The sequence below is a fragment of the Dermacentor variabilis genome, chromosome 6 (assembly GCF_050947875.1).
Source record: "Dermacentor variabilis isolate Ectoservices chromosome 6, ASM5094787v1, whole genome shotgun sequence".
Taxonomy (NCBI): domain Eukaryota; kingdom Metazoa; phylum Arthropoda; class Arachnida; order Ixodida; family Ixodidae; genus Dermacentor; species Dermacentor variabilis.
The window spans coordinates 171,775,162-171,836,109 of record NC_134573.1 but is presented as its reverse complement, the minus strand read 5'-3'; the positions used below and the strand labels follow the sequence as shown (position 1 = coordinate 171,836,109).

General features: G+C 45.9%; 2 protein-coding genes across 4 annotated transcripts; both read right to left on the bottom strand.

Annotated features, from left to right (window-relative positions):
• Window positions 1–1,023: 1,023 nt before the first annotated feature.
• On the bottom strand, window positions 1,024–25,554 carry LOC142585774 (protein argonaute-2-like). 2 transcript variants are annotated; one of them, XM_075696770.1, is made up of 3 exons: window positions 25,509–25,554; window positions 23,880–24,028; window positions 1,024–4,330 (listed from the first exon to the last, which is right to left on the bottom strand). In XM_075696770.1, exons 2-3 carry the CDS (start codon window positions 24,019–24,021, stop codon window positions 1,662–1,664), a joined length of 2,811 nt encoding a protein of 936 aa, XP_075552885.1. In that variant the 5' UTR covers window positions 24,022–24,028; window positions 25,509–25,554; the 3' UTR covers window positions 1,024–1,661. The 2 variants fall into 2 exon arrangements, with proteins under 2 accessions (XP_075552885.1, XP_075552884.1); XM_075696769.1 differs by having other exon boundaries at window positions 25,442–25,541.
• Window positions 25,555–45,116: 19,562 nt separating this feature from the next.
• On the bottom strand, window positions 45,117–56,775 carry LOC142585773 (protein argonaute-2-like). 2 transcript variants are annotated; one of them, XM_075696767.1, is made up of 4 exons: window positions 56,681–56,775; window positions 49,957–51,110; window positions 48,802–48,957; window positions 45,117–47,954 (listed from the first exon to the last, which is right to left on the bottom strand). In XM_075696767.1, the coding sequence occupies exons 2-4, from the start codon at window positions 51,107–51,109 to the stop codon at window positions 45,583–45,585; spliced, it is 3,681 nt and encodes a 1,226-aa protein (XP_075552882.1). In that variant the 5' UTR covers window position 51,110; window positions 56,681–56,775; the 3' UTR covers window positions 45,117–45,582. The 2 variants fall into 2 exon arrangements, with proteins under 2 accessions (XP_075552882.1, XP_075552883.1); XM_075696768.1 differs by having other exon boundaries at window positions 56,669–56,753.
• Window positions 56,776–60,948: the final 4,173 nt, after the last annotated feature.

Sequence of the window (60,948 nt, the reverse complement as noted above, 5' to 3'; positions counted from 1 at the left end):
ATTCTTCCCAATCCATGTCTCTGAATACTTCCTGTAAACACGCTGTGAATAGCATTGGAGAGATTGATTCTACCTGCCTGACGCCTTTCTTTATTGGGATTTTGTTGCTTTCTTTATGAAGGACTACGGTGGCTGTGGAGCCGCTATATATATCTTTCAGTATTTTTACATACGGCTCGACTACACCCGATGTTTCGACTGAATCAAACGCTTTCTCGTAATCAATGAAAGCTATATATATAAAGGTTGGTTATATTCCCCACATTTCTCAATCACCTGAGTGATAGTGTGAATATGGTTGAGTAGCCTTTACGGAATTCTGCCTGGTCCTTTGGTTGACAGAAGTCTAAAGTGTTCCTGATTCTATTTGCGATTACCTTAGTAAATAGTTTGTAGGCAACCGACAGTAAGCTGATCGGTCTATAATTTTTCAAGTCTTTGGCGTCCCCTTTCTTATGGATTAGGATTATGTTAGCGTTCTTCCAAGATTACGGTACGCTCGAGGTCATGAGGCACTGTGTATATAGGGTGGCTAGTCTTTCTAGAACAATTTGTCCACCATCCTTCAACAAATCTGCTGTTACCCGATCCTCTCCAGCTGCCTTCCTCCTTTGCATATCTCCCAAGGCTTTCTTTACTTCTTCCGGCATTACCTGTGGGATTTTGAATTCCTCTAGACTATTTTCTCTTCCATTATCATCGTGGGTGCCACTGGTACTGTATAAATCTCTACAGAACTCCTCAGCCTGAAGGATTTTTTTCGATAGTTTTTTCTATATATATATATTTAAAACATTCTTCTTGAACAGGCTGGTGTTGTGATCTTTCCAGTGTCAGTTGGCAAGCTGCTTCTTTTAATTGTGGATGTTTTCAAACCAAATATTAATACTAATTCAGATTGCTGTCCTTTAATATAAATAATGGGAAGCAACTGGACAGTGGACTTTCAGCTGTTCCGTTACTAGCGTGGTAACGAGAATTGCTTGCCCATACAACGAACTTGAATGAGACATATATACAGTGTACTGCTCCCAGAATAAAAATTTATTGCACTCTGTGCAGGTACATTGCATTAGTATCCAGACGCAAAAAGAAGCTTAGTGGATGCAGCAATAAAAATATAAGGGAAAACTATAACTCCAATTAAATTGAGGTGAAGTCAACAAAACATGACAGTAAATATTGATCACCATACCACTAAACAGATCTATGCTGTCAAATCAAATTCAAACTAAATCAAAGCAGCCTATACGATAGTTTCCGGTGCAATTACACATTTCATCTGTGGTTAAAAATAGTTAAATTGTGCATGATGAACGCAAATAGCAACATCGCCACCTGGAAAAACAGGTGTTCAGATAAACAGAATCGCGATGATGGACTGTGTGAAGCAGCAGTAGCACAATGAAAACATTGCAGAATTTTTGAAGTGTGGAAACTTCACATTTTCGTACTTATGGAGCATTGAACACGAGAAGAGCTCCCCAGCAAAAGTAACCAGCTAGTACAGAGCTGCCTTGACATCTTCAAACCTTAGATGTCAATACAAATAAATGCACAGGAATATTGCAATAAATACTCGCTTATAGATCTCAATGGCAGCAGCTAATCCACAGCATTCCCTTATGAGAGAACTGGGCCACAGTATGAAATGCCCAGCCTCAGATAAAAAACATTTTCTTCTCCATCAGCTCTGCTATCTTAACAGCATCATCGAGAATGGAAGTTGGCAGCATGGAACCACTGGAGCTGCTCCCAGAATCAGAGGAGTCAGTGCGAGCATCTACATAGCACTTGGCCCGCTTTGTAGCATGGTGGGCATAGTAGACTGGTGTGGGAATGGACACCGAGCGAGAGCAGCGGGCATACGTGTGACAGAGACCATAGGTGAGCTTCTGAAGCGTGTCTGCTTTGAAATCGTTGTCATCCCAGAGCACATAGTAGTGGGCAGGGCGGCTGGTGCCTTGGATACCAAAGTGTGAGCAAAGAAAAAAGTCGAAGTCAACAGGGTGCGTGACTACCGTGTCAACGACAGTGCCTGGAGGCACATTGCCATGCTTTCCACTGCCTTCACTCCTGTTCCTTGGCATGAAGCGAGTCTGATGTCTTTTCTGCACAGTGAGAAAGGTGATACCGGGCTCATAGCCGGACTCCAGCTCTGTGCATGCTGCTCGCAAGGCAGCAAGTTCAAACTGCTGGACATGGCTAAACTGCCCCTCGCTGACTCCATCTCGATAGAAGATGATCTTCTCGGGCTTGACTTTGCCGTTGATTAGGTAAAAGCTTAAAAGAAGGTCCTTTGCAATGTTTTTCATGTCTTCAATGATTTCAATGCGTGCTTTTGCTACTGTGTTCTGCTTTTGGATGCGAAAAGTGGCAATGTAGCGGAATGCATAAGGGTCCACACTTGCAACAACAGCTGCAATGGAAGGCTTGTTCATTTCTGTTGGTGCTGGGTGAGTAACATCAGCGCCCATTATAATGACCGGGCGGCGGAAAACAATGGTCTTTACGTCATTTGGAATTGTGTTGTTGATACCACCCAACTTTGCATTGACCTTCTGCAGGATGTTGACAACTGTTGCACGATTGCATCTTTTTGTGATACTTTGGTCTGTTACACACTGTGTCACAATGCCAAGGTCAGTTTCAGCAACATTTTTTAGTGGACTGTAGAAGGGTGAACTTCTGCCACTGCCAGCAAGGATAACAAAAACTATCTGAAGGTCTGGAAATTGTTTTTTCTGCTCAGAGAGCACCCATTTAGGATCGACATTGGGGTTGGAGTAAGTGATTCTCGCAGGTTGTTTCACAGTCATACCTAGCTGGCTGCCATACTGCCTCATCATGGACACAAAATAGTCAATTGCACTTTCAGGACAGAAGCGAGGGTTGCAAGTGGCCACTATAGTCCAGTCAGTCATACTGGCAGCTTCGATGAACTGCTTGTCCTGGAGCTCCCATGCGCCATTGGTAGGATGAGCCAGCTGTTGACCTTTGTAGACTACATCAGGTGCGGGCAGCACTCTGGCTGAAAGCGCCACCGGCTTCTCACTCATGCGGATGCCGAAGTGCTCCAAGTAAGGCTTGTTTGCAGCAATGCAGCCTTTGACATCCTCTTCAATGTTTCGAAACCTCTCAGCTGGAGGCACAGCTGCCTTTCTAACAACCATGCTGGTTTGGTTCTCATCCAGCTTGCGTTTGCAATGTTGGCCGGGAATCACACGGCAAACCTCCACGGGAATGTAGTTTTTCTTGGAACCAACTTCAATACATGGAAGGTTTGGATAACGCAGTGGCTGGTACTTCTGAGCAAAGTACTGAGCAACGGTCATGGGAGGATCCCCAAAAGTGAGCCGACTTGCTGGAGCGGCAGTCAACTTTTCAATCACATACTTGCGGCGATAAGGCAAGTGGGTTGCATGCACTTTCAGCTTTTTCAGCTTTTTGTTCAGCTTGACGATCTGGACATCCTGCAGTTTGACAATCTGATTCATGTCCAAGTCACCTCTCCGGTCACCTAATATCTTGCCCATAAGATCCACTAGGGGCCCGGACTCAAAAAAAGCAGTTACCATTGTGTTGACATTCACAAAAGGTTTCCATTGTCCAGGTCGCAGGCTAGTCTGAAAGCCATGCCAGAGCTCAAGGCCACCACCAAGAGAAGCATTGCCTCGAGGTTGCCTGAAGAGAGACCTGCCCACAACTGCAAGATGTGTAGATGGACCATACCGGAGGATAATTTCCAAAGCCTGCACTACAGCTTTTGGAACTTCAGGTGTCTTCGACTGACCATTGTAAAGCTGTTGCATAAGACTCATATCTAGCTGTGCTGCAAACTGTATCTTAACTACAAACTCATCTGGTTTTAAGCTACCTTCTTCCTGCATAATGACAGTGAATGATTGCCTTTCAAAGCCAAGGGCACTTCTGGTATACATGTTCTTCTGGCCATCAAATGCAGGCAAGTTGCCTTTTAAATGCTTGGCATGTTGCTTCACCAGAAGCCCAAAAACACGACGCTTGCAATCCTTTGATATCACAGACTGCACACTCCCCCCTTGTTTGCGAATGCCTATGTCTACATCATAGTGGTACATGTTGCCTGTAGGCAGCACTACTTCAAAATGATTTGCAACTACATCAATGCGACGTCCAGCCGTCCCATAATCAGGACGACGGGGGAATTTCGAGCTGACACCAGGCAGCACAACACGCAAGCCAGCTAGTTCCAGAGCAGATGTAGCAGTGCTTCCATCTGGTGGTCGGTTTCCACTGGATCTCGGCATGTCAGGTGGAGTAGGCGGAGGTGTTTCAGGCGTTGGATACTCTGAAAAGATTGTTAGAAAATGTCAGAAGGTATTAAGCAGTCTGCACTGCCCATTCTAAGAACAAAAAAAAAGTTCTTATTAAAAACTAAAAAAAAAGAAATAGATAGCAAGGCACCAATGAAATCCAGCCATAATGAAATAGAAAATTGTCATCCACTTGTCTGCAGCACAAAACTCAAAATTATACCTTTCATGAACCTTCCTCCACTTCTGCAGAACTGATGTGCCAAAAACTTGCAAAATTTACTAATCACCTCTTGTACTCACTTATACGGTATCACAAATTCAAATGTCACCTCAGTTAGTGAAAGTTTGAGATTTCTAATTCAGAAAGGGAAATTTTTTTACATGATTTCTTTCATGAGAGAGAGAGAGAGAGAGAGAGAGAGAGAGGGAGGGTGTTTTGTGCTATGCAATTGCTCACACACTCGAGAGAGCTTTGGGGCAATCAGTGCACTATCCCGAGTAATATGTCGGGAACACAAGAGTATGTTCCAGATACCCTCAAACTCCACTGTGGCAATATGTGGCAGGTGCCATTGAAAACAGGGCAGGTAGGTACTGGTATTAACTTGTGGCCAATAATGATTATGACCCCTGTCCTCTAAAATCGTCCCTCAACCTCCGCCATTCTTGTCTACGCTCCCACTTGCCTCTTCATTGGCAGTGGCAAATGTCAGCCACTATAGCCATTATTACTGCCATCTACCAGTGAGATCATCCTCACATTCTATAAACTCAGCATTTTTAAGCCGTTAGCCTATATGCCCCTCTTCTCACTCAGTTCTCATGTTCCCTTTCCATATTGCTTGTGCTAGTACAGTGCTAACCAATTGTGCTTAATTGTGCTACTTAAGAACTCTCCAATGATGTGTGGAGGTGTTGGCATGCAAGGTTCTGATACAGATATGGTCATACATAAAGCCCCTCCATCCACGCGTCACCGCCGCTTTCTTAAGTAGCGACATCCTTTGTTGTGCGCTGCCCTTTCCCCTAACACCAAATCCGGTTCCGGCATTTCCGGTTCTGGCATTTCCGGTTTCAAGATTTCCGGTTCCGGCATTTCCGCTTCCTGGAGTTGTGCTGCAGGAATTTCCACTTTGACTGCTGTTAGACGATGGTGAGACGCCCACGCGTGCTTAGCAGAGCTGTGGCAGTCACCATGAGAAGAATGCGAAGGGGACAAGCTGTTGTATTCCGCTGAAGTAGTAGTTCGCGGTCGCTGTTTTCCAAATGCACGAAAAACGGCAGTGGTCTCCAAGCGCATAGGCACTACATTCCACTTTACGTTGTCTCTCGTGGCACAACCCATCGCAGGTTGATGCGAAGCAGCGAACACGATCAGATCGCTGATTACAATAGGCGGTCGTTCTTGGATGGAATCGCATTCACAGTTTAAACCGCAGCTGGTGCAATTAAAGCCTCTCCATCGACGCGACAGTAAACAACGCTTGACGCTGGAAGCTAAGGCAGTGAGTGGGAGAGGAGCGTGGAGGAGAAGGGTAGGTTGGTGGTACTTGACCTGGTCGGCGGAAACGTGTACGGAGGGGCTTTAGTCATACACAGTATAATACAAAGACAAAATGTTGCAGTCTATGTCCTTATGCATTTCCTCCAAATGTGCAACAATGGCTAGCTGTGTAATTCTGCAATACCTAGGCTCTCTGCTGCTCGGTCATCCTGAGGGCCATGCTTGTGGCGCCAGTATTAGATTTCGAATGCGGTTTCACTAAATCTACTGCATTAGTCACACATGTTTTGACCTAACTGGCATGATAAAAGGTTATGTACACTTGTACAATCATTGTGAGATGCTGTACTAACTCATTTTAGGGCACTAGATTTCTGTAAACAATTTTTTACAAGCTACCAATTCTAGCAGAATAAAACGAACCAACATTCCTCTTAGACCTAAAAGACTAATGCATGATGGGGACAAATTGAGCATCTGTATGATTGGAAATTAAATGATTGAACATAGCTCAAAGTCATTGAAAGTGTCATGCTCCAAACACTGTCAGTGGCATTTTTTTATAGGTGTAAATCAAGCACCAGGACAGAAGACGGTGTGCATTTTAAAAATTTTTTGCATCAGTTTCATTTGTTTAACCTTTTCTTTAAGAAAAACTAAAGTTTAAGAGCTAGCTAGTATGCCTAACTTCTCGTCACAAGGGTTGCCTTACTGTTAAAGCAAGGTTCGATATTTTTCAGAATACTGTCGCACGCAATTTCTTGTACCCTTGAAAAAACACACTGTTCACACCAGCACGCATAAGGCGAACACAGTGAAAAATTTGGAAGAAATAAAACCTCTTACGACACCAGAAAATACAGCAATCTAGCAGGTTTCGAATGTTGTGGTAGCGGTTGTATAGAAAATGATGGCCGATTCCTCTTTCACAGGAATCTTGACATGAACACGAATCTTGACATACCTTGCTGGTGAAGCAGTGCACTGACACGGACACAGTGTCCGTGTGTGTGCGCTGCTTCACCAGCAAGGTATGATAATTAATCACCAACTATCCCAACTTTCCACATTACTGAATCTTGACAGTTTTCATAGAAATGCAATAAAGACGAGGGCAATAAACGCTATAAAGGCAATAATATGTGCAATAACACATACGACAGGACTGGCACTACTTCCAAGTGGCGTTTATGTCAAACAATCAGCTATTTATGCACAGTGCATCATGTACATCATGCATTCATCATCATACGTATACGGTTGTATGGTCAATCAGTTCACGTGCCTAGATACCTAGAAAGAAACGTCACTTCCTTTTCTTCTCCTGCAAAGCCAAAGAGACAGCTGACACACTTGTCACCTGCCTTCCTTATAAAATACGCTTCAACTTTTTCACATTGTTTTTGTGTATTCTTTACTCAAGAAATTTCTGTCGCCGAACATAGTGTACATGAATCTTGCAGTGTTCAGCCGAAAGACCACCGTATCCTTTTCTAATGTCATTGTGCCGTCTGGCCCTGTCGTTGAAGCACTGGCCAGTTTGTCTTATATACAGGGTGTCTACCAAGTTGACATTTCCAAATTCCCCCGAGTTTTCCAGGTTTTCCCTGAGTGCCTTTGCAAGATCCTTGAGTGACGCAGAACTTAGCTTTATGTCATGATGGGCTGACAACATGTCGCCTGATGCTGTCACTCTAGTAAGCATGTTAAAAAATGATAAAGAAAAACAACCTTAATCCAGTTTGAATACTAAGCAATGCTTATACCAAAAGAAAACAGAAGGGAGGGGTTAGTAAAATGCACAGCAAATAAAACATCTTAAAGAAAATCGTAAGACCCATCACAAATCGAGTCGAACATTCTCAAATACAAATAAAAAGGAGATGCATACTGAAGCACATTTTTGAATATGAGCAATATCTATAAACTGATAGAAAACTCACTGGTATTAGGCCCAAACTTTGTCACAACTTCAAGTGAGACTCTTACAACAGCTGGTAAGTCAACCTCAACTATTCCGACATACTCTAGGATCACGCACAACACCTCAGTATTGCGTTTCACTGATTTTAAGAGTTTATTGTAGTTTGGATGAGGGACACCTGCATCTCAGCGTCAGCCAACACTTTCTTTTTGAGCTCAGGCTCCTCCAAAGAAATGGTGGCCTGCTTCCTTTCCCGTTCATTCCTCAATGCGTCGGTCCTATTTGTTCTCATTGTCCTTCCATCATGTGTTCGCCCCACGGACCATTTGAAGCATCCTCTTGGTCAGCTGTACAGTCAACATCCGATTTTACGGACTCCCTAGGGACTGAAAACGTCCGAAAATTCGAGCAGCTCGAAAAAATGAATGCATGTCTTTTACTGCCCTTAACGGCGCAAATCGCCACAGGCATGCCCAAAAAAGCTCTGAAGGCCAGCCAGTACACTTATTAGGCATATCTGTGCTGGTACTGTGACAGGAGATGGCAGGTGCACGCGTGTATAATTAAGAAATACAAACTTTGTTCCATGACAATTACCCCTTCCCATGCTTGTTATGCTTTACTGCAAATACTTTTGCACATGCTTCGCAGCGTAACAATGCTGTATTGAGGCGTAGCTGACTTTCCGAAACCGGCATTATGCGGTGCGCTGTGTTTTCCGAGCTTTGAAGCTAATTGCGAGGACTACAAAGGCGGTGTCAGTGCCATTGCTGCCAGCGCTGAAATGCTTCAATGAAAACCGTAATACCAAATGGCACGAAGCTTAATAGCAAATGTCGAAGCAGTTAGGCCTAGCATGGCCGCGGTGGTGGCTACAGCTGCCAGCGGATATACGTGTGAGAGCGCCGGTTAGAGGCAGAGAGGCAATCAAAATGGTAGCAGTGGCGGCTTTGATTTAATGTCATTTCAGACCTGTGGTCACGGCACAATGTCAGGAAAATCCGACGGCGAAGGGTTCTTCCATCCAAAATTTCAGACGTTCTTATACACTGACCCGATGGGGTAGGTGGTGGTACCGCGAAGCTGTCTCAAATATTGGGTGTCGCATAAAGTCTGTTGTTGACTGCGCACTGCCAACTCCTCCAGCCGAGAACACTGTCTCAAAAGACCTATTCGTTACAATCCCTCTCTGTTACGCGAGCCAGCATTACCGCGACTTTCGTTCCCTCTCAATAAAATTACAGCTAATTTTCCAATAGAAGCACAGATTCCGTGAGTATTTCCAGACTACTCAAAGTCCCTGAGAATTCCCGGTTTTCCTGGTTGGTAGATACCCTGATCAGGTTTTCTGGCAGCACCACAAATCCTCCTTTATCTGCTTGGAGAACGGCCAATTTTTTTTTTTGTCCTTCAGGCATGTCATCATCCTCTTGAGTGGAGGTTGGGATGCCGTCCCACCCGTCCCACAACTGGCATTCTTCAGGATGATGCAGTCCACAGCTTCATTGATGACTCGTTCACACTCACTTTCTTCTGCTTTATCATGTACATCTCTTGCTAGAGCCAAAAGCTGCTGTACGCTGAGGTTCACCTCGAAACTGTATTTCAGGCCTTTCTCATATCTTGCTTACGGTTCCAGGAAGACTAGGGTCTCCAAGATGGTGACCGTGTTCGCTTCACAACATCTTGCCGGTTGTATATGTAACACGAGGTAACTTCTACATTGCCATATGAACTCTGTAGTCTGTCCTGCTAACTTGTAGTAACTCAGATTTTTCGTGTCTTTGTTCGGGCTTTTACCGCCTTGAACTAACACTCTCAGCTAGTCACGTCTTTGTTTTGGTAAAAACCCAAACAAAGACATGGTCACCATTTTAAAAGACTTGTTCCTGGCACTGTAAGCAAGATCCTCGAGAAAGGCCAGAGTCGCAGTTTGACACTGGGAGAGCTTGCTCAATTGTTTCATCAACATTCAGTTCAACATACAACAACACCGCGCGGTCGACGTCTGCAAAGTCTTCAAATGTAATGGTGGCAGAAATCGGCACATCGCAGCCTTGCAGGTCATCAATGACGTCTGTATTTGAGCTCGTTGCCAGTCACCGGTTTGTGTTGCATGCTACTGCTCTCAACCCTACTTTCACCAAACTGCCTACCTCACTGTATGCACCTCTACTTAACGAGTTTCCAGAGATTACTACACTGTGTCCAATGAATAAAACTCCTAAATGCACTGCAGCCTATTGTATTGTTACCACAGGCCCACCCGTTCACTGCCGCCACCACTGACTTGGTCCTGATAAACTTTGAGTTGCCCGCAATGAATTCGAGCATATGTTGCAACTAAACATCATTCAGCCATCATCAAGCTCGTGGTCGTCAGCACTACACATGGTGCCTAAGAACAATGACTGGCGGCTCTGTGGTGATTTTAGCGCAATGAATGCAGTCACTATTCCCGACTGATACCTGCCTTTTAATAAATAAATGCCTTTTTAATCGGCACAATATATTCGAAAATTGATCTTGTGAAAGCTTTTCACCAGATCCCTGTTGGGCCTGCCGACCTTCCAAAAACTGCTTTAACTACCCATGTTTGGCCTTGAGTATTTACGCATGCCTTTCAGATTGTGCAATGCAGCTCAAACCTTTCAGCGTTTTATAGATGAAGTCACCAGAGGCTTACCATTTTGTTTTGCCTACATAGATGATCTTCTCGTAGCCAACATTGATGCGGATACCTACAAAGCACATCTACGTCAGCTTTTCCCTCTACTTCGTGATTACGATCTCGTCATCAATGTTGACAAATGTCAGTTTCGGGTTCCGGAGATGGATTTTCTCAGACATTACATCACGAATCATGGCACCACTCCACTGCCTGACAAGGTTCAGGCCATCATCGACTACCTGCCACCAACGTCCACATGTAGCTTGTGAAGTTTCCAAAGACTCACCCTTTCCAAAGATCACCCTTTCACTCCCGCATGCTCTAAGCTGGTGCAGCCTTTTGAAGCACTCCTTTACATTTCGAAGGCCGAGTCTACTGCACTTCCTTGAGACACGGTCATTGATCAAGCTTTGCCGCCATTAAGACCAAACCTGCACAAGCCGTCCTCCTGCATTACCCTTCACAGTCTGCTCCCACTAGCCTTATGGTGGACGCTTCTTCAGAAGCTATGGGAGCTGCGCTTCATGGTGCATGGGCCCCCTATCTCCTTTTCCCGCAAGTTATGCGACACTGTGAACGCTGATACAGTACTTTCAGACGGGAGCTCCTCGCGGCCTACCTCGCAGTGAAGCATTTCAGGTACTTCCTTAAAGAGCAACAATTTACAATTCTTACCGACTTGTTTTGGCTTTATGTTCCTGCAGTGCCACCCATACTCCTAGAGAGCTCCAGCATCTTGCTTTTATTGCTGAATTCACGACAGACATACAGTACGTCAAAGGCAGCCTTAACAGGGCAGTGGATGCTCTCAGTTGTATTACCATCAATGCCATGCCAAGTTCTATCCACCTTTCCTTGTTTTCACTAGTGGCGGCTCAAGCATCCGACGATAAACTTCCATGACTCCAATCTTCTACATTCCTCCGCTTGGAGCAAGTCAACTTTCCAGACCACGATGTCACACTCTGGTGCGACATTTCACCCAACAGTACCTGCATTCATGTTCCTGCTCTTCTTCATCATGCAGTTTTTGATACACTGCACTCAATTTGCCATCCAGGCGTACCTGCCACAGAACACCTTATCACTGAACTTTATATTTGGCCATGCATACATGCCGATATACACGATTGGGTCTGCACTTGTATGGCATGTCAACGTATCAAGGTGCAACAACAAACCAAGCCTCCCTTTATTGGGCAAATTCCCTTTCTTCAATCCATGTTTCGACCCCATTCATTTGGGCATCGTTGGCCCTTTGCCACCATGCCGTGGTTATACGTATTTGCTTACGTGAATTTGATCGGTGCACACGGTGGCCTGAAGCAGCTCCAATGCCTGACATAACGGCGAAGACAGTCGCTCATACTTTTCTGTCTACATGGATTAGCCATTTTGGTGTGGCATCAACGGTGACAGCTGATTGAGACCGACAGTTTGAGTCGGCACTTTTCACATCTGTATCCCTTCTGGTATGTGCACGCATTCACACAACTGCTTACCATCCTGCATCCAGCGGCATTTGTCGAGAGGCTACATCGACACTTGAAAGCTGCACTTGCCGCTCAGCATCACATGGAGGATTGGTTATCACACCTTCCAATCGTGATGCTCGGCCTTCGGTCAACACTCCGACCAGAACTCGCCTGCTCTGTAGCTCAGATGGTTTACGGCTGCACCTTCCGTTTACCTGGCGACTCTGTCAACCCCGTATCTATGCCCACCATTTCAGATTCATCTTCTTTTATCCAGCGTCTACGCATTTTCATGCACAACCTACGTCCATCACCAACCTCTGCTCACATGAAAAGGCACATTTTCCTACCCTTAAACCTGCAAACATCCTCACATGCTTTGGTCCGTGCTGACATGCCTTGTCGTTCCCTTCAGTCATGCTACGACGTCCTTTCCCCATCATCAAACATTCTGAACACCATTTCACAATCATGCACAATGGGAATGAAACATGGTTGCTATCACAAGGATCAAACCGGCTCCCATTATGAACACCTCTGTCTGACCACCTCTTCAAGTGATCACAGCCACTTGTCCGCAGGGGGTGCCCACCTGTGGCAAACTTTTCTTCTTCTTCTGGCATGTCGCTGGTTTCAGACATGAGCGAGTAGTGGGGTACAGTTTAAGAGATGAGAAAGAGGAGTTAGAAACAATGAAGTACATCAAGTGAAAGGACGTACACATAAAACCCCTGTGCTCTTAACTGTGCTTGGTCGCTCCACAAAACCATGTGTGGAAACTTCGTCGACCCGCCGTGGTTGCTCAGTGGCTATGGTGTTGGGCGGCTGAGCGCGAGGTCGCGGGATCGAATCCTGGCCACGGCGGCCGCATCTTGATGGGGGCGAAATGCAAAAACACTTATGTGCTTAGATTTAGGTGCACGTTAAAGAACCCCAGGTGGTCAAAATTTCCGGAGTCCTCCACTAAGGCGTGCCTCATAATCAGAAAGTGGTTTTGGCACGTAAAACCCCATAATTAAAAAAAAAAAAACTTCGTCGTCACCTCGGCAAAATGCCTACACCGCCTATAACAGGCTATACCGCGTTGGAGCCTCCGCAGCGCTGAGACTACCGAAGGACTCACTGTCGGCGCACTTGGTCACGATGCAGTATGTCACTTCACCACTCCTAGATGGCGGCACCATCCTTGTCAAGAGAGCATATTTTACACATTTGTGCTTACGTCACATTCGTTACAGAAAGTTCATGATGGACCCCAGTGTAAAACACTTTCATGTTAAAAATGGGAACAGTGACCACAACTTTTCACAGCTCAATCGGAGCATGTAAACCAAGTTTCATGGCACCTTTGCACTAATATATATTTTCACCCTTACCACTTGTTTCCTAACCAAATTTTTCTTCAATTATAGTTTATCAGTAGGCTTCATGGTTTCCACATTGCCCGTGGCAAGGAGACTATCCATTGCACTGGTTCAAGGGCTACGGCATTCTGCTTCGCAGCACATGCTCAGAGGTTTAACACTTGAGGTTCAGTGGTCTCTGTAGGCATCTTAAGGCTTTACAAAAAATATATAACATGGAGAAAACCAGAAAAACAAATGCCAATACAAACCCTAGAAATCTGAGTGGCAGCTACACTAATTTCACAACATTGTCAATTTGGTGCCGCTATAAACATAATCAATACTATTTCGCAAATGTCCATGCATTGCATCAAGCTGAGGAGAGGACTCTGTGCGGTATCCTTGGAACATACTACGGTAATGCCTCATTAACTTGAAGTAGAAAAACCGGAAAACATTTCGAGATGGGCAGATTTCCGAGATAAGCAAAGTTGCAGAACTGCAATGAAAAGTCGAGTTCCTTTAAAAAAAAATACATCACAATCAGTGCTTTTAAACAAGAGCTTCTAAAGTGGCTCTTCGTAAAGGTTCCAAAGAAAAAATAAAAAACAGACCAGAGATATCAACCAGCTCTGTTTAGCAGCACTTCCATTTTATACTGCGTTAGGCTGGTCTGCTTCGCGGTAGCACTTGGGACCTAGAAAGCCATCCTTGAGCTGCTGCACTCAACTTTATTTTGCAGCAAGCAAAGCATGTTGCTTGTTTCGGCACCTCTCAAAGTCCTTTGTCATCATTGCCATAGTTTTCATTGTCTCCTCCATTTGCAGGCATCCCAGCAGTTTTGGAGTAACTAAGTTCACCTGTCACCGGTACATCCTACTTGCATAGCGAATACACGTGAAAGCTTACGTTGCTTTCTGTAGCACCATTCCCAGCAAGTTTCATTACTTCTTGGCAGAGTTCCTCTCAACCAGTGAATTTTGTCTCCACCTCTGGAAAACTGGTGGCACAAGAAAATCCCACGTGCACAAAGCAGCTGGCGATAGCTGCTGAACGAACTAGCTGCCAAGCGCTACAGAAGAGATGGACTGCTCCTTTACTATTTTTGTATGATAATAAAGTTCACTGAAGCAAGCTCTTTCTGTCGAGCTTGCGGGCAACTTCAATCACACCTTGGCCCATCAGTTGCAGCACAGATGTCATGTTGGTCGGCAGAAACTCAACTGTAACTGCCTCCAAGTTATATATCTTGCGGTGGCCTGGGAAATTGTCCACAATGAATAGGACTTTCCTATTCATCTTTGCCATCTTGCTATCAACAGAGCGGACGTATTGTTTGCCGATTTGTTGACTCGATAGATGACACCGTTTGGCAGTCTTACATTTCGAAAGCACCTAGGTTTGGGTGCTTTGCTGATGATGAGAAGAGGCGACTTCCTCGCCTGTGGCACAGGCTCCGAAATAAACTGTCACTCTTGTCCATTCACTGCTTTGCACTTGAGCACGCTTGTCCCTTCAGTGTGAAAGTGTGGCTCGGCAACATCTTATAAAATAGAGCTGCCTCATCAAGGTTGAAAATGTCTTTGTTGGCATAATTCTTTTGCAGCTTGGCGAGCTGAATGTTGCGCCAGTTGCTTGCAGCGACTATGTCGGCACTGCCACTTTCACCATGTACAGGCATTGACAGCACATTCTTCTGCTTAAAATGGTCAAACCAGCCATTGCTGCAGCTGAAACCTGTGTAGCCCATTTGCAAGGCCAGAGTGTCTGCCTTCATCATCAATGCTGTGGTGATTGAAAAGTTGGCTGTTCTCGCATTTTGCAGCGCCACCATGAGCGCTGCTTCAACTTCTGGAAGCTTCACGAGCCTCGAACCAGCTTTCGCTGGCTAGAGAAGCTTTGCTGAAATCCATCAAGCACCTTCTGCTTGATTTTCACCACCTTCAAGGCAAATCACCTGGACTCACCTTGAATCTGGATAAGTGCCACTTTGCGCATGAAGAGCTCCTGTTCCTGGGCCATATCATCCGAAAGTCTGACATCCGTACCAACCCACAGAAGACAGATGACATCGCTATGTTCCTGTGGCCCTTCGACAAGAAGGCGATGCAATTTCTTGGCCTGTGTGCCTATTACAGCTGCTTCGTCAGACTTTTCACGCACTGCCGAGCCAATGACCTATCTCGCGAAATCTGACATTGACTTCATGTGGGAAACACAGCAAGTCAAAGCCCTTCAAGAGCTGAAACGATGCCTGCAGTCACTGCCGGTACTTACAAACTCTGATGAAGACCCCGAGAAGGAAAATCCACACCAATGAGCCTTGAGATGCCCTGCTAGTTCAAACGAAGGACCAAGTTGAAAGTACCTAGCTTATGCTAGCCGGTCATTGTTGAAAGCAAAGCAAATTATTCTATAATAGGGAGGCACTACAAAGTCGTATGCGACCACCAAGCCTTGTGTTGGGGCTGGCAATTTTAAAGGACCATTTAGGTCGCCTAGCACAGTGGAGTCCGAGACTTTAGGAATTCAACATCACTGCGGTCTATCTGGATTGAAGTACTCTCTGTGTGACCTGCGGCCCTCTCGACCTGCCCCAGCAAGACAAACAGGACGATGCCGCCTACCTGGAAATAAATGTAGACATCGCTTCACAACAATGAGCAGACCCGCAGTTACGAAGCCCAGTGCAGTACTATGAAGGCAAGACTGATAGGCTCCATAGGGCATTTAAATGCAGATTGTGTTCGTTTTTGCTGCAGAACAATAGACAAACACAGCACCATGCGAGGGCACCAGTCATAGATGCCACCTACAGCAAAAAATTTACAGCGGCCAGGGGTGCAGTGTGTTCGTCCGCTTCACTGCATTGTAGAAGCACGAGATTGTGCGTCTTCCAGACTGCGTGCATTAACTTTATGCCGACCGTTCGCCACAAGTGCTTCATGTTGAAGGACATCTACACCATCTGATCTGGATCAAGCTCAAACAATTATTTTCACCATTCAAATGTTGCAAAAGCACAGCTAGACCTGCATTGTTACATCAACTGCGTGGAGCTCCTGCAAAAAAGAAAGTGCTTGTGCGAAAGAAATGCACATCTGCATTGAGCTTTTTTGTGCCTGCATTAACTCTGCGCATTTTAAATGTCTCTAAGGCAAAATATTTTCGATACAGTAATTTTCTACCGAAATAATCGCAGGGATGGAAGCGGCCAAGGAAACACTAGAGCAGCTCTTGGACCAGCAAATTTGGCAATTTGGAGAAGGTTTGCCGCATGAATTGTCCATTTTGGAGCAGTAAATGTGCGCTTTGGAGCAGCTTAGTAACAGCCAATACGAGCGGAATACAGACATATAAAGAAAAGGTATTCCTTATTTGGCTTCGTAGAACACTTGGGTTACAGCAAGCCGGTTCTGCGGGAGCCCGCAAAGTGAGCACAATGCATGACAGGGAAAAATTATCATCCACCTAACTGTAGCATGAAGCTACGAGTTTATCAGGAACCACTACTAAATTACATTCCGAATGTGCTAAATAAATGTGGCCAAGAAAAAAAAAAGAACCGAAGTTTTCTGTGAACAGTGCCCACTCTATGTTGATAAGCTTGTGTTAATGCTAGTCAATTTTCTTTTTCATTGTGAACAAGCAACTAATATTCAATTTTAATGAACTAATATTTATTACCTTACTTATTCAATAAGGCACCAATGAAAGGTTATGGAATACATTGATAAATTACCCATAATAGCCTAGCCTATATAGCGACTTAGGTCTTGTGTGGTCCTTTTTTCCGACAAAAAAAAAAAACAAGAAGCCTGCAAAAAAAAAAAAAAAGAAAAAAAAGAAAAGTAAACGTGACATGTCCTCACACCAGTAATATAAGTGGTCTCACACATAAGCGTCGTCATTAGTGCATCATGTATATTACGAACACGCATTGGGCCACGGTCTTGTAATTGTTCGGAATAGAAGATCGCGCTACTTTGCATTTGATAGGGATGGAAAAATTTGTGCCAAAAAACTGCCGACACAGTAAGAAAAAAAGCGTGGCAGCTCGTTCCTAGTGCCCTTATTTCACGAGATTCGCGTAAAGGCTGATGCAATCTTTGGGGTGCAGAAGCATCGTCATGGTCACAGCAGTTTCTGTTTATCCATTTCGTGGGCTTGCTTTCTTGTTAATAAAAAAGTCTTCACGAATCCTAGGTTTTAAATGCTGTTATCGGTCATTTCTCAACATCATCCACAACTTTTTCCTTGACATCTCATAGAGTAGGCAAGTTTATGAATTTAATTAAATTATTATGGTCATTGCATGTTTGCCAGTATTTCCCATGGTGCTTGTCCAGCAAAATCTCCCCGATATTTTTGAAAACAATAAAGGGATAAAAACGTTCACAGGCTTTCCGGCCGGCATTGCCGACCAATATTTTGAATTACTTAGATTGATCAAGCTTATTCGCGGTTATGCCACAGGCACCATAAAGCCATAAGATGGCAACGGATATTTTGTTCGCTGAACTAGGTTTATTAAAATTTTTCGGACTCAATCTACAAAAGTCGCATCGTGAACACCATTGCCCCTAATGCAATTTTGGAGGGTTGCAGTTTCGCAGAACGTTTAATTACGACCACAATTTGGCTGCTAAGGTTGACTAAATACTATACTTTACATCCTTGGCTTGATTTCTGTGGCACAATGAGCTTAATTTTCTTTGGTGTGGCCAGGCAGAAAATAGTGTACCATGAGAGAAAATTTGAGTGATGATTGCGGTTGCCAATGGATATTTGTGACCAAGAAGTTCCATGAAAGCAAGCAGGCCATTTGTCGGTATGCCGCCCTATCATCCCGGTGACCGGACGTGGTGCACATGTGAAATAAATTTAGAATGTCACATGCACAGCGTTCACCCATTAACCAATGCAGATGTACCAATAGGACGCAATATCAAGTGCTAAAATGTATAACGAAAGTGAGGAGCTACATGCTGAGCAGACTGCACAACCTTGTTCATTCAGCGCGGCTTTCCTTCCCGACTGCCCCATGAAATGAGTGCCAGTTCAAATCATATTTAGCTGGTCAGCATATGCACAAATGCATAACACTTAACATTCATAATGCAATGCACAGCACAAAAAGGTTTTTATTTTATTGTGGCCTAGTTACAATTATGCCACAAAACACATCCACACTTCAAAAACACAGATGCTGTGGAGGATTTCTCAGGCTTGGATTGTAGGGCTAAGCACTAGCCAATGCATGTCTATGGCTGTGTGGTTGCCACTGAACACGCAGATCCTGCTAAATTTGGCTATTTGATTTGAAATTAGCGTTTTTGCGCAGGTTGGCACAGCACTTTCATCCCTGTAATCATTAGTCTCCGGCCAGTTCTTGTTTTGTTATCTTTGGGGTAATAAAATAAGTTTAATTGTGGCTTAAGTGAAGGCAAGCATGAACGTTTATGTTAACTTGATGCTTAAAAATAAAATACAAGTCAGCAGGAGGTCATGTTCACTCTCGGGAGTCTGTAGAGATAGGGTATTTATTGATCTTATGTGTGTCACATTGAATTTACATTTCACACTTGGTGTGCTGGAAGGCTGAGATTTAATTCTCATCTCCGTATACTGCACCTGTTTTTACAATATGTGTGTGTCAATGCAAAATGAACAGATCATTCACCCAACTCTTCTGTTATCCTGCATGTTATACACATGCATAAAGGTGTGCTATTCTTCAAGTGCACATATGTGGAAATGGAAAGTGTTTAGTTGAGTTAAATAGCAGGGTTTAAGTTTAACGTCGAGAAGCTGAAAAGTGGACTATGAAAGATGCCTTAGTGCAGGCATCCGTATTTATTTTCACCACCCAGTGTCTTGACTGCACATCCCAAACACTGTAGAAGAGAATCGTTTTGTATTAAATCTCTCGGAACGTTGCCACCGTGGTCGGGAGTCGAACCCATGGCCTCGTGCTAAGCAGTGCAATGCTATGCCACCCAGTAGTAAATGTCCGACTTAGACGCAGGGAAAGTGTTTTGTGGTTTATTCCACGCTGTCTATGTTATTTCACACTGTCTAAGTCAAGGATGTATTACCAGCTCGCCCAACAAACCACCCTTCTAAGTAAATGTGACATGAAAGCAACAAGTTCGAATAAGAGTCTTGATACAACTCGCTTTCTGTTAACCTTTCTTCTTTATTGCATGTATAAGTGTCCAAGCATTATATCTCTGCTTTCTGTTGCCAACATGGACAGAGTGAAAAGCTACTGCAACGTTATTCGAGACTATACTATACATTATTTGAGACTATAGTTATTTGAACTGCAAGATCCTCCGACCAATCGGCACACCGGACTGAGGTTGTGCCGGATGGCATTACATAATCACAGCAGCACCATGCACAACCTAAGAGTGCCAGATGGAGAGTCGAAAGCCATTCTATGCATGCTGGTGAACTTCGGGACTTATTTTACTGTACTGCTTGCACTTTTGTTTTTCCACTTTTGTGTTTTGTTTGCAGCATTGAGACAATGCTAATTTTTAAGTGGGGGGCACTGACACTTGTTTACCTTTTTCTGGCGACTGCTTTTCACTGGCTAACAAATGCTGAACTTCACTGCTCAGCACAGGACTGCCAAATCTGAACATTGAGGATTCTTGTAGCAGATCCTTCTGTTGTCTGTGTTGTCGCTGAACATTTTGTAACCTTATTGCATGTGTAACATAAATAGTGCTGGACATTCCATGAATCAGATATATAATAGCCGATGCATCTGACCTGCAGATCAGATTTCAAAGAGTCTGCTCACCGCTATCATTGTTCCGGGTGTTACTTGTTCTTAAAGGGACACTAAAGGTTACTATTAAGTCAACGTGGGCTGTTGAAATACCATCCCAGAAACCTCGAAACGCTTGTTTCGTGCCAAGGAGAGACTTATTTTAAGAGAAAATGCGTTCTGAAGCGTCCGCGTACCTCTAGCGCAGTTCAAATCGCCCGCCCTCCGATCGAGGAGTACTGACATCATGGTCTCATAGTGACGTTGCGCCATCGGTGAGTAGAACGGCGTCTGCAGACGGCGCTACGGCTTTTCTGCGCAAAACGCAAACGCGTGGCCAGGAACAGAGCCAAGACAGAGCCGACAGCAGAGCGAAAGCGAGAGTATGGTGGCTAGCGCAAGGAGAAACACGCGGCCATAAGCTGGTACTTCATTCTATGACGCAAACTTCGACGCTCGTCGCAATGGACCCTGACAACGACAGATTGGCTCGCGATGGTGGGCTCAACTTCAGCGATTTGAGCACTGACGAGCGCGACCTGCTGCTGAGGGCTCGCGCTGCCGGCATTGTTGCGTACTACGACGGCGGCCTCGACACCGGCTCTCCGGAGCGGGAAAGCAACGAGGGCTTCCCACGACATCGCATGGACGTGGCATTCTCGCTGCTTGTTCCAAATGAAAGTTTCGCGAGCCAGCAGAACCCTCACAGCACGACGCGATAACGAAACTACTGAAACTCCAAAGCGTGCCCGGTGCAATGTCGAGCGAAAACGAAACCTTTCGACCACCCATATTACTGAAGGGTAACGTCAAAATGTTATTTTTTTCTTAGAATCGAATAGACGTAGACAAGTAGCATTTTTTCCCATCTTATAATCGAATGAAATGATATTTTTAATACGAGTAGTTGAGTATTGTAACACAAGTTACGAGGAGTGCTTTCGTCATCAGGCTAGTACCGGAATGTCGCTGGGGGGTCTCAAATCGTGTCATGCATTTACCTCAATTTCTCGGTTACTATAGCTCTGTTCATGATTATATTGACGCCTTAGACGTTCTAGAACATTGCTCTATCACTTTAACTTGAGTTTCTGGTAACCTTTAGTGTCCCTTTAAGGGTGACCATTTCTGAGAAACTGCATCTACAGAGACCAAACGGAGCATGCGTGACAGCCCTGCAAGTCACTTGAAGGCAAACTAACTATGCGTGACAATCTTTATCCAGAAACCGGAGCTCTTTTCTCGTCAAGATAATAGATGCCACACTCACACAGTTATCTGGTCCAAGTTTGCAGATGTGAAAAGCTTCTATAATTTCCCTTGCCTTTCTTGTCTTAGCTTTCCCAATTACCGAAATGTTGCTGAAAAGGGGGTGCAACCACATTGTTTACAATGCATCAGTAGATTGCCACCCGTGCCTATGGAAAGTAACTTGGTCTAGACAAATGTGCGAGCACGCCATCTGTGTTCTTGAGAAAAGAGCTCCCGTTTTTAGATAAAGGTTGTCTTGTGTAGTTAGATTGGCTTCAAGTGACTTGCACTGCTGTCACGCATGCTCTGTTTGGTCTTTGTGGATGCTGTTTCCCAGAAATAAAGTCAGCTGTTAGTCCAGCACCCTTCTTGTTCCTTTCTGTGTCATGCCTCCAATGTTTCCTGGTTTCGTTTCCGCTTGCTGGCATACCTTTACCAAGTTGCTTGTTTTGCTGGGCACAGGTTCGCGCAATAAACAATTCCGTGACTTGCGCTGTGCTGCTGTGGTTGTTTGCCATCACTACAACGTGACAATAGCAACCACGTTTTGCACTTGAAAACACTGCTGGAATGGCTGTTTTCTGCAGGTATTGAACTATGCAACAATGAGACAAGTCTATGCTAATGCTGCCTTGGCAGCAGCTAGCTTCCTCAAAGATGAAGGTAATCTTGCCTTTTTTTTTTCTCTTTAGAAACCGGAGCCATGCAACAGTGCTAAGTGTAACATTGAGCGATACGGACCTTAAAATACAATCTTTTTGCAATAATTCTGCAAGAACAGAGCAGCAGTGAGCACAAAATATTTTTTTTGTGTGTGCATTGAAGAGAAAAATGCACAAGCACTGACAGTGTTCAACCTAAAGAAACATCAGAGGAAAAGTGGCAGTGCAGCAATGCAGTCTGCTCAGTCACAGTTGGTAAAACTGCGGCAAAAACTGGCGACTTCTGGCCTTAAATGTTTACAAGCCACACCATGTTGATGCCAACGTCACAAGGTGCAGCACACTGCGGTTAACTGTCCTCACATGCTTCAAATTGAATTTAATTATGTTTCAAGCTACACACTATTCTGTTGTGTAGGTGTCTGCGTGTTTAAAGATATAGACCTTGCAAGTTATTTCGACTTCTAAATTTTGTGATTGATTGATTTGTATAATTTATTGGCGCAAGGGCCAGATGTGGCTCTAAATTTTGTGTCAGTATTCCTTTTAAGAAGTACTGACATGATGTCTCCATTTTTTTTTATTGAAGCAACTGCTTTATACTTACACCTCTAAACCCCAGCAAGAGTGCAGGCAAAGCCTTATAGAGCCCTGAATAACTTAGTATCTTTTCTAAAGTCAGTTTCAGTGCAAAAGCTGGTCACGTGGGAGCAGGATGGTACGATATTTTGACACTTGCTACAGCGCACTTCGTTATGTGCTATGTGGCGACACTGACCCTCACAATGAGTAGCAGCATAGCAGGCACTTGAGCAATTTCCTGCATGTGACCACCTTCTGTGTCGGATCACAACAAATTAGAAACAAAACCAGAACTGGCCATAGAAGAGCTATGTTATCAAATCATTAAGGGAGCTCGGAGACTTTCCAGCATTTTTTCTATGGTTTAGGAGTCTAGGACCATCACTTTATGCAAAAATTAAAAAATATCACATCGGTACGCCAGGCGTACCAAAATTTTCAAAAGTGCAGGAATTCTACCGCACATATCTCACAGATAAAAGGATGACACTGAGAAAGTGTGGAAAACACTCTTAAGATATTTTGATTTGGTACTATGCTGCTCACAGAATGCCAGATATGGTGTCATCGACATGACACATCTTGCCGCAGAGGAAAAGTGGCATACATGTAGCGACAAGTATGGCATGATGGTGTTGCTCGTGACAAACAAGATTGTTGCGAGTGTTTCTGGCTGTGCTTGCCTATGGCAGCTGCAGCGATTGCATGAACAGAGCGAGCTATTGTGTCATGACATGACGCATGCACATTCAGGGTACCAAACCGAAACTGGTTTGCAGAAACAAGTATTACAGTAAATTGTTTAGGGGAGTTGCCTGAAAGTATTTCTTGTCAGTAATGTGTGATGTCAGGACTCTTAGAATGTGAACTTGGGCCACTTGGTACATGCTGAAGGTAAAAAGAGCAACTGCAAGGGGCAGGATGAAGAGCTGACTATCAACTGGTTTTTATTGTGCACGCAGGAATGCATGAAGGTGCGTGAAATTTCAAAAACGGAGAGGCACAGAAAACAAATTGAACTGGAAGTAAAGGAACAAGACATTAAAAACCAAATGACAAAAATCGCAAAATGGTCCATCGTCAACGTGAAAGAAACAAATTTCTTGGAGAACAGCAATACTGACAATGTGTTAATGCATGTGTTGGCTTTCCTGTCAATGCAGAAAGCCTCAGATCTCAGGTGCACACAAGTGCCGGTAACGCTTTAGTATTTGGCGTATTTGGCTATAGTAATTGGCATGCTTTGCAATGCAGAAGTTGACACACCAGCCAGTTTGGCCGATGAAGCAACGACCACGCCCGAGAAGGGGATTTCACATACAACATTATGGTATCAGCCAACAAATTACAAATTCCTGAAGCATGAATCTTTGAATGGTCCTTACTTGCACGGGGTGGTGTGCGTGACAGATCAGCTGTCTCTTGTGGCTGCGGCCTGTTGCTTTGCAAATGGCCTCTGCCCCGGTGCCCATCACCTCTGCCTCTTCCGCGGCCTCTTCCTCGGCCTCGAAATCCTTCTGCTTGCATTGCTCACCTTGACAAAGGGAATTACAATCGTAAGTGAACAAACCTGAAAAGCGACAGCCACATTTTGGCATTAATAGGGAGTTTTATAAATAGTGCACCCAAGCGTCTGAATACCCAAAGACCCATGCCTTGTTTGCGTTCACTTGCATATATATTTGTGTTTTTTATTTGTACGCCCGGCAGCCAAAGTTTGAGTCGCCAAACTTTGGCTGCGCAAAAGGTAAAACTTCCGAATGACCGTTACATTAATGCCGCTGTCATAAGGCTCAATTCGGATAGATATTGAGCTTAATCCAGATCGAAATTATCGACCGCAATTCGCTCCCTCCTGCAGCTCGCGAAAAGGAGCCACTAGCGATCGAGAAATTCGATTGCAATTGCGATCGAAAGTGCGCCGTGTGACAGCAGTACCATTACATCACACCGCGAAATGGGCGGGAACTGCGTAATAAGAAACTGCTTTTCCAAATGCGCTTCAGCAGCGTTAACAATTTGCTTATGACTCAAATTAATGCACACAATAAAGCAAACGTTTCGCGACAACGAGTGGGTCATAAACATTACGGGCGCCAATAATGAAAAAGTGCATGACAACACGGAAGGTAGAGCACAATTCTCAAGACGTCCACCTACGTTTTCATTGTAGTCTATATGCAAATGCAACGACATCGTGGGACTACATAACAGTGAAACTTGACGCGGCAAGTCACTGCAAATGCTGATGCAACCTCTCACCGCGAGCCGAGTGTTTTCGAACACGAACATTTCAACTTTTCACACTGTGATGCCGTTAACCAACAAAGATGTCACTTCCCGAATACGGGTTTCACCCGGAGCACTTTCGGTCGCGATTCGCTCCTTTGTGCAAGCTGCGGAAGGAACTAATCGCAGTGGTGAAGTTAGATTCGGATTGAACTCCATCGTGATCGAAAGTGGCCGTGTGACATCGGTATAAAATGGGAACGAGCTGTCAACACTGCACCTAAAGGCACACCGGTAAAAATGAAGCAATACCGCAGTGATTGCGATAGTTAACTATCAATGGTGCTTGCACTAGTTAGTGTTAACGCCATTTGGACGTCCCAACTGGTCCCAACAGGGTTGACCCCGGTTGAGCAATAGTATAGTTTCGGAGTGCTACGACAGCTGGAATGCTACTGTGCGGAGGCGGCGGTTTGCAGGAAGAAATACGGAATGTCTGATTGTGACAATTTAAATGTGGAGAGGGCGTTCAGATTTAGTGCAGTGGTGAAAATCAAGCGCTGCGTTATCGTATAAAACGTCCGTAAAAAGCGAAGAAAAACCAAACAAACAACAGAAGAGGTATAGGCATTACTAGCGCAGCGAATTCTAGCAATGCCTACAACACAGTGCTGGGCTGAATTAATGGACACATCCAAAGTTTCGCGGACGGACTTACCAAATAAAAACGCTCGTTGTCAACACAGCAAAACACATAAGAAAGCAGTCAACACTGCTGTACTCACCCACTGTGAACTGACAGGCTGACAGGCAGCTTACACAGACTCTGCTACATGGCCAGCTGACTGGATGGATATGTAAGTGTATTCCTTGAAACGGGGTGGTTGGGTTGAAGTGCACCAGCGAGAGAGAGAGAAAAGCCGACGAGGTAACGAAGGCGGCTTTTTATTTTCACACACCAGTTTCATTATTGATGGCAAAATTTTTTTACAGCAGAATGCACTCTGCTTTTGCGACGTATTCAGCTCATAGACAGCATATTACGTTCCCCTGGTGGCAAAGAGTGTCTCCAGAACGGCTCTCTGGGCAACAAAAGTTAATCTCGGAGGCCATGCTTTTACTGACTGCATTCACCAAAAGCGATTGGTGGTGTCCAGTGTAGTGTACATTGCAAAAATAGAGTTTCTCACTATAACACGGTAATGTACTGAGAAATTATGATTTCAAATCCACGCCCCAAAGTTACTGTATATGGCTCCCTGAAGGAGCCATATACCAAACGGTGCCATATACAGACTCCATCATGTCTCAGAATGACGCCCCCTGAATTTAAAAATGCAAATCTTAAAGGCTATGCTTTGGCTGGTAGAAAGCTGCAGTAATGATTGAGCCGGAAATCTGCCGAAAATCTGCCATTCTCCCTCAAGTTTTTTTTGTACTTACTGCTTTATGCTTGCTCAAATTGTGCTGTCCTTAAAGTGAACTTACAATGCTCCTCTAGTGGCGCAAGCGAAAGGGTGTGCCAATGCATTAACTTATGGCCTCCGAAATTTTCGCGCATATCTCGGAGGATATAATTGATTGATGTAAAATACGGTAGCCGCCGTCAAGCGGCGCTGCTGCACCTTTTTCTAGTTGCTCCGGGGTATGTGCAAAGGGGTAATGATTCCAGGACTTAAATTTGGAAATGCTGTTGTTTGCTTGAAATCCGGGCTACAATCAGGACTCGATGGCAACCAAAGACCAAAGTTCGGTGGGACGCCTCGCATTGGGCGCTCACGAGAAGACTACAGATGGGGGTGGACGATTTGCGCGAGCTATTCCCTCAGGTGAAGATCGTGGTGTGCACGGTGCCGGAGGTGCCTGTATGTGACAGTCACGTACAAAGAGCCGTAATGGCTGCTAATGAGGCAATATGGAAAATGAGCCGAGAGAAAGGCTCCGAGGTGGTCGATGTAAACAGGGAAGTGAGAAGGTGTGGTGGTTTTAAACTAGACGGGATCCACTTTAATTACAGGCTGGCGCAAGGAGTGGGCTGGCGAATTGTTGGTCGCGCTGTTGCTTTTTTAGGGGGCCCGCGGGCACTCAGGAGGCTAGAGTAGATAGTAATGAAGGAGGTCCCCTAGGGGAACCTCAGAAGAGCATCGCCGTCGATAGAAAGGAAAGGAGGAAAGCAAGAAGGAGAGCTCGCCATGCAATAGGCTACATAAACATGCAGGGCGGCAGAAAAAAGGAAAAGTGGGCAGAGATTGAGGAGCAGTTAAATAGAGAACAAATAGGGGTGTATGCGGTTATAGAAAAGCACTTTAGAGACTCACATGAGCCGCCAGTTATTGAGAATTATGTTTGGGAAGAGTGCAACAGAAGTTACAGAACTAAGTCGGAAAGAAAGGGAGGGGGAGTCGGAATGCTCATCCACCAGGGAGCCAAATGGTAAAGAGCAAATTCAAAATGTAAGAGCGTCTTTGGTTATCAAATAAAATGAGTGGGAAAAAAACTTGGCAGGGCGTTACGTATTTGTGGACCGGAAATAATTACATAGAGAAGAACAAAGAGTTAGTGGAATGCATAAGCGCTGATATTAAGAGTTTCGGGAATGGTGCTGAAATTGTCCTATAAGGTGACATGAATGCCCACATACAGGATTTATATGGCTATACCGACAACAACGGGAAGTCAATGCTAGACATTTGTGAGCAACATAACCTTGTTATCGTGAACGCAGGGCCTAAGTGTGAAGGGCAGATCACGTGGGAAGTGGGAAGCCGGCAATCGACCATTGATTACTGTCTGATGACAGAAGGAATTCATGATAAGTTGAGAGAAATGGTCATTGATGAGGAAGGGTATAGCAGCATAGGGAGTGACCATAAACGCATCATTTTAAAAATGGGATATGTAGTTGGGAAAGAGAGTAAGGAGCGCAAAATGGCCAGTCCATATTTGAAGGCTGAACAAATAGCAAATATAGTCACTAGAGTCGAGGAAGAAATCGGCAAATGGCCAAGTAAAGAGTGGGAACATGGTGAGTTTCTAAGTGTAATAACGACAGAAATACGGAAAGAGAAATAACATGTTCGTTGGAAGGGACAAAGAAACCGAATAGCTGGTGGAACAGGGAGATACGAGAAGCGATCGCAGAACGACAGAAAGCATCTCGAGAGCACAGGCAGGCAAAGAAGGCGCAGTTGCCGCAGGATGAAGTAACCAGTAAATGGGAATTATACCGGAAGAAAAAGTCTATGGTTCAAATACTGGTGCAAGCAAAATTAAAAGGTGAAAGTGAACGTTGGTTGGTCAGAAATACGTGAGAAAAAGAAGGCCGCACCTAGAATATTTTGGAACCACATAAATTTATTAGGCAGGAAGTCAACAACAATACAACAACATATCCTAGACGAAGATGAAAACAGACTGGAAGGAGAAGCGGCAATAAATTACATCCGAAAAATAACAGCCGAATCTTTCCAAGGCAATGACGAGGTTGTATTTGAAGAAAAAAAAGAGCATGAAAGTGACCGAAGTGGAAAATGAGCTGGTGCTGACAAATTTAAACTGGAAGAAAGCGGAAGAGAAAATTCCTAAGCGCACATACACAGGGCTAGACGAGGTTCCCGTTAGGCTGATTAATGAACTAGGACCAAAAAGTAAGGAAGCTCTGGTGAAAGTAGTGGAACAAACTTGAAAAGATAGACGAATACCAGACAGATGGCGACAAAGTAGAATGAATTTAATTTATAAAGGCAAGGGGGAGAAAGATAGAATTAACTCGTATAGACCGTTGACCATTACATCGGTAATATACAGGCTAGCAATGCAAACAATCGTATTAAAGCTTCAAGCTTGGGCTGAGAATAATGGCATTTTGGGAGAACTTCAGAATGGCTTCAGAATAGGTAGGCGTTTAGATGATAACTTATTTGTTCTTACTCAGTGTATTGAAATATCAAAAGTAGAAATCAGACCGTTATATGTGGCCTTTTAGACATTACAGGATCCTATGACAACGTAAACCGCAACATTTTGTGGGATATTCTGAAAGGGGAAGGCTTAGGTGACGATTGTCTACAGCTTTTGAGAGAGATTTACCTAGAAAATACCGTTTGCGATGAATGGGAAGGCATGAGAAGCGAGGAGAAAGTTCATATCAACAAGGGACTGAGGCAGGGGTGCCCTTTATCTCCGCTGCTGTTTATGATGTGCATGGTGAGGATGGAGAGGGCGCTAGATAAGGAAGAGATATCGGCTTTCATACAAACCGGCGGGTAGAGTAGTAGAGCAGCAGCTCCCAGGTTTATCTTATGTGGATGACATTGTGTCGCTAGCTAACAAGCTAAGTGATTTGCAACGTCTGGCTAATATCTGTGGACAGGAAGGCAACAATTTAGGTCTTAAATTTAGTGTTAGAAAATCAGGTGTTATGGTATTTAATGAAAACAGTGAACAGACAGTGGAGATAGAGGGCCAGGAAATACCTCGGGTAAAAGAATATAAATACCTTGGTACATGAATAAACGAGGGCAATAGATATATGAAAACACAGAAAAAAGCAATAACAGTGATGGGGAACAGAAATGCAGCCATAATGAAGCACAGAGCGCTATGGGGATACAATAGGTACGAGGTCCTCCGAGGTATGTGGAAAGGTGTAATGGTTCCAGGACTTACTTTTGGAAATGCGGTTGTTTGCTTTAAATCAGGGGTACAATGAAGACTCGATGGGAACCAAAGGTTAGTGGGCCGCCTCGCATTGGGCGCTCACGGGAAGACTGCAAATGAAGCTGTGCAGGGTGATATGGGCTGGACTAGTTTTGAAGTGAGGGAAGTTCGCAGCAAAATTGAGTATGAAGAACGCCTGAGGAATATGGAAGAAAGTAAATGGGCTGGGAGAGTGTTCAGGTATATGTACAGGAAAAAAAATTGATTCAGGAAAAGAACTAGGAAGCTTACCAGCAAATATGTGGCCAGTAGGGTGGGCAACACAGCAACAAAGACGGTCAAGCGGAAAGTCACAGAGGCTGAAATAACCTCCTGGGTGGCAGCAATGGAAAGGAAACCTGCCATGAGTAACTACTTAAGAGGAAAAAACGTAATCATGAAAGAAACAATTTATGATAACTCAAAGGGAAGCTCATTACTTTTCGAAGCGAGATCGGAATGGCTTAGAACACGCACCTATAAAGCGAGATATAAGAAGGAAAAAGAAGCATGTGCTCGCTGCGGTAAAGCTAGGGAAACTGTGGAGCATGTTTTATTATAATGTGAAGACGTCTACCCAGCGGTCGATTTGGGCACCACTGGCCTCCTTGAAACCCTTGGGTTCAGCGAGAGCAGTGGAAAAGTAAATATGTCCGCAATAGAGATTAGTAAGAGGCGATTGGAAGACTGGTGGAAGAAAAGTAGACAAACGACAAAAAACGGAGACTTACAAAAGCAAAGTTTGCAATAGGGAATCAGAAAATTTGGTTGTGGGAGTTCATAGCTTTTTTTTATTTTATTCTTTTTTAACCTAGGTAGGACATTAGGCAGTATAATAGCAAGAGCTTGGTGGTGCAACCCACCGCCGCCCGTTCCAAAGGGGACGCCCATAACATCCATCCATCACGAGACGTTCATTTGAGGGATCGCCCGCCGTTTGTGCGCAGGCGCGAGTAAGAGCGGGCGCGAGAGAGAAAATTCGGGGGCTTTTGCTGCTTGAATGACTCTGCCTAGGCACTACCGAGGAGGTTTCCAAGCGCGTGTTGTAACCTTGACGAACATTGTTTCGGTCTGAATTGCCGAACCCGGTGAACTCCCGAGACGTATTTGTTCGCGCACCAACCGACGCCAAACATCGTAAGAAAGGGAGCGAAATATTCGGCGAATGGATGGCTGCTGTGTAAATTATTTTCCAGTGTCCTGGTGTGCTACGTATTTTGACTAGTTTGCCTGATAAATGTTCAATTACATGTACCAAATGAGTACATTGATGAATGCCATGAATAAAATGCTTTCCATGGCCATTAAATTAACTTTTTTTGGTTGCTTTAGTGTTTTGTTCAATTTCACACTCTTTCAAGAAATATTTCGCTACCGCTAACACTCTTCCTACGCGCATTGCTACTCTTATATATTTAATAAGAGAAACGATAGTATAGTGGCTTTACTCTGAAACCTCTTTCTAGAATTAGCTTGCATTATGTGCCTTGCAAGGATAATAAACGCGAATAGGCTAAGAATTTGCCACCTTCCCCTCCTGGATTTGATTTATTTATTCTTCACAGTGCTTATAGTGAAAAAAATAAAAGAACACTCCTGTTTTGAATTTCGCATCATCCTGGCGGTGATACTAATTAGACACTGCCTGCAAGTTATGTAGAACATGAATGGACAAACATTTAATGTAGTTCATCAATTATGGCATGCATGGTTAGCATCCTGTAGCGTAAATAAAATGTGCACTGTAATTTTATTGCTGCTCATAAACCTACAAATTTTCATGGAAGCAAAACGACTGCATATAGGCGTATTTACCAAATCGCATATCGTAAACAAAAAAGAAAGAAGGAAAAAAGGCAGCGTTTCAGCGATTTCTCCAGCTAAACTGATTCAATACGACAGCACTTGCGGCCACAAACACCTGCAGCACAGCACAACACCTTCTGCAGTGATCTGCAAGGTCCCTTACTGTCTGCAACGAAAAAGAACGGCACAACGACGACGGCGGCATGCTGTAACGGAAATAATTAACAGAGAAGACTCAGTTTGAGGCTCTTAACTGCTGTCGCAGTAAAGGGCAAGGTCAGTAAAGAATGCACATGTACCAACAAGCATTTACTGTAATGTTACCGCACGACCTAATGTCATCTTTTAGCTTTAGCAGACGACATCGAACCATGCGAATAGCTCAGACTGTCGAAATGAGCAGAAGAAAAAAAAAAGCATCTCGCCGCTTTCATTAGTTCTAGGGGCATACTGTTCCGTAAGAAACCGTTATTACTGCAAATAACAAAACAGCTTGCAAAGAAACGTATGTTAAAGCGTCAATAAGCCGCTGCTGCGAAACAGCTGGTTGGATGGAAGGACGGATAAAGCTAAACCCTTTAAATCGGGAGGCGGCTCACGCCACATATAGCCATGACTAGTAATATATTGTGTACATATCGAGGAGGGGGAAATTTTAATCTTGCCACGATTTTAGCCACCAATCAGATAGCCTCCGTTTGCTTATGTCTACCCACTTGGTCTATTTTGCCTTCACTCTCCCTAAACCTGAATGCTTCGAAAGAAATCAGCCCCGTTGCTTTGAACGGTAGGGCGAATCTCTTCACGGAAAAGTATCAGGTTCTCAGCCATTTCATCCTACGCTCCACACGCACCGCATAACGTGTCTATCACTTGGTGCGTGATGCGGTACGTCCGCAATACTCGCGTCCTGTCTTCAAGCAACGAAGAGCTTCCCTTTGAATTATCGTAGCTATTTTCTTCGGAAATTTCCCGCTTGAAAGTTCTGTGTCTTCCCAGTGTTGATTTCGTCCGCATCGCTATTGTTGATGATGTAATGCGGCTGCATCCTTTGGAACGGGCAGGCGTGTCAATTGCTATGAAAAAATACAGAATACAAAAAAAGAAATACTAAACAAACGGGAAAGTAAACATACACAACCCCCAAGTCAGCGATTGAAAAAGAAAATTGCAGGGGCGCCATCTGGTGTTGTCAATGCAAAAGAGCACGTTCTGCTCGCCCCACCAGGCCCCGCACACTCTCAAGTTCAACAAATGGCCACAGAGGGCGAAAAATCAATCAAGGCGCGTTTCAGCGTAAGCGCGCAAGTGGAGCTACTGTAATTTGGTCGAATACTTTAATTGGTGCTTTCTCTGCTAGGGACGCTGAACATGCTGATTTTTTTAATTTACACAAACCATTGACATGAACAATCGAGGTGTCTAAGGATGTTTTTTTACCTCAGGCAAATAGGCAGTTGATTTCTTTTCGAATTTGATTGTTGAAGCTGCTTTTTAGTCATAGCGTCAAGGTTTTTGTACTTGATTAACCACCGACAGCCGACAGCCTATTGGTATCGATGTGTTTCCTGGCCGTTGGCGTTCGAATACTACGGCGGTAAAACATTTTCGAAAGCATGCTGGTTTCGTCTGCGAGTCATTACACAGACTTGCTGTAAAGAGGTCTACTCTTGGCAAAAAATAGTGCCTCATTTTGTTTAGGCGTTGATTATCATAATGAATGCGGCGGAGGTTGACGGAATACGCTTGAAGGTACGTTTTTATGCCGTTGATCTCCATAACACCGTAAGTACGCAAACCGATGTCACAGAACACCCGATGCATCATTGTGTGTTCTCCGTCATCGCTTGTTTGCTGTACGCCTACTAATTCTTCACTTCTTCTTCAAGTGTTGCATCCTCCTTTTGTCCTTGTTCTCTTGTGCTTCACTTACAGTATGTCGTTCCGTCAGCTGTAATGCGCATTTGCAAAACCAATACGTTTGATAAGACGCAGTGGTTATCATAATTTCACTACACATGTATTAAGCTGGCACATGTGGTTCAGATACAGATACCTGTATGCGGACTTGCACGACGTTGATGCGGAGATTAGGATAATTATGACACCCGTAAGAAAGAGGCAGCTGACGGCCGTAAGCTGTTGCGTTCTTTTCGCCAAATTACCCGGCCTGGTAGTGCTCTAAAGATGCTGTATAAAAGTGACACGCGGTGACAGGGAAGTTAGCAGCCGACTGTACGTTTTGTAGCTTAGGTCTTCTTTCTTGTGCGTCTGTGCTACCCTTATTAATGAGCCATTTCTTGACTATGTTCTTGACTATGTAACCGCGTTTGTGTGGATCCGTAGACGTGTGCTTTTTGTTGTACTTGTAAAATGCAAATAAAATATTTTCAAGCTTACTCAATCTTTGGTGTGTGCGTTTATTCCAGTCGAGGCCATCGTGCCACCTGGAAACCGCACTCTGTCAGTAGCCCTACACGAAATGCAACAGCTGGAGCGCGGCGGCACAACTCGGGGTAACGGCGGCGTAATAAACGAAAAACCGCTCGGGATGCCCTTAAAAGTCAGTTCAGAGTGTGCCTTAACTCGATATGACTCAGCGCTACATATATTCTGCTGCGCCTTGATCGTGCTCCCGCCAGTTTGGTTGCTGTGCGGCAAACGTAGCGCCTACATACATATGTAGGCGCTACGTTTGCCACACAGCAACCTAACTGGCGGGAGCACGATCGATGCGCATCAGCCACAACCCAGTAGGTAAAGCGACCATACTGTGCAAAACCCCGTTTCCGTTTCCTGTTGTACAGCGCCACCCGTGGTCACATACTTTAGTTCACGACGCCACCGCTACGCTTATTTCCGTAGCACTGTGGAAGGTACAGTTTCCCTTCTCTAAGTTTGTATAGGTGTTCTGTGGCCCCACCATCTCGCCACTACCCATGAAGACAGCACTGGAGTGGGAGGAGGGGGGGAGCACCCGACGGGCTCAGCGCGCAAAATTGAAACATGTAATGAGTCATTTCTTCGCATTTATAAACTAGAGCGTCGTCGAAGCACAACTGAAATCATTATAGCTATAAAATAAATAACTTAGGATATACTAACGTCTTCCAGGCGGTTCCTGCGATTTCGATATGTACTGGACCTTAGCTCATAAACCCAGACGGGATGCTTGCTCGCGATATAAATCCTGATTTTTTATGTCATGTCTTGTCACCCAGCAAGAACGTCTAAGTTTGTTCAGTGCGAAACATGCTAATATAAAAACATTGTTTTGTGCTACATGCCCATTTCAGTTTTTGTTTTTTCGAACGAGTCTGCAAATCTCATTTGGGCTACAAAATGGTGCGAGTAATTTTGGGTGTTTTTACTTCGCATATAAGTATATGTAACTGCACTTCGTATGTCTTTCTTCAGGCAAACTAATCCAGGCTGTAAGAGGCTAACGCAATAAACCAAGCTTCCATCTACACTTGATTTTTTTTTACCTTTTTTTTTACCGCAGAACTTTGAAGTCGTGCGACGGAGTGCACGCGGAGGAGACAGCCGAGAAGGAACATCGGCTTTGTTCGGCGTTCTCTTAACTACAACACGCAGAAACAAAGCAACAGCGCTCGCATTGGATCCCATAGATGAGATGAATATATATATATATATATATATATATATATATATATATATATATATATATATATATATATATATATATATATATATATATATATATATATATATCAGTCATAGCACTCGTAGTACAGCCCTCTGGGCCGTTCACTTTTCGAAAGTAGTCTTATTAGGGTTATTGTAATTACACAAAGGTATTTCGCTCTCGTCAGCAGCAGTCCTTGAGATAGTTACTCGGGCTAGCTTCCCACGCTATGCGTGCCGCGCTCGCACCTGCGTAAGCTTTTCCTAGACTCTAGAGCCGCTCGAGTTAGCTCGATTCAAACTAAACTATGTACGCGCAACCTTGAGCGATCGGAAAGCACGTTATCTGCGCTTGGCCGGCAGAGATGGGGGCTTTGTTCCGGCCACAGAGCGCTCCATGTCTCAGTGAGGTGCCTGGTGTAGTCTCGTGCGGACGCCATCCTCTCGGTAAGCGCGGAGCCTATCTTATATTCCCTCATCTTTTAAAATTTTCAATACTTACAAGCATTTCTCTCGCAAACCATACTTAGTTCAAGGGCATTTTACATGTCTCAATAATTTCTCTCGTAGTATTCGAATGATGATTGCCACGTTATCGGTTGCTAACGAAACTTTTTTTCAAGTCTCTAAATGTATTAAGGCAGCTATATATATATATATATATATATATGTAACCGTAGGTCAGCGCGATCACGTCCGCAGCGAAGTATGGGCAATGTAAATAATTCAACTGTGCCAGAACAAGACCCCGTGTCCGTGTTAGCAAAGCGCGGGAAAGCGAGAAAGATATATGCTTAGAAACGTTTTATGGACCCAATCTATAATGTCACTGTTGGATCTAGAAAAGCCATTCCAGACGACTGAAGGGTATTCAAGTTGAGGAAGACAGTGTAGTGTACAAGCTGCGCAAAGGTGCAGAAGAATTGAAATAATAATAATAATAATAATAATAATAATAATAATAATAATAATAATAATAATAATAATAATAATAATAATAATAATAATAATAATAATAATAATAAACAGCGCCCAAGCACTCCGTACAGATGGTTAACCAGCGAAGCTGAAACATGCGGCCCCGTTTTTTATCACTGGGTCAATCCCAACGGTTCATTAAACGACGGCTGTGCAGGCTGCCGGATCCCCGGTGCGCAGCTGCTGCTTGCGCTCGGCTGAACGAGCCTGTTCTTGTGCCCGGGCTGCAGCATCGGCACGGCGTAGACGAGCTCATTCCCAGTTCTGCTCGCGGCGTTGCCGATCGAATGCTGCCTGCTCCTCAGGAGTACGTATGAGGCGTGGCCTACCCATTTCGGAGCCGAAGAGAAACTGCTCATCAAATCAAGGCACCTCAGTGGTTAAATGCAATACGTTCCATGCCTCATTTTTCTAGAAAACCTTGTTTACGCCTTGCGGAACAGGGCAACGAGGAACAGAAATGTCCTTTGAGGCAATTTTCGGAAAATTGCCTCAAGGCTGCATGGTAAAAGTCGACATTGCTTTCAAAGTGTATATGCGTTGAACGCTGACCAGCCATAATTCCGGAGCTTCCACATTTACTCTAAATTTAGTTGGTGACGCGAAATCGTAAAGCCACTATGGAGAGAATTTCGCGTGTCCGCAGATGCGAATGGCGTGTTGCCAAAAAGTAACCTCTCACCATCGTCTCCTTGTTTGAACACTTTTGTTCTACACCCTTGCGATGTTTTAATCAGAACGCGCCACCATCGACCGCATGGCGTGTCAGCGGCCTTGTGGCAGCGAGGCGCGCTCCCGAAGTCAATGACGCAGCGTTTGTTCGAACTGGAAACCGGCTTGCGCCGATGCCGCCGCTTACGAAGCGGATTGCGCGTTCTGGATAAAAAAAAAAAAATGAGGGGCGTGCACGTGATAGCAAACACTCGCGATAAAAGAGAAGGAACGCCGCATGTTGAGCAACGCTATTGAGCAGCTAGCAAGCTATGCGCAAGCTTAGTTAAGAAAAACGGGGAAGCATTCGAAGCGAAAAGTTTTTATGTGAAGCTATGGTGTGGTGACGTAACATGTCGATTAACAGCGAGTTAAACGTAACTGGAATGGATTGTGCTACTAATGTGCCGAAGCGCCATTGCTGCCTTGCAGCCTATAAATTTTGACTACATGAAAGGGCAGAGAATGTGGACGAAGCGATTCGCGCGACAACGTTTGTTGGTTGGCATGTGAGACATCGCATAAAGTCTAATTTAACAAAACTAAAAAAAAAAAACCCCAACGTTAGAAGTATGTATATTGCTTGCTGGGTGACATGGTATTCCATTCTTGAGCCGAGCAGCGCGAAAAAGAAAGAAAGAAGAATATTGATACGAAGGGAACGAAGATGAACACAGCGCTGACTATTGACTCATCACGTAGTCATCAGCTGATAGCGCCGTGTTCGGTTTCCTTTCTTTTGCATCGATCTTCTTTTATTTCCTTTTATTGGCGCTGCTCCCCTAAAGAAATGTCTAACAGGCTGCATTGCTCGAACTAGGACCGCTAATAACGCAAATGGTAAGGGCGTGCAAAAAAAAAAAAAAAAAGCAGGAGCGTTAAATGGCTCGCATACGGTGAACGAAAGTTTCGACTTACCCGAATCAACTTGTGCGGCCCTTGAAGCGCTCTCGCTGTCATTGCTTAAACAGCGATAGTTGCTGCGCAGGAAATTTGGGCCCTCGAACCACGTGATCAAACGCTTTGCTAGTACGCACGATAAAAAAAAAATATTGTTTACTATATGGATAGTGTCACAATACAAGGTTTATCCGTTTGATTCGTTCATTTTTTTCTTAACGACCTGCTTAGTGGCTGACATCGCGCAATAGGGAGTCCGCGGCTTCGCACAAGCCGATGACGAAGGAAAACAGAAGCGAACTGCCACAGAATACGACTCTGACTGTAGTCTCATAGAAATCAGTCTTTTGAGACCTGCATGTGGCTGTTCGCGACCTCTGACGCAATAGTGCATTCGGGCATTCGCGGTGTGCTCGCGGGCTGCACCGGTACCATTTCGGCCAAAAGGTTCGGTCCCGTCTAAACGCCGCACTTCGTCAAAATAGTGGAAAAAAAATCTTGCAGCTCTTACACCAGTATCTACGGTGTATCTAGTACGGTAGAGGTTAGTGTTTATTAATAACGTACCGCAAAATAGAGCACTTAAGGCTGCATGGCTGCGATAACAGTAAACGAAACAAAACAAGTGGGTTGGATTTTCGAATGTGCAACGGCGCAACATTTCTAAGTCTGACTTTATTAAAGTGAGCCTATACTAGAATTAGACCGCTTAGACGTAAAAATATATGCAAATGGTTTATATATCAAAACATAATGGAACGGAATATAACACCATACGTAGCTTTTCACGGGAAAGAAACATAAATGCGATAGTAAAACATGACATATGCATGACAGAAGCAGTAAAAATGGAGTTAGGTTACCTTCGAGTTTGTTCAGGAAGTGTGGAATCCGGTATGCTATAGATAGCAATGTTGTGTTGTAGAGATTCGAAGGCTTTCTTCAAATCAAGAAATAACCTTATTCTAAGTAACTTATGTCCGAAGTTGTCAATTATTTTATGTTTTATGTCGAGTAAGGCCATTTGGACAGGTTGCTTCCTTTAAAAACCGCATTGACCTTTAACGATAATGTTCGTTTCCTGAAAGAAATCGTAAGTCACAAAAAGAACTGCTTCCTCCATAACTTCGAAAAAAGGTGATAGAAAAGAAATTGGTCTCTTGTTAGGGTCGTTTAATCACCTCTCTTGAAAGTGACTGATATCCTTGCGATCTTAAGTTGGCCAGGGAACGTTCCAGGGCAGAGAATTAGATTACATATGTGTAGGGGTATGCGAACAGTAACTTTAGAAACCGAATCGAATACGAATCGAATAGTGCCAGATACGAATCGACTCGAATATGGAACACTTCTTGAATAATGAACAGCCGTTATCACAGTAATCATAAAACGTTGTTCGCATCCTAGTATTCTTAGAGTTCGCATGTTTCTGTCATTACATTGTACTCTATGGAGCGTTGTTTATTAAGAACACAGGTGGAGCATTCTATAGGAGCAAGAAAAGTAGTTTCTTCACATGCACATGACTTTTCAGAGTGTGCGAATGATCGCTGTACAGTATGGCCACCTAAGTGACGTAGCCTGCTTCACTATGCAAGTCGTCATGTGTTATGTCTATACTACGCTGCGGGGGCGGATCCAGGTGCCTACTTTGGGGGGGGGGGGGTTCCGTAATGCGGTTGGGGGTGTGGGTTGCCCAACTAACCACGCCTCTGTTACCAAATGGTCATGATTTGTTCTGAGTTGCATTCCTTAGTGCCTTTTCATTGACACCTGGCAGAGAGAGAGAGAGAGAGAGAGAGAGAGAGAGAGAGAGAGAGAGAGAGAGAGAAACTTTGTTCGTCAGAGTGGGGAGCTATATAATTCATGGGCTCGTCAGGAAGGTCAGGTGGCCGCCAGGCGATGCTTGACGGCGACCTCTTCGGCTCGCTTCACGGTTCGGGCAGTGTCCTTGTACATGCTCCCGCAGGGAGCAGAGTTGCGCATAGGTCCGCCAGTATGTTCCAGCTACGCAGTGAAGCCACTCCTCGCGAGCGTAGGAGGCAAATGCCTCGCGGTGTTCCACTTGCCTTTTTGCCTGCTGGTCGCGAGCTACATTCGCCAATTGTCCGCAAGCGCTGAGCATGTGGCCCTCTTTAATGTAGGCTACGCTCGAACCATTGGCCTAGCCGGAATGGGGCAGTGTTCGAACTCTCCGAAATTTTGTTCGTATGTACATATATACACACATATAGAAACACACGCACGAATGTACATATAAGGGGTATGACCCCCCTCGATCCCCCGAAATAAAATCCTGACTAAGCCCGTGGCTCAAACAGCTCAAACGTTTGCGTGCAAACGCGTTGTACCTTGCAACAAAAAGTGGTGCAATGTTTTCCAGCATTCATATGAAGTTTTCTCACCGAGGCCGGAAGCCAAGAAATGTTTTAAAGGGTGTTTAAGTAAAGATTCACACACGTAAGGGGGACATTTATGTGAGCGTATTTTGGCTGCCGATAACAGCGAATTAATGATCGTTGCCAAGAGAACTATCGTGCTTGTAGTAATGTCAGGAACCGTTACCTGAGCGTTATTGATCACTAACCGTCGTTCACAGCGGCTACGCGTAGATTTCAAATCATTTCAAATGTTCACATGCACATGCACCCTTTATGCACAGCTTATTTTTACGATTCATTAATACCGCAGACTTACCAGCCGCTTCGTAGCAGCAAATCATCAAGGGGGAAAAGATTAAAGATGGACGAGCGTGAAGATCAAATTTATTTCGTACTATGGCATGAATGACCAATGGCTGCAGGCAGAAGGGTAAGAGTGCCGTGTCTTGGAGCCTTGTGGGGCAGAATTCAAAGCAACTGGAAAGGCAAAAAGCTATTAAGAGCAACAACACGTTATTTTTATTGCACTAATCACGTCAAGATGGCAAACTTGCAAAGTAATTATTCACACGTTGCAGACTGCAGTATGACACATTTTTCTTTATCTTTTCGCACTACTCGGGCCGATTTGCTATAACACAGCGCTTATTAAACATACAGGCAGAATCTTACATTGCTCACGTCGACTATAGGCCGATCGAACAAGCGAGACATTGCGGGCGGCAAATGCTGAAGCTATCATGCAGCTGTCTCGTAAACGGGAGCACGCGAGGTTTTCGCTTACTACAAAACAATGAACACTAGGACACCAATCAACGTTACATGAAAAAATCAGAACGCCGACAAAAAATTAAGAACAGTAGGTAAAAACCAGGGTGAAGAGGGCGAATTATATCCGCTTGTACTTATTCTGTTTTGAAAACACTGTACCAGAGACGCATAGTCAGAACAATCGCACAAGCAAGACCGCGAATCGGGCTAGTAGGTAAGTTAACATTCTTGGCGTATAAGCGCGACAGAGACATGCCGTTCATTCTTTGTCCCGCGTCTGTGTCGCGCTTCACGTATACGCCAAAAAGCGTACAAGTGAACAACCTTTCATGCAACCCGTACGCATCTCAGCGTTAACAGGGGTGTTACTCGAGATAAATGTTGCTTTAGTGTAAACAAGGCAAACTCACCAATGCAAATAAAGGAGAACGCATCTCGCATATTCTGGTCCCTTTCGAAGCCGGCCAGTCTCGGCTGACACGCAGCAGCCATACTCGTCGCCGGTGCCTAGAGCAGCAGGGGTTCGGGCACGAGGCGTCGGTTGAGGCCACGGCCAACGCAGTCTTCTGCTTTGGTGGGGGTGTCGGCGCGTAGAGAGCTCGAAGCTGTCCGTGCCTTGAGTCCTGGGCCTGGAACGGCGCAAATGGCTTAGGTGTGGGGTCCATCAGGGTACTGGGCTTTGTCGACTTACGCCACGGCGGAGTTGGTCCCGTACGTCTTGTGCAGGGCCTGGGCTCCCGCTCTTCTACCGTCGTGGTGACCGGTGAGTGCTTTTGGGCAGCGGTTTGATGACGAACATGCCCCTTATGTGTGGTGGTATGGTGGCGAGGTCACTGACCGTCGGGGACACTCTGAGGCCCATTTCAGCGAGGGCCCAGCGTCCTGTCTTGCTACCTTAGAGAGACGGTGAATCTGATGTGCGGCGCGCTTCAATGAGTTCATCAATGGTGTTGCGAACTGCCAGTTGGAGTTTCTGGGTGGATGTGCGTATTGGTAATCCGCGGGCTACCTTGCACGCGTGTCGTATAACGCAGTCGAGGCGATCTCGCAGACAACCTTGCAGACAATCATGTGACCAGTTTGAAAACAATTTATTGACACCGGTGGGCATGGTCAAACCTTGTAATAGTACTAAAAACTAAAAAGTGTAAGGAGACAGAAAACGGAGGTACAAATCGCACTTAACCTATTCACTACCGAAAAAAAATTTAAGCGAGAAAGTAGATACATTTTCAACATTTCATTTGAAATGTTTTCAGAAGGGCAGAAAAAAAATCGTGAGAAATTTTTATTTTCAAACGATACAAATGAGTGTCCGCAAACGTGGGCATTAGTTGGGAGCATGGTAAAGATATAAGAAAATTGTATCCTTGCAGGTGCAAGAAAACATTGGATTTCATGCACAAAACTCTCGACTTTGCTTTGCAATCTTTGTTCCTGGATCGCATTGCAACTTCAATTTCACAAAATTCTGGGAATTGATCAAAGTCATTTTCTCGTGTCGCCGTCCGGCAGATAGGCTGGTCTGGCCTCTGGAGTTGGTGGTCTACTTTCGTACCTTTATTCCCTGGTACCATTTCGATTTGCGTTATACCTGGTCAATGTTTCGGCTACATCTTGGAGAGACCGCATCTCTTTTTATCCTAGGTGCAAAGCTGTTGCGTGGCGACGGTTTTCAACCCACGCATTGCAGACAGCAACGTCGAGAAAATGTGTGAGCATCCTAACGGTCCATTTCCTAGAGTTGTCGAGGGAGGTGGAGGTGGAGGGGGAATGGTTCATTAGTGACTTTGGGGGGGGGGAGCGATCCGCCCAACCCATGGATCCGCCACATCTGTGCGCCCTCACATTCCCTAAGAACAAGTCGGGCCTGGCTCTAGAGGAGGAGTTGCAAAACTGAAAAAAATATCTATAAATATTGGCTATGCCTGCGGGGGTGAAAGTTCACCGTACTTTTGCTCTAGTTATATGTTTAGTGGGCGCAGTTGACGTTTTGAAACATTCGAAAAGTATTTGAAGAATATCTGCATTTACGAATCGAGACTGTTCGATTCAAGGACCGAATCGAATAGGACACTATTCGATTTGTTATCCGAAGGTTTCGAATATTCGCACATCCCTATACACGTGTGAAAGAGGTAAACAAATAATGTGGGCGACCGGCTTTAGAGGTTGTGGCTTTAGTTCGTCTACACCGCAAGCACTACCGTGTTTTGAGATTTTTGTATTAGGCGATGCATCTCGGATGCTGTCGTAGGAGACAAAAAATTACGAATCTGTATTATGATTAACGCAAGACGTACAGCTAACACTACCGATCAATGAAGGCAAGTGCCTGTGCATGGTACGCACTCAATTAGGGTTTCTGAAATAAGTGGTTTGTCTTTGTTGGGGCGTAGTTCATTTACGAAATTCAATACTTTCCTAGAATTATTAGGAATACTAGCAAATTCATTCTAACAAAACAAGTTACGTGCGCGTTTAAGGTCGGACGCTAATATGTTTCGGTCTTTTTTTTTCGTCTACTATGTGCTCTATATGTTCTTAGTTTTTATAAATGATGCAAATTATTTAGTCCGTTTTTCTCTTCAGCAAGGAGGCATCTATCCATGGCTCTCGGGATTTCCAAAATTTTTCATTTCTTATATGGAAAATTTAGTGTCACTTACCTACGTAGTTTGCAGGCCATATACACTTGGAACGAATTCTAAGGATCACACGGGTTTAGAGGTATGCGCCGTGAAACTTTGTGTAGAAATGAAGTGTTCTTCCACTTTTATTCTCAACAATCCGCAGTTATATACATTGAAGCGAAAAGTACCGAATGCCCATGTATTCGGTTACACACTTTGGGACGAAATATATCGAAACTGGTGTCATCCTGGAAATTCGTTTCAAGTGGATGCGCATTGGAGACCCACCGGCTGCGTTCCGTAAAGTGCAATACGTGCAGTAAGGGTACTAATTCAAAGGTTTAGAGATATTGTTTAGTAGACTGCTTATTTCAATTCCTTGTGCAAATTATGTCCGCCTCTTTGAGCAATCCAGCTCCACGACTAGAATTATGCTATCTGGCACACGCGAATTAGCAATAAAAATTCTGCGTGGTCTAAAAAAAGCACAGGGTGTAAACGCGTGGTCTACTGTGCCGTCAGTCAAAGCATATTTTTTCCGTGCGAGCGAGTAGTAATGTATATGTTCTTCCTGCACGCACGCCCGTCCGGACAGGCCTGAAAATGGCTGCATTCGAATTTGTGAAGCTGTTTACACACCCCACGCGTGTTCTCTGGTGAGCGCGTTTAAACCAGCGGTGTCCAGGAGGTGCTCTACTTGCGCGTTCCGTATGGGGGGAGGGGGGGCGAAAATCTCGCGTCATTTTGAACACCGCCGGTGTCAACGTTTGCTTTCGCCCGATGCCCCCAAACGAAGCTCTAAGGCGGGGACGTATCTTGGGACGGTAATTTTCAGAGACATCGGTGGGCGCCTATTGACTGGTTCCGCAAAATCGCTTGAAACGTACACCGTGCCGCTCGATGGCATCGCACAGAGCGATCCTCCGAGTGCGTGTCCTCTGCCTGCCATGGCGCGGCGGGCGCACGCGCTTTGTCCAGCACGCCGGGGCCCCGCGGTCATGCGAGAAGCTGGACGCGTGTGCCTCCTCGTTAGCGGACACTTCGCCGACGCGAGACTGCAGCGTGTGCTATACTAGGAACTGCTTTGCCCGATCGCTACAGTCGCTGTTATACGGCGCTGTCGCTGTTGGCACGCGAGGTTAAAGCGCCGGTTGCCCATAGGTTACGCTGTTCCATGTTGCACTGGATACAGACGAGCGAGATCGCCTCCTGGTAAGAAGTTCAAGGCGGGACAGAGTTAGACTTACGTATCGCTAACTATAAAGTGGGCGTAAAGAAATCCCGACTCTATTACATTGATTACAACTAGAAAGCACCGCCAGCATCTGTCGCATTGGGACGTTATTGAAGGAAGGCAGGCACAGTATTTATGTACACGAGTTAAGATCGAGCCCGACGTCGTGTCCTCGAGAAAAAGCTAGCTCATAAAAAAACGCCCACAGTTGTCCATAGCTCTTCGCTTCGGAGGACAGGACTACAACAGAATCCTTAAAATTGAATATTCTGGGTGGTGAACACGATGCACGTGCAGCTGAACAACATGCTTTCGTGAAAACCGAGCAGGAAGGGAAGAGCACAGGTTTCCCGGCTTTTCAGTCCACTACTCCAGAGAAGTGTAGACGTCGGTATGAAAAAGAACATAAAAGGCAATCTAGAACTTGCTAACGGCGTATTGCTGGGTGTATACGTCCTTGTATCAACGAACCGCGCTTCGCCAGTTTGAGCAAGATTGGCAGCTGTCCCGCTACGTGTGCAGACAGCGCGCCATTATACTTGCGAGCAATGCGAAATTCCTGCAGTATGGACCCGACCTAGCTCTGCTAGAGCACTATAAGTGCATTAGAATAAAGCACGCAAGACCCACAAGTCAGAGAGCAGTCTTTAATTCCCGGCACTTGTCACAATATATTAACTCGATGTTCAAACACACGTGGCACACGAAGACTAGTGCATTCGTAGTGTGCGGATACGCGTGCCTAGGAACACGTTCTGAATATGATAGCATAAAATGACTGGCCATGCACACGGATAAAATCATGAACATACGCTTCAGGTAGCTAAACATGCGAGTGAGGGACACAAACTTGACGACCAATGTGAAAGTGTTGATGGTGGAAGTGCGGCGCGGCTCATCAAAAGTGCAAGCGATGTCGGCGCGTTTGTCATGCGACACCAACGAAGCACAGACGTAGTGCGGCTGAAGTCTGCTGCAGTAAATATGCAACACCTAACGGAGCCCTGCCGATCTGGTAACGGCAAGTCGCGTAAACCATGCCAGGCACAACAAGGGGCACATTCGTCGTTGAGCAGAAGAATGAATCGGCCTATAGGTCTCAGACGAAAAACATCTCGTCCTTCAGGTTGTCCTTGAGCTGGACGACGCTGGCGTCATATGTGTTCGTTCCCGTGATCCAGGCGTGAGCAGTCATGTAGCAGCTCGCGCGAGCTGCTGCGAGGTGGGCGTAGTAGACGGGCGTCGGGATGGACACGGGCGTATCACAACGGGCGTACATGTGGCACAGGCTGAAGGAGATCTTCTGCAGAGTCTCGGGGTCGAATTCGTTGTCGTCTCGAATCACGTGGTAGTGGGCGGGCCGAGCTGTGCCTTTGAGGGGAGTGTGAGAGCACATAAAGAACTCTTGTTGGGAAGGGTGCGTGATGACCGTGTCCACGACCGTGCCTGCAGGCACGTTCCGTACCTCCGGATTTTTGCGTATGAAGCGGGTTCTGTGCCGCTTCTGCACGGTCAGAAATGTAATCTTCGGTGTGGTGGATCCGGGGAAAGCGTTCCTGCATTCATCATCCAAGCAGGGAAGCTCCGTATCGTAAACTTGACTGTACTGTCCCTCGCTCACGCCGTCGCGGTAGAAAAGTATGGCTTTCGGTGCAGTATTATTGTTCTTCTGGTAGACATCCAGAAGTCTTCTAACCATGCTCCCCATGTTCTGGATGATTTCAGGACGTCGCTGCTGCTGCTGCTGTAGACTAATCGCAGCGGCATAGCGAGAGGCGCACGCGTCAATGCTACCGACGATGGCGGCCACGGACGGCTTCGAGTCATTCGGGCCATGGTGACTGACGTCGGCGCCCATAACCATGACGTCCTCGAAGTCGAAGTTGTTGATCTTAGATGGCATGGCTTTGTCGACGAATCCAAGCTTTGCTTTTATCTTGCGCACTACGTTCATACAAAACTTACTGCCAAAATTTTGCACTTTCCCGTTCTTATTGTAAAGAGCGACACATTGTGTGATGAGGCCAAGTTTAATTTCGGCGTAGTACTTGATGGGGTAGTAGAGACGAGAGTTTTTGTTCTTCAGAACGATAACAATAAAAGCGGCACCTTCTTCTGGTGCTTTAAGTGCATCCTCGACAGTTGCAAAATTTTTTTTAACGAATTGAACGTGAGAGAGCTCCATACCAAGTGCTTTTCCCTGCTCGATGATACCATCTCGTAAATACTTGATACTTTTATTTGCACTATCACACGTGCTCAGCATCACCCACTTCATTTCTTTCGAGTCCTGCGGAGGCTTCCATGGCGAGACGGTAGGTAAAAGCTTCGCCGTGATCTGGACAGGGGATGCAGAGATAGAGGTGACAAATCCGCCCAGTTCTGCTCGGGCCTTCCTTTCAATTTCGGCTACAACCGATTCGGCTCTAGTAAACCTAGTTTCGGGAAGCACAGGAGAAAGTGCCTCTGTACCCCGCTGTCCGAGAGCTATGATGCAGACCTCAAGAGGATAGTAACAGTCTTTGTTTAGAATTTTTACGCACGGCAGCTTGGGGTACCGAAGCACAGAATATCTGCGGCGGAAATATTCCGCAACTGTCTCACTCGTTGAACCTACCATCTTTTCGTCCGCGCTTTCCTTCACGATTTTCTCGATTTTGCCAGTCCGACGGTAAGGCAGATGTTTGACGTACACTTTCAAGTCCTTTAGTTTTTCGTTGAGGAATTCAATGTCCCCATCTAGAAGTTTTTCTTGAGGTGAAAAACTTGCACGTCGCAGCAAACGGCTGACGACAGTTATAAGAGGGTCAGGTTTGTAGAGGACAGTCTGTAGCGTGTCCACGTTTACGAACGTTCCCGACTCGCCCGAGCGGACGCTGGTAAGCACGCCGTGGTAGAGAGCTTCACCTCGCTGAGCGCACTCCCTCTCCTTTTCGCCTGCGTGCACACGGCTCACGAGGATCCTGCCAAGGTACTCGCGGCCACACGAGAGAGCGCAGCGTAACGCAACGTCCAGCGCTTGAACCAGAGGTGTCCCGCGACCAGGTCCGCAATGCTCGTTGATCCGATGGGCCACTGTGATGCTGACGCAGAAGTCTCTTGACTCACCGTTTTCCATTTGCACACGGACGGTTTTCTCTCTGACATCTACAGGCTTTGTTGAGTAAAATGCACACTGGCCATCAAAAATCGGTGCCTGGGTATTTAAGTGCTGGCGGGCGAACGCCATGAATATGCGTCGCCTGTCACACGAGGCCATGCGCGTGAGTTCTCGTCGATTCTCGCGCTCGACATCGTTATACATCGCAACCGAGTAGTGGTACACGGCAAGTTCCTTCGGTATGTGCACTTTGAAATGATTCGCGTAAACGGTGAGTGTCGTGACTTCGGTCTCCTCGGAGGGTGAAATTCCACCGGCGGAGGGTATACTGGTGTCTGCGCCCGGCATGGGAGATCGGCCCGGTGAAGGCACTGAATAAAGGAAGAGAACGACTTAGCTAGACAGTTCACAGCATGCAAGAGGGCGTGAAAAAAGACCAACTGCGATATGGGTACCTGCTTTGATGGGACATCTGCAACTGAAACTTCGCTCTAGCCGGTATGTCAAAAACATCACTATGGGTATTGCGTTTAAGTTTCCTGCGCTTAAATCAGCGGTTTGAGGCATCGAACTGAGCGTATAAACAATAATGCGTTGCGATTTCTGTAGTTGAACATAGGAACGGAAATCGGAATATGTGCAATAATTTCCAGCACATCAGCTACGTTTTCAATTAACCTTCGAATTGTTGAATTTACGGGACAGGCCGTAATTGCACGATAAAGTCCGGAAGTGATCAAAGTATGCCCCTGGGCCGTTTTGTCAGTGCAGGCAGTTCAGGAAAATACAAGAGACTGTAGTTAAGTCGCAGAATGGCAACTGCTAGCTTATAGCTATTTGTACTGCACTTTTCACTGTGCAGAAACGGCAATGAACATTGCTGCAAATTTTGAGGACAGCAGACAAAGAGCGGAGCTCCAGTCCAGTGCTATATGAATACCCGTCCAGATGCTCCGTCACCCAGAGAGAGGAAAACGATTAATAAAAGGCAAGGAGATTAATCAGGACTGAGCCCGCTTGGCTACCATGCACCGAGAGAAGGGAAAAGGGGCGGGAAAGATGTCCGAACTTTCAGCAAACTTATACCCTGAAAATTCAGGATAAATGAGGTAATTGCGCGCCATTTGCGCGTCCCTGATGCTCGTTTGTGTTGGCCCTATGGGAAGAAATAACAAAGAACCAAGCCCTTTTAAGTTACCGGCTGGTTTCATATCCTACCTTGACGGGAGTTTGCAGGATTCCACGTGACAGCACTTCTTGGGCGATTCCAACGCTGCGGTTCAGAACAATGGCCTCGCGAAGTAGAAGCCCCTCCGCTTGAATATGTGGAGCAGCTGCTGGGGGCGCCGGTTGCCGCTGACGAGGGAGAAGAGCCTGCAGCAGAAGCAAGCTACTGCTGTATTAAAAAAAATTAAAGAGATACGGAATCAAGCAATGGAGTCCTACTGGCCGCTTTGTCTAGTGTCGCAGCTGGCACTGGTATAACCGAATAGTTCCACACGAAAAAGAAAACTTGTTCACTTTTATTCTGGGCACGTAGAGATGATTGCGCTCAAAAAGCCATTTTGTGCGAGTGCAAGTAGTACTATAAACAATTGTTAATTGGTGCTTGAACTGTCCACGACTGAAACTTCGCTTCAGCATATCGAATCTTTTTATGGGAAATGATTTAACTCCTCCGGACTTGAACAAGTTAAGGTATCAGGCGTTGCGTAGCCAAAGTGAAACGTTTGACATTATAGTGTTAACGCGATGATACGGACGACGGTACAAGCGATACGAACAGATGCGTTGGTATCAACTGAGGGTTACCGTATACAAGATATGATGCAAATAGCATAACGCTATCGAAAAGTTTTCGGCAAGGTTACAATGAAACGCAGCGAGAGCAAAGATAATCAGATGGGGAGGGTACAATATAAAAACACTAGAGAAGGACCAACACAATTTATCCGTCCTGTCACATTTACGTTCCGCCGTCAGCGCTGTGCTCCGTGCTAAGCGCCAACACACTGTTTTAACCCCTTCTTGCGCAAATTATGTCCATAGAAAATTTACTTTCACCATACTTCTTGCATGTTCATTTCTACTCGACTTCGGGTTCTATGCTGGATATCCCCCCTTCCCCCCCCTTTTATTTTCTTAGCGCTACGAAGAAGCATCGCTTACAAAATGGTGCTGACGGCCTCAACTTGCTTTCGTAAAAGTGTTCCTTTTGAAAGGTTAACATAAATTCCACAATTAAAAACTTTCGAACATTGAAGACAGTGATTTTGTTGGAAAATTATATGCGTAATTGGGCCTGTGACATTTACGCAGCATTCAGTTATGTAAGGCAGCTAGCATCGTATGCGCAAAACACGATAATCTTACATTGAGTCGAGGAAGCAGGCGGCGTGGCGGGACTTCTGGGTGCAGCGTTCCTCTGGTGCACGTTCGAGCCCACCTGCCATCCCTGGCCGGCGAACGTTGTAGGCTGTACTAGGCGGCCACGTGGGGACGTGATCGGCGCTTGGGAATGGTAGTCTACGCGTTCGCCTGTTGGAGGACGCAATTGCTGGCTTTGCCCTAGGCTGCCGCGCCCTCTTCCTCTAGTCTGTCGTTTAGGTTCGTAGGGGCCTGTTCCTCGTGAGCCGGCGAGCCCTAGCTCAGAAAATTGTTCTGAAAGAGGCTGTTGGTTCGAGCCCCAGCCCTGTGAACTGGACATCTGCTTGGAAGGTGATTGCTGCTGAGGAATAAAAGGATGCCCGGGAATGGCGTGACCACTAGCCCATTTAGCGGCAGTAGTCTTGGTAACGGGGACCTGAGGAGATCCGGAAAATGCCGCGTGATGCTGCTGCTGCTGCTGCGAATGGAAGGGCTGCTGATGCTGCTGCTGCTGCTGCGCATGGAAGGGCTGCTGATGCTGCTGCTGCTGCTGCGCATGGAAGGGCTGCTGCTGCTGCTGCTGCGCATGGAAGGGCTGCTGCTGCTGCTGCTGCGCATGGAAGGGCTGCTGCTGCTGCTGCTGCGCATGGAAGGGCTGCTGCTGCTGCTGCTGCGCATGGAAGGGCTGCTGCTGCTGCTGCTGCGCATGGAAGGGCTGCTGCTGCTGCTGCTGCGCATGGAAGGGCTGCTGCTGCTGCTGCTGCGCATGGAAGGGCTGCTGATGCTGCTGCTGCGCATGGAAGGATCGCTGCTGCTGCTGCTGCGCATGGAAGGATCGCTGCTGCTGCTGCTGCGCATGGAAGGATCGCTGCTGCTGCTGCTGCTGCTGCGCATGGAAGGATCGCTGCTGCTGCTGCTGCTGCTGCTGCTGCTGCGCATGGAAGGATCGCTGCTGCGAGATTTCTGCTGGCGGGACAGCGGCTTCACGAGGGCGGTTTTGCCCTTGGTGTTGCTGTTGTGGCTGCACCGCGGCGTTCGTGTAAGGGTTCAAGGCTTGTCTCGCACGGTCGTCAGCATCTGGGACCTGTTGTGGGTAGCCCCAATTCCTTGCGGGACCATTGTCTGGATGCGAAGGTCCTCCACGATTGGGCGCCGCCATGCTGCATGCGCCAGAAATGCAGGGTGAGCTTTAAATCTTTGCCATCGCTTAGGCGCTGCACGTGAACATTATGATGCGAAGACCGCAAATCTTTCTACTACGAATTATTACTAGATAGAACTTTCACACCGTTGTTCAGCTACACCGTGGGAATGATGCTTAGAACGTGCATTTGACCGGTCTACGATTGTAGCTTCAGACGTAATCGAGACGTCAATTAAACCACTATACGAGTCAAACATTTTATAAACGCTGACGCTGACAGTGTCTGTGCGAATGCATTACCACCTAGAATTCCATATATAACGCGATATTCTGCTGAAAATGCCGTTTTCGAAGCTGCCATAACATTTGAAGCCTAAATACCGATGTTTAGCAAACCCTTGTACCAACCATCATTCCCGTGCTAGACGAACCACCGCGTTTAGAGCTTCTGTAGATACTAGCCCTATAGAGTAGCCCCTGGTTATCTCTAAAGGAGAGTGACCAAGACCTTGAGGCACGCGCGATGAAAATTATCGTGATGAAAATTTTCTTCCGGGCCAATGAATGGCCTAACTTTCGTATACCGGAAAGAGAAGGTGCTTGCGACAAAAGCTTCCCGAAGACAAGTGCGTGAGAGAACGGACGCGAGTGTTTAGAGAGTTAGAAGCGTACTGGCTCAGCCAGCCAGCATGGGAAATCATGGGTGGTATGCAAATTTGCCTGAAACTGCGTCATCCTGGCTGCAAACGGCCTGACGTCTTCGCAACGTTTATCGCTTTCAACAGAATGTTGCGCCATGATTTAAGCAACAGTTTTAAATGGGTGCGCAGGTGCGCGCAGGCTAGTTTGCGTTGCATATTTAGAAAACTGCATGAAGATTGAGAAACAAATCGAGAAAAGAACGCCAAAAGCACAACTCAATTCACATGCACGAAAATTTGGCGAATTTATGTACTCGAATCAAAGCACCTATGCGCATAATTAAACTTGTCTTCAATGTCGCTGCATTAACGAGCATGCTTTTTTATTGGATATGTAACCCTCAGCCATTTGGTGTTGGAGAGGTACGCTATCAAACAACAATATTGACTCGTGCTATACCGTCCTTGGATTCATCGCGAAGTCCGTGAAATTGTTTTTTTATCGAACTATATAAATTTGATTTTATTTTTAATTTTCCACTTACCCCTGAATTACAATATGCGTCACCTATGCGATTTACGGCAAGATGACCAAGAAGGCGAAAACGGGCAGTTGCAACACGAAAATAGTAACAAATAAGCGTGAAATCAAGGTGGTCGACAGATGGAGTGGCACACTGGTGGCACACGAAGTGCCTTAGAAAGGCTGAAGTGGGTTTCGATAGTCGAGCCTATCTTTGTCAGAGGCGCGAAACTCGTAAACGTGATACTCTGCATGGTATCTTGATCAGGTTAAGTAGTTCGTAAGGGCAGTGCCGGAAGCGAACAGAATTTCAAAGTATGAGCAGCGGTTTTCATCCTTGATGTAGAACAATGTCCATATCCCAGTGCCCACCACGTCAGAAAGTTTGTTGGCACTACATATCTTGAAGCGCGGCTTGCACAGCGAAACTGTTTATGTGGAACCTATGCCGTCGTTGTCGGACTTCGTTAAAAAGAGGCCACGTGACCTAGCGGGAGAGGAAAAGAATAGCTCAAAAGCGGGAGAGGAGTGACCACCTTCCCGCTGTGAGATCCTACAAGCGAATCTCGTACGGTTGTCACACGGTGCATTTTCGGCCATCGGACCAGATAGGCATCGAATTTATAGTGATTTTACTCTGCTGCGAAAGAAACAAATGTTACGCTGGCGGTTTGCGGCCAACGAGCAGTGCCCAGCGATTGAAACGCGATACTTGTTGCGCCAGCAAGAAGTGCCGGCAGCCGCGTCAATCGTCGACCCAATCCAACCAATCGTCAAAACGATTGCAGCGCCCGCGATTCCAGTGGTGGGCCTTGAGCCCAATATAGGGAGCTTTGGATTAGTCGTTCTGCGCATTCCATCCCAGCTGTAACCATGGGAAGACCAAGAGCGGTGCGTATACTCCTGAGGAAGAAGCTGCCTACCGGGAGCGTCAGTGAGAGTTTGCTCGTGAACGGCCTCTCAAAACACAGAGACTAACCTTACGCGCAAATAAATAAATAAATAAATAAATAAATAAATAAAAAAGGAACATTGGGAGAACAGAAAAAAAAAAAGCGCTCCTGAAGCATGCTCACCACGCGAAGCACGCAAGAGCGAAAATGAGGTGAAAGAATGGTGAAACAAAAGAGTTAAAATATAGACTGCTTGCGAAGTGACTTGGATGATGTAACACTCGGTGTAACTGACACAGATTCACTATTCGACCATCTTCACGGACTGGAAGGGGCGGTGATTTTTTAGAAGGGGTACCGAAAACCGTTAGCGTACCGAATACTTTTCGGAACATATAGGCTGTCATGAATTACCTGGAGGAAGTTCAAAAATTCAGTGCCTTTCCACTCTGAAGAAGGATGACCAGCGAAGCTGTGTACGCGGGTCCCTCAATGGCGAACTGCACCTCCGCCGCGGGACGGCCGGCATTGCACTATATTTGGTATCGGCTCACGTAAGGGGAGTGTAAAGCCCGCTTCACTTTCGCCCCGGGTCGGCATTGCACTATGGGGATTTTTTTTCGGCACGCGACACTATAGTGGGGAATAGCCCTTAACGGCTTTGCTGTAGAAGAAAAGGCTTGTTGGCCAGTTAAAACTTCTGTACGCCACCGAGAAATACGCGTATGCGTGTCGTCTGCGTTGAAGTGGTCATTGCAAATGGTTCGGCCATTATAACAAGCCTTGAAAGAAGACGTATTCACACTAATAAGAAGAAAACACCGATATAGCATCCCTAAGCAATATAATCAAACTGCCACCTAGGCATGCTATGCGAGGGAGATGCGAAGGCGATTGATTGCTGTATTCGCCGAAAAATTTTCCTCCCCGAGTGACGCAGTCATGCTTGACTAGGCTATGCCGCGTCCTTTCCTGCCACTGTGCCGGTATGAACGTTGTATCAAGCTTGATAGCTTATTAATTATTGAGAGCTTATCAGTTAACTAAGTTAGCTTATAGTTCACTATTATATAGCTTATCAAGCTCTATAGTAGTTACAGGCTTGATCACGGAACAGCTGCATAGCTTACGTATACGAGAAACGTATTCGAAGGACATTTAAGTTTACAAATAACCATTCGATTCGAGGGAAGAATTGGACACCATCAGATGTATGGTTCGGAAGTTCTGAATATTTGCACACTCCCTGTTTTTCTTTACATTAAAAGTTACAGCGACTTCTTTAGATAAGATGATCGAAAATATGGGGTTGTACGTGCCAAAACCACGATTTGATTATGAGGCACGCTATAGGATGGACGGGACTCCGGAGTAATTTGGACCGCCTGGGGTTCTGTAACGTACATCTGAGTACCCGTCTGTTTTCGCATTTAGCTTCCAATCAAAATGCGGCCGCCTTGGGCGGGATTCAATCCCGCGACCTCGTGCTTAGCAGCCCAGCACCATATCGCTAAGCAACCAGGGCGGGTAGGTAGTATGCCTGGCATATCGAATCGAAAACGTACACGCCAAATCCAATTTTTCTTTTGTTAAAACATTTGTGTTGCCAAAAGGTTACGCTGTAGTCAGCCAATCGCCAGTGCTAGGTGGTCACCTAGCGTCTAATGAGCTCCCATACAAAACAAGGGGGGAACCGTGTTCGCCGATCTTTGCTTAACCACGCCTGCTAATGACCAATGATCAAAGCTTTAATTGCAGCTCGCCTGGTCGCTTGTTGTTCGTCTACAAGACGTTTTTCTGACGTCTACGAGACATATCGGCTGTGTTTTGGAAGAAGATACACGAAGTCGGCGCTCAAGGTGTTCGCCAATCACCGTGTGTCGTCTTTATAGCCGCTTCCCTGAAAGACACGAAGCCAGTTTCGAATTGTTAACCATTTCATAATCCTATCTTCACTCACTTAGCCGAAAGCGTTGGGTAATGGAGAATATGAAAGCCGATCTACCTTTTCCTGAATTTCACGCAAAAAAAGAAAAAGAAGGGAAGCCTGTGCGTCAGTGAGGCTTCATGTTTTTCCACAGTCAAAATCAACCCGCAAGATATTTGAAGGCATTTTCTCGTTTTTGGACCGTTTTGTCACAGGAAAAGTTGTCTGAACTTGCTAAGCAGAGTGCCCGATTTGTTTAGCGTGCAGTGCAGTCGTATGTCGATAAAGGAAAGCAAAAAGAAAGAAAAAGATTGTTATAAACCACGGTGGATGCTGAGAACAACCGCGACGTGAAGGCGCGCTCGTGCAGGAACAGGGCTGCGTTGGCACCCGCCTGTCAACTAATTCTCACGCAAGGAGTGGCCGTTGCGCTTTTGCAGATGCAATTTAACACAGATAAGCTGGCGCAATATTGTTTCTAATACCACTTTAATGTGCCGAAACAGTACAGGAGCTGGACGCCTTATGTATAGCAGAGGGCTCCGCATCAATTGGCCCCGTTTTTTATCGCTTAACCAATAAAGTAAGGCAGCCACGAGCGTCCTTATCTCCTTTCCCCATTCCGCTCTCGTAGCAATGTGGCAGTCGCGATCAGGAATACGCCCTAGTGGTCAGCAAAGCACATATTCAGAGGCACTGGGGCCCTCCCCCCTCCGGGGGGGGGGGGGGGGTGAGGGGAGGGATAGTCTGACAATAGTGACGCAATCTTAAAACATCGAAAATTCGCATTTGCCATCGCCCACGACACCTACTATGTAGGAATCTTGACACCAGCCTAGCACAGTTTCAGAAGGACCAGTCCAGTCAGTGGCGAAATGCAAGCAGTGACGTTCCGCGCGGTATTTTCGGACAATACCTCGCCTACGCTTCTCGGAATAGCAGCGGGTCCCAGGTACGTACACCCCTTCCGTAAGATTTCGCAAGAGAATTTACAGGCTGGTGGGAGTCAAGCTTACTTCGAAATGGACGGGGCCCTCGGCACTGACCAGCCACAATCTTGCAACTGCAAGAGGTGACCCAAGTACAGTTGGCGAAGATGAATTCTAAATCAGAGAGATGCTAGACTAGGTGCGTTTGGAGGTGCGAACGACTGATTGCAGAAGAATAGCTCACCGCCAGTGCACTGCATAAGGAATATTTCGTTAAGCACCTTGAGAGAAGGGAAGGAACGCTACAAAGCTGCGAGTAGTGCGGTTAGAGGCAAGCACGTTAGCCCTGACTGGAATGACTCTTGCTTCGTGGAGAAAAGGAACTCGCACGGCTTGAGTCACTAGTCTGCAAGCGTGACGCTGGCCTTTCAGCGTATAAACTTAGACAGGCGTAGAATGTGCGCGTAGGGCCCCCCCACTACAGCGTTGGTTAGGATGTCGGAGAACGCAGAACATGAGATATTTTACCAATTTAGAAAGAGAACCCATAACACGACGCACTGTTCGAGTAAGGACCGCCATTGAAACGCACAGAAGGAGTAAAGAAAAAAGAAAAAGGAAACGAGAGACGCTCGAAAAATGGCTCGTATGGGGAAAGAACATTTCGGCTTACGTGCAGGGGCTGCAGCTTCTGGGCCGATGTGCACGCTCCCGTAGCCGCGCTGTCGCGGTAGCTCACTGCTCAGACGGTGGCAGTTGCTCAGCAGGACACTTCGGTCCTCGAGCCACGTGATCAAATGCTTCGTTAGTGCGCATGCTCAACAAGAAACCTCGATTACTGCGTGAACAACGCAGCAGAGGAAATGTTTATTTTCTCGACCTGTTGATTTCCTGGTATCCGTGCCGCTTAGTGGCCGATAACACGCGATAGCGGTTCCGAGGGTTCATACGAGCCGATGACGAAAAAATTGGGTGAAAAAAAGATCATAACGGAAAATGAAGCGCGTCGTTACAGAATGGTTCACCGCCAAGTGTCCTGTCATAGGAATCGTTTTTGAGACCTGTGAGGGGCTGTTGACGTTCGCGTCTGCGCAACATATATATGTGATCGAGGGTGTAATCGCTCTCTCTATATATATAACTGGGTGAAAGTGGCATTAAAAAAATTATGCGGTTTTACGCGCCAAAACCACTTTCTGATTTTGAAGCACGCCGTAGTGGAGAACTCCGGAAACTTAGACCAACTGGGGTTCTTTAACGTGCACTTAAATCTAAGCACACGGGTGTTTTTGCATTTCGCGCCCATCGAAATGCGGCCGCCGTGGCCGGGATTCGATCCCGCGACCTCGTGCTCAGCCGCCCAACACCATAGCCACTGAGCAGCCACGGCGGGTGAAAGTGGCATCCTATCCGGCATTAAGCTTGGGGTGATGGTAGTGTTTTATTTGTTCTTTTGACGAAATGGGGCCCTGTACGCTGTCGTGCAGCTTTCGACAGCCACAGCCGTTAATGGTGCTTCACCCAGTTACAAATGTTATTAAGACATTAAAGAGAAAACATAAAGCAATTTAGACCGATGGAGTATTTTCCTTAACAAAGCGGTGAGTTGTTGATTACGCGAAGAGAATGTAAAGGGCTGACTGGGCTAACTTTCATGTTTTGAATTTCGGGCCAGAGCTGTTATTATCTTTTCATATTCTGGCCGGTGTGGGACTGTAAAGGTTGCACGAAGGCACACTAATAGGATCGGGCGCCCGAGCATAGTTTCTGGCATGGATTACTAGAGAGAACTCTGGCGCTACGACTGGTCAGCTTCTCCATAGAATTCATGAGTGAGGTGCATTTGTCCAGCCTTCGGGCTTCTGTCTTCAAGCATCTTTGTGGCATTATGGGTAACGTCCAAACGTGGCGCGCACAACGTGTTCTCGGCTTGGCAACCACTTCCGCCGCACGCAGCCAGCGAAAGCATAGCCTTTGAGATTCATTTCCGTTGCTCGGAGACGAGCAGACTTGTACGCAACTAATTACACGTAACTTGTAGTAAAATACACTATATGTTTGCTTTTGTAACAGATCGATTACATTTTTTTAGTCTGTAACGATCACCGTAATTCAATTACATTTTTTTCAGTAACCTATTATATCTAACACGTTACTCAACAAGAAACCTTGATTACTGCGTGAACAACGCAGCAGAGGAAACGTCTATTCCCCAAGAGAACAAGCTTAAAATGGCGCCGCAGCTTCGAGCACTTGAATTTGGCGGCAACCACAGCAAAACGCCCGTGATCGCGCCCCGCATCAGCACGTGTTCAGACAGCCTGATGTTCAGAAAGGCGAACCCGGGCACTCAGCATTCGTTTGTTTATCTAAAGCTCCACCAGATGTTGGTTAACTCTGGCCGGCCAGCGCTGCGATGGCTCGATAGTGATGGCCACTTCGGTCGTTGATGCTAGGAAATCACCTAAAGGACGATTTTAAAGCGAAAGCTTTACTGGCCGCGAACTTGCGATTTCGCCGTGGCGGTGCTCTGAGGAGGCACATGACGTCACAACGTGCCCCTCGCCGCGGATAGTTCTCTCTCTCTCTCTCGCTCCCTAGTCACTACTGCGCATGCGCCACTAGTAGCACCGAGCCACAGGTGTTCTGCCGCTGCGCAGCGCCGCGCCTTTCCGCCTCCGCCGCCGTTTGGTATGATGTCACACCACGTTCACCGTCGTTGCGCTCGCCTCCGCTCGCTTCGCCAGCTGCGTTGCATGCCTGATAACATGTCGGAGTATTGAAAAGGAGAGCGCGCGTGCACCGCAACCACAGGTGAGGCGGCAGTATGGACGGCGACAATTCTGATTAGCAGGAGGAGACCTGAAATCGATATCGGAACGGGATGAAGAGGAAACAAATCACCCAGGAAATAGACGAACAGCGCGCCGAACGACTGGCTAAACGCCGCAACATAGCTAGACAACCAGACTAAGCTGGACTTGCAATCAAGATTAACCAAGGCTAACCATTCTATGCCTTAGCTTTCGCTACGTATATCCTGGCTAGCCGAGCTAAGCCACTGCCAATTTTCTTTCTTCAGCTTTTCGTTGACCTTACCGGAAGCGCACTCTCCGATCCTCGGCAATAATGAAGCGCAGCGTTTTATAGAGGACCCAGACGTGGACCTCGTGGCACTGAGTGACCACTACCTTGAGCGCAGGGTATTCTTACGTTACACAATAGTCGCGATGGCTCAGCGGCTGTGGCGTAAGCACGAAGTCGCGGGACCCGGCCACGGTGGCCGCATGTCAATGGGGACGAAATGCAGAAGCGCCCGTGTATACCGTGCATTGGGTGCGCGCTAAAGAACCTCGGGTAGATAAACTTAATCGGGAGCTCCCCACTACGGCGTGCCTCAAGACCAGATATCAAAACCGCAGAATCTATCTTTCTTTAAATTCTTACGTTACAACACCATTTTGCCCTCTAGCGCACCCATTTAACGAAGGTGAAGTGTCGCTGCCGGCGTGTAATATGACGACAAAAGCATTGCAAAAAAGCTTTTATTAATACTAATAAAAAAGTGAATAAAAAGAAATCTGAGGAGCTGCAGAAGACACACTGTAAAAGTCAGGCCAGTTTGTTTTATTTGGTGTATTTGCGCGACGGTAATAAACGTGGGGAGGAAGTGAAACAACGTAAAATTAATGTAATTTTAGTAATTGCCCATTCACTTTCCTGGGACAGTAATTGATCACTGTAACCAGTTACATTTCCGAATGAAGCAAACATAATTGGCTACATTTTTTTTCAGTAACATCTAAATGTCGGGAGACAATCGACGCGGTGTATCCGATTTTGGCATTACCTATTTATTGCGCTTTCCCTTACTCAAGTTTCAAACACACCAAGGCAATCAGTCTCTGCGCACACGCGTAATAATTGCAAACTGTTGCATTTACAAAACATGATTTTCTTCAAAATGCTTAATTTCAATATAGCAGGAAGACATTGGAAGTCAGAAGGACGACGTTTACACGGAAATACATGTATGTACTGCCCGTCTTTCCCTCGCTTTAGAAGCGTCACACTTGCAGTGCCCGTGGCACTAGCGCTAGTGTTTCCTCTAGTAATTTTTGCAGGGAACTCTATGAGTCAGGGCAATTGGAGAGTGCGTCTATTGCCACCAACATCCTTGATTGAAGACGATTGACGGCCAAAGAAAACGGTGCAGGTTTTGATCTCAGAGGCCGCATATACAATATGCTCTAGTACGGCACTTTCCCTACAGACGGCACGATGTGTTTCTAAAGACGGCATCGTGAAGGAAATAAAATAGGCGAGGCCTCGACGTCACGTTTTTGAAGCCGGAAGTGCAGCCATATTGGTGCCAATCAGCTCGTCGGAGCAGACGGCGCGAACTTTTAACTTGCATTGCTTTACGAGCCGCCGGAAGTGTGCGCTGCTGACGCGAGTCAGAACAAAGCCTACGAAATTTCTGTAATGGATTTATTGAAGCAGACGTGCAGCTATGTTTTTTTCTGGGCACGTTGATTAGGACGACGAATACCCGCGCCGTGATAACGCGAGTGATAACGTGATAACACGAGCTGCTGGCTGATACTCACACTCGCAGACCCAAAACACAACTTTCGAGATTATACACCACATTCCGAATTCAGCTTATCTCGCGAATGAAATGTCCTTAGAGAAAGACCCGAGCCCAAACATCTTATCTCGCTTTTCGGTGGCCGAGGGCAGAAGTGAGTGTCAGGAGCGCGATCGCTATGGCAACGATACTGTTTGGAACAACGTTACTAGACTTGCTAGTAACACTGGTTAGGAACACCAGACGCATAGCTCGTTTGCGAAAAATAGCCCATGACTTCCGCCACACTCTGTCCAACATACTCAGGCTGGCCGCGGCCTCTCCTATGCTTTCCTTCCTCTATGGACAGA

Bases quoted from the DNA above. Each gene is read 5' to 3' on its own strand.
- LOC142585774 (XM_075696770.1), bottom strand. From the start codon at position 24,021: ATGCAAGCAGAAGGATTTCGAGGCCGAGGAAGAGGCCGCGGAAGAGGC. The intron at 4,331-23,879 runs GTAAGGACCATT...CAATCTTTTCAG, and splicing joins ACGCACACCACCCCGTGCAA to AGTATCCAACGCCTGAAACA.
- LOC142585773 (XM_075696767.1), bottom strand. From the start codon at position 51,109: ATGGCGGCGCCCAATCGTGGAGGACCTTCGCATCCAGACAATGGTCCC. The intron at 48,958-49,956 runs GTAAGATTATCG...CTTCTGCTGCAG, and splicing joins GCCTGCTTCCTCGACTCAAT to GCTCTTCTCCCTCGTCAGCG. The intron at 47,955-48,801 runs GTAGGATATGAA...TCCTTTATTCAG, and splicing joins TCCTGCAAACTCCCGTCAAG to TGCCTTCACCGGGCCGATCT.